At 24.7% G+C, this 68912-nt stretch overlaps 3 protein-coding genes across 4 annotated transcripts; 1 reads left to right on the top strand and 2 right to left on the bottom strand.

Moving 5' to 3' along the window:
* The first annotated feature begins 1991 nt into the window (after positions 1 to 1991).
* LOC145835608 (uncharacterized) lies at positions 1992 to 20426 on the top strand. 2 transcript variants are annotated; one of them, XM_082943279.1, is made up of 15 exons: positions 1992 to 2085; positions 7042 to 7188; positions 7684 to 7794; positions 8016 to 8069; positions 9276 to 9422; positions 9785 to 10123; positions 11248 to 11522; positions 13214 to 13360; positions 14234 to 14658; positions 14878 to 14948; positions 15064 to 15200; positions 17360 to 17512; positions 18085 to 18223; positions 19755 to 19925; positions 20076 to 20426. In XM_082943279.1, exons 1-15 carry the CDS (start codon positions 2059 to 2061, stop codon positions 20217 to 20219), a joined length of 2487 nt encoding a protein of 828 aa, XP_082799405.1. In that variant the 5' UTR covers positions 1992 to 2058; the 3' UTR covers positions 20220 to 20426. The 2 variants fall into 2 exon arrangements, with proteins under 2 accessions (XP_082799405.1, XP_082799406.1); XM_082943280.1 differs by lacking the exon at positions 8016 to 8069.
* A 10471-nt stretch (positions 20427 to 30897) lies between these two features.
* On the bottom strand, positions 30898 to 32376 carry LOC145836598 (lysophosphatidic acid receptor 6-like). The gene is made up of 2 exons (XM_082944389.1): positions 32203 to 32376; positions 30898 to 31800 (listed from the first exon to the last, which is right to left on the bottom strand). Exons 1-2 carry the CDS (start codon positions 32374 to 32376, stop codon positions 30898 to 30900), a joined length of 1077 nt encoding a protein of 358 aa, XP_082800515.1.
* A 13442-nt stretch (positions 32377 to 45818) lies between these two features.
* LOC145836596 (peroxisomal carnitine O-octanoyltransferase-like) lies at positions 45819 to 65799 on the bottom strand. The gene is made up of 12 exons (XM_082944388.1): positions 65703 to 65799; positions 64961 to 65095; positions 62054 to 62187; positions 61719 to 61834; positions 57218 to 57366; positions 56449 to 56719; positions 55052 to 55233; positions 52577 to 52737; positions 51334 to 51431; positions 48893 to 49103; positions 46980 to 47078; positions 45819 to 46144 (listed from the first exon to the last, which is right to left on the bottom strand). Exons 1-12 carry the CDS (start codon positions 65797 to 65799, stop codon positions 45935 to 45937), a joined length of 1863 nt encoding a protein of 620 aa, XP_082800514.1. The 3' UTR covers positions 45819 to 45934.
* Between the last annotated feature and the right edge of the window lie 3113 nt (positions 65800 to 68912).

The following is a 68912-nucleotide window of genomic DNA, read 5'->3' as shown; positions in this document are numbered from 1 at the left end:
CAAAACTGCACGAAGCCAAATTTGCACGAGGGCACAAAATTGCACGAGGGAACAAAATTGCACGAAGACGATTTTGTACCAAGGGTAAATTTTGCACGGGTTACATTTTTGCACGAGAGTAAAAAAAAAACACAGAAATAAAATAAAAACATACAGAAAAAAAAGTAAAAGTTACTGACCGAGGGTAATTGTTAGGGGTAACAGTGATAGTAAAAACAAGAATAAAAGAATAGCTAATAAAGATTATAATTAAAAAAAAAATAAATAAAAATAAAACAAGTTGATTAAAAAAAAAAAGCTACCGACCGAGAGTAAGGATTATGAGTAACAATTATAGTAAAAAAAAAATTAAAAAAAATAACTTACCGACCGAGGGTAAGGGTTTTAGGGGTAACAGTGAGAGTAAAAAAAAATTAAGAAAAAAAAATATTAAAGAAAACACAAAATATAATAGAAATAAATTTAACCCGTGCAAAATTGTCTTCGTGCAAAATTTTCTGCTGGTGCAAAAGTGTCTTCGTGGAAAAGTATCTTCGTGCAATTTTGTGCACTCGTGCAATTTTGTACGCTCGTAAAATTTAGACAGCTACCCTGTATTTACACACATATAAGTTTACTTCTAGAAGTACTTTTTTAATCAAGAACTAGAATATTAAGGTAATACATGGAAACGTTGCTGGTTGGAATAAATATATTTGTTGTTATTATGGTTTGTTATTATCTATATAGTTTTAGATAAACTCTTTTTTTTTTTGTTTGATACAATCTATTTGAAATTAAAGTTTCAATGAATTAAATTCAAATTTTTAAAGTTTTTTAGACCTTTCGAAAGTAAAGAAGTATTTATGAACTTATTTTATTGTAAACGAACAATATAATCATAAACAAACTTTAAAATGTCTTATTATATGTATTTTAACTAATCTTTTTCACTAGTTGTATAAACTTATGAATTGCTTTATAAAGCGTTATGTTAACAATGCATAGCTCTAATTTAATATCACTTAAGACTTAGTAGAAACAGATATATTTAAGGTAAACTAAATTGAAAATGTTTAAAAAGTTAAAAATTTTACAAAATTTTGTAAATAACTGATTTGTTTCATAAAAAAAAAACTATTGTTGTTGCTAAACAATAATTTTCAAAAACTAAAAAATAAGAAGTTAAATAACGCTTTAGTCATTTATGTGTACATTAATTTTATGAACACTTTTAAAAATAAAAAATAAAAAAATTATTAATAACGTGTAAACGTTTAAGTTAAAATTAAAAACCTATTATTTTAATTTCGTTTTATCTAGGGAAAATTGTATCCTTTTTACATTTCAAAGTATTAAAACATATTTAAATTAAGTTCATTTAAAACAAATAAAATAAAACTAATACATAAAATTAATAAATTAAATATATTTACTAAAAATGATATACCGCTATATACAAGTAATATTTAAAAAAAAAGAAATTTTTAAACTACTAATTGTATTTTTCCGTATTGTTTTTTAAAACAAGATTTGTTTAAATACGTAGTTAAATCGCTTGTTTTTAAAGTAAGTGTTTGATAGGTTTTCAAGTTAAAATCAATAAGTTTTAGGTTTGTAAACGCCAAGTGGAAAGTGAGAGTTGAAAGGTAAAAAATCTTTCGTGGAAAAAAAAGTTAAACTGGTCAAATTAACTTTTCCAATTGCTTACTTTTTTCTCGAAAAATATTTTTTACTCTTTTTACAAGTAGATAAAAAATCGCTTACGTTTTTATTTGATTAATGACAAGTTAAATAGGGTCAGTTTAAAGTTGTTTTAGCATGTACTAGAGTTATACTTATTTCTTATTTTTTTGTAGTATAAAACTAAAAAATTGTTTTACTTAATTTATTACTTTTTGTTAACACAGATTTTTAAATATTGTTCGAAATATTAAGTTACTATTGCTTTTGAATATTTTAGTTAAGGTTTTTAAAAGTTTAATTAATAAATAACTTGTTTCTAATAAGCTAGAAATTAAAAAAGTTGGTTTCAAAATACTATCGACAAAACAGATAGGTTTAAAGTAGTCTACAAAAATGGTGTCAAGTTCGAAGTCTTTAAAGGTAATTAAAAATTTTGAAATTATAAAAATATTCTATATAACATATGAAATATTTTTTTTCGTTTTAAACTACTTATTTCAAAATTTCTAAAGTGATTTGGTATGAAATTAAACTAAAGTTTAGAACTATTGTAAACATTGATAACAATCTTTTTTGCTCAGACTTGTAGAAACAAATGTTTGAATTGTTAACAAAAACTGTTGGTTTAGCAGAACATTTAATAACAAAAGCCGTTCTAGTGTTCTTATTATTAATAAGTTGTGTACTTTATTTATTTATTTCTTTTAAAACTGTTACTTGTTATTTATTTTAAACTAAAAATATACAATAAAAATTTGATCAATTTCAAAAGAATTGTTTATACAAGAATTCTTTGATTTGTTAAACCAATTAGTTCATCAAACCAACGAGGAAAAACCGTCACAATAAAGTGAACAAATACCAAAGAAATATTTAAATTAGTTTGAACGGAAACAAAAGTACTTACACAATTTATTAGTTAATGTTATTGTGTACTTTTTACTTTATAAATCACAATAAAAATTCTTGACTTAGTGATAAGGAGAATGAACAATTCAAAGTTTTAAATTTTATTAACAAAACAATGTTCCACTCGTTTGATCCAAACGAGACCATCGTTTGATTTAGTTCAAACGAATGAAACATTGAATTGTTAATAAAATTTAAAAATTTTCAGTTAATGTTATTATAATTCTCTTTACATAAAAGGTACGTAAGATGTAAAATTGAATAAATATTTGTGTTACTAAATTTTACTACTAGAAATATTTTCCATGCTTTTTCAAAAGTATTGTTTGTTTACACAAATTTTCTTATAACGTCACATAAAGACGTAGCTACAGGTTGATATGAACAAAAAAATTATAAATATCACTAAGCTGAGATGAAATTAAATTTTTGTTTTTTGAAAAAAAAATCTACGTCAAAAGTTATTTTAATGTATGTTTTTTATAATTAAAAATATAGAAACAAAATGTAAATACAAGTTGTTTTACTTCTTTCATACTCTGATTTAAGAACAAAAGTTAGCAAATCAATATATAGTTTATTAATTTAAATTTAAAAAGATATGTTAAAATATATTTATAATAACATATTCAAAGTAAGTATATAGTTATACTATAACTTACCATTACCAGGAAAACTTAAAACTAGAGCTGTACTTTAAAGTTTAATTTATTAAGATTTTTTTAAAATCCTCACTAATACATAAACTAATGAAATGTTTTCCAATATTCTAGCAAAAATGCATTACTATTTACTTGATACAAAAGTACATTTATTATCTTACAACAAGGGAAAAAACTGTAATTTGTTACACTAGTTTGCTAAAAGTTTTATTTAGAAACCAAAAACATAGTAAATAAGTTTGTACGTTAGAAACAAAAAAACAAACAAAAAGGGAAACACTTTGTAAAACTTATAAACATTAGTTTTGTTTTTTAACTAAAAACAACAAACTTTAGAAAACTACTAAAGTGATTAATTAGATTGCTGCAAAAACCAATCAAAAAAAGAATTTATGTAAAGTAGTAATTAACGCAAATAAACATTTCAAATTACAAAATGAAACAAAATGTTTAAAACATACAAAGACACTTTTAAGTAAATAAAATAACAAAGGAAACTATTTAAATAAATTTAACAAAGACACTTTTAAATAAATAAAGACACCTTTTAGTCAAACTCTTTCTGCTTACATAGTTCAGGTTCATTTAAAAACGTTGAGAATGCTTCTAACCTAACCAAATCAATGGAGTTTGTAAAATTGTTAATAACCATAAATCTCGATAAATCATAGTTGTTTGCACAATTGACGTTGTTAATTAGATGTTCTGCTATCGAAGGTCTTTTTTTCGCATTTATAACAGCTTTCGTCTTATTATTAGTCTTTTCTTTTATAAAGTTTAATACCCATCTTGGTATATGTTCATTCACTCTCGTTTTTAGATGCCTAGATGTTTGTCAAATATAAATTCTTTCGCAGAAGTAATTAAATTTGTAAAAAAATACAACTTTTATCAAGGTAGGATATTGGGTCTTTCAGTTTCAATAAAAGAATTGGTTTAGATACAAATACTACTCTAGGCTTAAATTGGTTATAAACTAACTGGTTTTTTCTTGCACTTTCTTCTCAAATAAACTTGGTACGTTACCAAAATAAGGTAGTTTAAGAACCGCAGGAAATTTCTCCAGTCCAAACAATTTAGGCTTCCTACGGTTGTCATCGTGTGATTTTATGACTCCTTTTATCAGCTCTGATGAATAACCATTTTCGCCTAGTATTTCATTAATCTTTTCTGTTTCAGTATGAAGCAGTTCAGGAGAATAAATTATACAAGCCCGATGGTATAAGGTTCTTATCAGGTTTATTTTTCATTTTTTGGTACAAAAAGATTGAAAATGCAAATATTGCCCTGTAAAAGAAAGCTTTCTATACACACTGGTAAAAAAATTTGCTTAACTTCTTGTAATTAATGTATCCAAAAAAGGAATTTTGTTATTGTTTTCTTTTTCCTTAGGGAATAAGTTTTTTTATGTAAGATGTTTGACTTACAAAACAAAGTCTCATTAACTTTTTCTGTTTGTGAAATATCTAGACAATCGTCCATGTATCTTATGTAAAAAACCTGATAATAATTTATCAACCAATTTAGATTCTAGTTATCCCATAAAGATATTAGCGATAGTAGGCCCCATAGCCACTCAGTCTATTTTACTATATTTCTTGCTATCAAAGCTAAACTGAACGTCGTTTGTAGCTATTTTCATTAATTTTATAAAACTTATTTTCTTGATACTTAGTTTTTTAAGCTATATAACGCTTCACCATAATTATTTGTATAACCTCATCTAGTGAGACATTTATGAAGAGTTTTTTCACATCAAAGAAAAATAAGGATAGTCCTAATCCGCTAAATTACTTCAAAGGAATCTTTAACAATAAAACGTGAGTAATGATTTAGTACTGGTTCAAGTAATAAGTTAAGAAACTAGCTTATGTTGGGGAGACTTCGTCATTGACAAAATTCGCCTCGAAGGAACTTCCGTTTTATGCAATTTCGGAAAACCATATGATCTTGGTCTTATTGAGCCTATAGGTTTAATCTCATTAAACGTTTCTTGGCTTATTTCTTTCTTGGATACCAAGTCTTTCAGTATATCAACTATCTCCTTTTCAATTTCATTTAGATTGTCAAAATCACTCGCTAGTCCCATTTTAACAAACTTTGATTTATTATCTATTATTTCAAACATTTTTTTTCGAATACTCTGTTTTTCAAGCACCACAAAATGTTTTTAGTTAAAAATACTATTGCTTTACTTCAAATGTCTGTAGTAAGTTTCTAATGAGTTGCAGTGAGAATAAATTAAAACTTTTATTGAAAAACATTGATTGTTATTCATATAGGTAAAGCTATAATAGACATATATTTTTGGTGCTAAATAAATGTTAATAACTTTAATATTTCGGTGACAAAATAAACTTTAACTTATGCATGATACAGCAAAATATTTTTAGATTTATATGAATTGGTATTTAGCATAACATATAAATTATAATAATGTATAATACGAACTTAAAAAACCTGTAAAAACCAGGTTTTATAAAAAACTGAAAAAGTTATAATATAAAACAAACAAATTTAACTATAAGAGAAAATCACTTCTAATAAAACATAACAATAAATTATAACAGCAAAAAAAAACAGAAATAGCATGTAAAAACTAATTTAAAATGCATCACCATTTTTGTCCCATACAAATTTCATTAATAAATACTTTAATTGAATTTATTTTTTACAGTTTAAGACGAAATGATTGTTTATATGAGACTATATGCTTTATTATTATTTTGTTTACTCTTTTATTAATTTAAACAAGTTAATTTCGCCATTGAATGTTGGTAACATATTAGTAGCATATAGTTTAATTTTTTCTTTCTTAGTAGTTTTATTTCTGTAAAAATTCAAAATAATATTTAAAAGTTTTTTTATGATTTTCATTATAATTAAAAGAACATAAGTAAATAACAGTGCAACAAGTAAAAGTCTCCGAGGTAGTACTATTTATTTAGATTACTAACAGAATTGTTTTACTCTGAGAGTTGACTAATAGTTGATGAGGCATTTAAAACATCTTAATGATAACTATATATTTCAATGCTTCCATACAGAAATCCACAAACCAGTGTTTCCAAAAATCCTTTTCACAACCACCTCATTTTCAGAAAACTAAAAAAATATAGTCCCATTTCATTATGAACCCAAGAAAATCTAGTTTAAGTTTCTAATCCCCAGTAGATTGTACCTAAGACCTTTTTTTTCACTCAAAACCCCAGTATATCTAGTGTAACTTACTTGTTGCCGCCTTAAAAGTTATCGATACCTCGTTGCCCAAAACATCAAAATTGACCTTTTACTAGATATAGCCACCCGACTAGCTTCTCCTTTGGGAAACCCTGCACTAAACCAACAACTAGATGTTTATAAATTTTTAGTTGACTTTATTAAATCTATTTATAAATTTCAAAGTACAAAAAAAGGAAGTAAAAAGATTAAAATTACATTTATCTAATTTTACCTAAACCAGTTTATTTAAAGGTCTTTAATTAGTGTGTATAACATACCAATGAATAAAACCTTCTATGCACATTACATTATTTAGTATACAAATCTTTAAAGACTTAAAATTTGTATATAACATTTAGAAATTCGCAAATAACTATCTAAAATAGCGCTGAAAAATGAAATACGAAATAGTTTTTACCTATTTCTTAAATAAAAACATTACTTTTTAAGCTTTATGTCACAGTAAAACAATTTCAGTGTTCTTAACTGTACGTACACTTCAAGAAACACTGACTTAAAAAACAATACTTAATTTAGCTTTATAACTACTCTTCTAAATTGAAATCAAAACTTCTTACTTCAGACGAGCGATAATAATAGAGGGTGTCAAAATCCACGTCGTAATATGCTTGGAGTCAGTGATGCAATCAGAGAAAAAGCTCTTCGCTCGACGTCACCTACTTGTGAAAGAACAAACTCTGTCCTTAAATCACCAGTTAAAAATTCTTCGGTTTGTCTAACTCTTATTAAATATAGTCTCATATATAGCACAAAAACTAATAATTAAAAATATTTAGAAAAATTTTAATAAATTGTTAAATTTATAAATATTTAGCCCTTTATGTCAAATTAGTATTTTTGATTAATAATTACAGTTTTTACTAGACATTTTGGAAAAAATAAACAAATAAAATATAATCTGTCATACGATAAAATTATACTAAATAAAAACTATGCATCAAACATAGATATATGTTACAAATTTTATTTTACACTTATTTTATCGACTTACACATGTTAATTGTTCTTCTTTTTTGTTTCAAGATGTATATGCCATTAAAAAATGTGTAGAGTTGTTTACAACATAGAGTATCTTGATTTTTTTTTTACTTTTTTTGTTACTTGGGGTACTTAAAAAACAATAAAAAAGCCGTAAAAAATAAAAAAATATATTATAATTGTTAACTTCAAAGCTAAAATAGAACTGTGTTAATGTTTTTAACAGAAAGTAATGTCCGTTGAAGAACGTCTAAAACAACTTTTGAAAGTTGATCAGTTTCAAGAAAGTCCAAATGACAGTGAAGGGATGTACGAAAAAAGAAAATCTGAAAATTTTGTATGTTTTAAAACACTCTTAAGCATTTTTTATGGCTAAATAAGGGTAGTTAACAAAGTTGTTTCTAAACTAACAGTTTTGCTGTGTTTTATTCAAATAAAAAAGCATCAACTGTTTTTGTATAATGATATACTAAAGCAAAAAAAAAATATTTCGGACAATGATCAAATTCTATAGTGAAAATAAATAAAAATTAGTACTATTTAATGCTTTAAACACAGAAACCGAACAAAACAGTTGCATGGTCATGGTTAAAATTAAAAATTGCAAAACAGGTAAAAAATATCATTTCTAGGTGAATTTAGTTGGTGATTAGTTAAAATAAATACGCATAACAACTTATATTAAAAAATGGTTTTAAAACTTCATGGTTTACATCGGTTTTTTAGTGCTTTTATGTACGCAATGTGAGGTGTAATATAAACATTTTTATTTGTTTTTTTATTACAGAGTTTAAGAGTCCCTTTTATATCACTTGATTTGTTTTAGTGTTGGAAAATCGTTTTGGTACTTTAAAACTTAAATACAGTAGAAATTATTTTAAAATTGAAATAAAACATTAACATGCAAGACTAAATGAGTTTACATATAATCTATGCACTTGATACTTAGATAGACACTAGTTTAAATTTTGTAAACTTTTTTTTATGTGTTCAAGCTAAAAGCTTAGGAACAAAAAGCATAACTTCAAAGTGTTAATTTTTTTCTTATACTAAGTTAAAGAAAAAAGTATGTAAATGCGTTAATAGTACAATCTAAAAATATGTTTACATTTCAACTTGATAGAGAAAATTTTCAATAAACTAAAATGAAGCCGATTAGCGGGTGGTAAATGAGCAACACTACTGACCACTCGGTACTTGAGCCGTTTTCAATTTAAGTACCTTATTGTCTTCAATAACATTCAAACAAAACTTTCATTTTCAACTCATTTGAAGAGATTTAAAGATTTTAAAATCACATACTGTTGTTTTAGCAATTTTTTGTTGTTTAAATAATTACAAAAGTAGAAAACAATGTGTTTTATTAATTTGCTTTACCAATTAATATTTTTTAAAATGTTTTAAGATTTTTACTGTAGTTCTTAATTAAATATCTTTAAAAATAATTTAGAGGTATTTAAACTTTTTTTGGAAATTAAGATAGTTTCTAAAAAGTTAAAAATTTTTACTTAACGTTTTGAAATGTTTATTAATAACTTTAACATTAATTTGATTGATCTAAACAAGTGTAGTATTTTGAAGCTAAATGATTAAAACTGTTTTTTTTTGAATTATTTAAATAGATTTCATATAACTAATTCACTTGCGATAAAAACCTAAGAATTAAATAGAAATTGTTGGTGATTTTGTAGTATCACTTTAAAATTAACATATACAACACAAAATTGTGTTTTATTTTATATAATTAAATGAAATCTAAAAATAAACAGACTACTTTAAAAACTAAAAACACCAAACTAAATAAATAAAAAACTTAAGGTTGAAGAAAATGAACATAAAAACAGTAATTATTCAATGCCCAGCCGTCTTAGAAGCAAAACTCCTAATCCAGTAACAAGCAACAATAACTACGGAACATTATACAGAAATGTCGACTATCAGCAGCATATTGTCAACTATCATCAAGTTCGTATTTGAAATTTTAAATACATAATAAGAATTTCAAATAAGTTAAAGAGGTCATCAGAATATTTTTTCATTATTGATGTAGTTTTGTAAACTTTTTACAAAGTAAAAATACAATAGCTAATTGAATGAAGTACTGAGATGATAAACATATAATAAAGAATGTTGGTAAAGTTTCTACTGTAGTTTTGTTATAGTTTATTATGGATCTTGTAAATCATTAAACTTTAAGGCTCTACCTAGCTTAATAATTATTTTAGTAAACGCTTACAATTTAATAGTCGTAAATTTCAATAAAAAATTAAAACTAAGTTGACTAAAATTTTTTTATTAAATGATACTTTTAGCTTCAATTTTTATAGCACAACCAACGAATGAATAGACTTCAAAACCAATACAAGAATATGCACCAAAATGAACCTTATAAACAAACGTATGAAAAACTATCAAGCCAACAAAAAAATGTGTACAACACCAGTACTCAAGACACATACTACATTGAAAAACGTCAATCAACTCCCGAAACAAATCACACAAAGCATAAAAGCCATCATAATACAAAATATATTCAGTCAAATGTTGAAATGAGAGCAAAACATATGAGTGCTTCGCAGAGAAGATGCAAAAGTGCTGTACCCGCTAACTTTCACGACCAAGATTGGAACGTAGTTAACTCTTCTGTTCAGAAAACAAATAACAAAGTCGGTGCATTTTTTAAGTATTAAAAACATTTGTCTAAAATTTTAAAACTTTAGTAATCTAAGCAATAAACTTAAATAAAAAAAGAACTATAAAAATATTGAATCGAAATATCTGAAATTACAGCTTGAACGTATAATTTAAAAACTATTCTTGAACATGTAAGTATTTTTTAATTGAATTTTTGAATAGGTGAAATACTCTACTTTAAGGCTTTAGAATACGATACTTATGAATTTAATCTATAATTTAAAAAAATCTTAGTTTTTTTCCAAGTACTAATAATTTTACATATTAGTTCTAATTTCGTTAAACTTGCGTCGCATTTCTAACAAACTTTAATAAAGTTTTCTGTTTATTCAAAGTTTAATATCAACATTTCGTGATAGTTTTTTGCTTAATACAGGTCTAGTATATGATTTTATATTTGCGATTAAATCAATCAAAAGTTATATCTCTAAACAACTACTTGTTGAATGTTTGAAAAAAAAATTTATGTAGATTTACGTTTAGTCAAAAAAAATTGTTCTATACAGTAAAAACTAAACAAATTGAGTTTTTTATATCAATGCAAAAATAATAAGTATCAAATCTCTTAAGTATAAACACTGTTAAAATTATTTTCAAGTTTTTTACTTCATTTTGGTATTCATGAAGTAATAAATAATTATTAATGAGTTTTGTGCTTCTTAAAAAATAAACTTAACCATAAAAGTTCTTACCTTCTGTATATTTCTTTTTTAATTATTTAATTTAATGAACTCATAACTTAAAAATAAAAGCATATTCTTAATGCTAAATTGGTTATTTTTAGGTAATTTTCAGAGCCAAAAATTCAAAATTTAGATCAAAACTACAAAAGTAGTTGTGTATTTTTACAAACATCCTTTTTTTATCTTCATCTTTCTTTTCTTATGTTTAAATTTTTGCTAAAAGTAAAATAATGAACATGGTTTAAAAGTGATCAATTTAAAAATGAATTATTAAAAAAAAGCAAATCTTTACAAAGTTTATACCTTAAATGTGTATTTGTAACCTAAAATGAAAATGTACTCTTCTTTAAATATTTTTCAAAAGTACTTATTCAATTTTAAATAAAAGATCAAATAATATTTTCAATGATCAGGTTTCTCAAGATGTCACAATTGGTAGCTCTAAAAACTCAAAGTCGACACACAACTTAAGTCGCCACCCTCCTAGCCACGATACAACTATGACGTCATATCAAATAGTAGTCAAACCTTCACCGGGAGGTGGTAAACCTGTACCTGCAGTCCGCAGATCGCTTCACTCTACTCCTGCCCCTAGCCCTCAAAAAAAAACTGTTCCGACGCAACAAGACAAGACGCCGCAGCACAATTTAAATAATTCAAATGTTGCAACAGGAGAAAACCTAAAAAGGTGAATTCAAAAGTATAAACTAAGTTTATTGTTGTCAACTAAGTTGACTATGCCAGTGTTACTGAACATTTTTCTAGTGGCGGAACCCTTTTCCAAAATTCATCTTTTCCGCGGAACCCCTAATTTAATTAAAAAAAAAAAATTTAATATAATACTTCCTGCAAAAAACAAAAGAATTTCAGTGAAAAACGAATTTTTTAACAAAACTATATCATTGTTAGAAATCATACTAATTGTAATAGTATTATGTCGAGCCAAACTCAAAGTGCGCCAGAGGCAATAAGTATTTTATGATTCTATAATAAATAAACGAAAACAAACGTAATTAATCGCAACGTCATAAAAATCTTTCCTTGCATAATAAAAACAAAATGAAAGCTACAAACAGTAACGAAATGAACATGAACCTAATCGATTACTGTAATAAACGGGTAAAATGCCTAACGAAAAATAAATAAAAAACATTTATGCGAAACGTGAACTTGTCTCTTAGCAACAAGCATGTCAATGCGCGGCTGGATTTCGGAGACTGAGACGAAGACAGGCAGCTAAGGTTGGAGTCAGCATAGAGTTCCTTTGCTTCGTTTTAATGTTTGTTACATGCGAAAAACCGGACTCGCAAAGATAAGTGGTGGTGAATGGTAAAATAAATTTAACTTCACGCTTTGCTAAGACGGGTACTCTGAAATTGCACATATCGAAAAATCTAAAAGCTCCTTCCCTTTGAAACTCAATTTTAAATTGCTATCTTCAGATAGTTGCAGCAGTTCGTTTTCTGTATCTGTAGGAAGATTCACTTCTTCTGAAAAAATATCAAACATAAAAGGATATCAAAAAAATATCATTGAGTTATAATAATTAAACAGAAAAAACATTTAATACTTAAATAACAAACTTTACGATGGTTAACACATAGACATTTAAACACTTTTATTATGTAATATTAAAAAGTTATTTCACAATTTCTGTTAAACTTTTAAAGACCTGGCCACAACTTTTATAAATTAGAGCATCATTTTTTATCATGTAAGTCTAAGAAACTATTTCAAATTCAATTTCTGTTATAATTTTATAGGCCTGGCCAGATTTTTATTAAATTATAGTATCATTTTTAAGTAAAAGATAAGCTTTTATACATTTAAATTTTAAATCAAGCTAAGAGACATCTTTTTAAACATTTTTACAACATTTGAAACAATATTATATACCATTAATAAAATTCTGATAAAGATTTTTTATTTAGTTTTATTGTGTAAACATTTAGAATTTGTTTTGATTGCTCCTACATTGTTTGCTTTAGTGATAATACCAATATTTTCATGACTTCACTAAAAAGAAATTCAAAAAATTTGCAAAAATTTGCGCAACCAGGACACCTATTAATAATGAATACCCATTAAAAGTCCTACCTTGTAGATTCACACTAAGCAGATCAATGAATGCTATAATTGTATATGTTTACCATATTATGTGTTCCATATTTTTTGAAGTTTTATGATTTATGTTTTTTATTTATTTCTTTTTTAAATTTCGAAAGGCTTCGCGGAACCCTAAGGTTCCGCGGAACCCTATTTCAGAAGCACTGGACTATGCTATGGGTTTTTGGAAACTGAAAGTTTTTTTTTTAAGTTAAATATATGACCTTATTATTTGTTTCTGTTTAAATTGTTTGTACTGATACTTTAAATTAGGTCAAAAACACCGTCAGACCACCACACAAAAAATACTCCAAAAAAGATAAGTCAGTCTCACCTACATATGAGAAGATGTTTAACACCTCAACATATGTCAAATAAGTCAAACTACGTGGATTTACAAAAAAATCTTCATAGTAATAAGTAAGTTCTATACTTTGAAATACTAAAATATCACAAAATTTCACAACTAAAGTAACAAATAAAATGCAAGTAATCTAAATCTTTAAATAAATTTTTCAGTGTTGTACTACATTTTTATATTATACCGCATTTAAAATATCATTTTAATTGTAACTTTTCTATGTTTTGCTAAGATTTAGATCATACCTGTTGTTGATTACAAAAAAAGAATATTTTTTTTGTATAAACTAAATTTTCTCACTTAAATTATTGAAAAAATCTATAAAATACATACATTTAAATTAAGCAAGCTCAAAAAAAAATCAAAGTACATACTTGCTAACTTTATAAATAGAAATAAACCTATACAATTTTATAGTTCTTTATTGTTGCGATAGAAGTTAAAATAATGTTTAACTAAAATTTCTAAAGAAAACTTCAGTCGTGTATTTTATAGTTATGTGTTTCCTTTTCAAATTATTTTAATAATTAAAAAAATTAGATCATTGATTTGTAGCTACTCTCCAATTTTAGTTTTCAAGACACACCAATTGTTACTATACATATTTCACTGTTTAAACTTTACTTTTATATAAATCTTCATTCTATTAACCTTTCTTTACTTCAATCAATTTTTTTAAACAAATATTATTAAACTGAAAACTAAAAAACCATAAAAAATTTATTAATTGTAATTTAACATTTTTTGAAAATAATAAACGTATGAACGAAATAACAAAATTATATTTGGAGTGTATTTAGCAATAATTTATTTGAAAAGTCTCAGTTTGATCCAGTGAATTTTTTTTTATTCTAACGATATAAAGTTCTAAAAAGTATAGATATTTCCAGTCAGTACCTACGTATCAGCATCTTACAATCTTTTTCTTGCAGATATAGTGAGAACTTAATTGATTCGCCAAACAAAAAATCTGTAAGCAATCAAAGGAAACTTACTGTAAGCCAACAAAATGCCAGCTTCAGACGAGCTGTTCGTGGTGATCAGAGTGCTTCTTCAAGTGACGCAAACGATGACGTCATTGCAACTCCACTGTCGGTCGTCAACGTCAAAAGAGCGGCATCAAGCGGAAGGACGTCACTCGACAGCGGGGCAGTTATGACGCACGACACAAAGAACTTGACATTGTCTTCGATTCGCACTTCGATGTACGGCGAAGCTGAGCAATTTGCAAATCTCGATGTCAACAGGTCAGCAACTCCGCTTTTGCCTCCGCTCAATGATGACGTCGCTCGTGACGTCAATACAAAAGTTTCAGATGAAAATAAAAAGAGTTTGACAAGCGTCGCTGGATATAAAAGTAAGAGCATTGTTTTAAGTTAGACAAGTTTGTGGAAACGAAAACTTATTATAAAATATGTAGTAATAATGGATTATTTCTTGCAAAAGTTTTATCGTAAACAGTTTATTTGTAAAAATGTTTTAAACTTGTTCTATCTTTGTTGAAACAGTAATTTAGTGTAGATAAAATTTATTTAGTAATTGCTACTACAATTAATTGAAATTATTGTTTTTACAGTTGTTAAAGACAATGGTATCAAAGACGATGCTCGCTATGTAAATTACAAGCAAGATTATTCGAGAATAAATGTAAGTTGTTCTATTATATTTATATAATTGAATAACTAATAAACTAAGTTGTTGGTCTTCTAGATACAGTTAAAGACCATTCCTACTCTAATTTAATAATTTTTTTAAATTTCAGTTTCAAAACGATAAAAAAAGCGATAATTACGAAGACCCAAAACTTTTACGTCAAAATAGAACTTGCTTAGAAAACAATTTCAATGAGCGAAAATACGACTCTAGTAATAAATGCAAAGATGTTACTAGTTCAAATGGGTTTGTTAGAAAATTAAAAGTTCTAAATTTATAAAAATACAAAAAAAAATAACGTTTTATAAATTTAATTAACTTAAACCTTACAATTTAATGCTTAGCTAACAGCTGTATTTAATTGTTTTACGGTTAATAAACGGTAAAAAACAACTATAAAACTCATTTATGGTTAAAAAAAAATTTATATTACAAAGTAACTTTTTAACATAAAAATAACAATAGTCTTATATGTAAAAAAACAAAAACATGTCTATAGTAAAACAAAAAAACACCGGCTGACAAAAATTTGTAAAAAAATCTAACAATTTTTTTTTTAAATGTAGTGTTTCTTATCTTGTTTAAACTATCTATTCAAACAAAATTTTTTAGCATAACATGACTGTTTTTGGTAGCATTGCTTTTGTAAGCTTGCAAATGCACGTACTAGTGGAAACAAAATAAATTTAGCAAAAGAAGTTAAGTTGTTTTATTCAATTGATTCTCTAAAAAACGTTTATAAAAAGTTAAAAACACCTTAAATAAACGTTACATGTAATTGTCGTAAAAAAGCACAACTTACAAGTAGTTGTTTAAAGACATGTTTTTCTTAAGTTAGTATGTTACTAAAACTGTACTTTTAGTACTTTTAGTTGTTTTTGTCACTTAGAAGTATATTTGTAAAGCTTTCTGTTTTATAGTTTAGTTATCTGTAAAATGTTTGTTTTTATCGTGTTTTACGTGTGTGTTTAACGTAAAGTTGAGTTTGTACCGTATTTAAAAGTTAAAAACTTATACTAGTTGTTTCAATCATAAATATTTTTGTTCTAGATTTGTGAAGAGGTCAATCAACCTATTTAAAAACTTAAAGAAGATATTAATTATCAAGTAATTAAATAATACTTTAATAGTACAATTTTTAAAAGTACAAATTTAACAATAATTTCTGTTAAATTCTTAGCTAAATTGTAACAAAAAAAAAGTTGTGCATCTTGCTAAATTTTATCATCATACTTGTTAGATTAGACTGGACGTAAATTTTAGTAAACATTAGTTATTTTTATTACAAGTATACTTGTAATTATTTAATTTTTGTACAAATTTGATTCAAAAATTTAAGTAATTGTTTTTAATATACAGGATAATATTCTAAAAAATGGTTTTAAATTGAAGAAGTATGTTTAGTTTTTATATTGTAAAGCTAGCTGTTGCATAATAAAATTTTTAAAGGTAGTCAAGTTGTTTTTTTACAATAGTGCAAATATAAGTACACTTTTGAATATGTTTTTTTAGTTATATAAATTACCTATTTTTGTAAAAAAATTTTACTTCGAATTTCTTAAGAAAAATGTTATGTTCGAATGAAAGCTTAACTATATCAATCTCTAGAAAAATCGTAATGTTTTTGTAAAACTTAATATAAAGTAACAATCAATTTTTACTTAAAAATATCGTAATTAAACAATTTCGTTTAAATATAATATTAATAATTTTATAAACTTCTTGTTTATAGGACTAAAGACTTATATGATAGATGTACAGAGTTGTAATTTGGTCATACATTTTTTAAGTAATCATTTATTAATAAAATTTAAAATAAAATAAGTGTTCATAAAAATTAGTTCGTTAGTTTAGTTTTTTGGTTGCTGATTTAATACTATTATTATTTTCATTATAAGAAAATAAATTTAAACTAATAAGGAATAGAAACTCTACTTTAAGGTTTGTAACAAAATAAAATAATTATTGACAAACAAGTAAAAAATAGTATTCAATATTTTAAGTTTATTAATGCTTTTGAAACAATTTATTTTGTTATGATTTATTTAAGATATAAATAAATTCAAAAGATTTAGTTCAAAACTATTTTACTTAACAAAGTTATGCTAGTAAACAGTTTCACTTTATCTGGTTTAACTCTTAATACGATCTCTGCATTGTTAACTTTTAGTTTTTGTGTTACGACTTGGTTGTAGAACCGGATAATATTAATTTCCACTTTTATATATGGAATTCCAGAGATTCTATAAAATTCTATAAAAATATTCCGCCACTTCTATAAAAGCCTGTGTTAAAACATTTACTGATCGCAAAAACTAAACATTTAATATTTTTGTTTAAACATTTTTTGGCAAACTATATCTTCAAAAGTTCTTAAGAATAAATAACTTTAAAAAATGCTACAGGACGATGAGACAACTAGATCATGATGTGTACGATAGTGAAAGTGTCTTTTCAATGACAACTGCTAGTGTCTGCAGCAGCGCCATCCGATCAAAAGGTGGTAGAAGGCACCGCAGCAAAAGAGGAAAATCTGATCGTTACTTCAAGGAAATGAGGTACGATTACAATCTTTAAAAAACACGGAATTTTCGACTTAACTTGCTTACCCAACCAATGCATTAGTTTTTTAGTAATGCAATTTTTTTTTTGTACATTTACTTTTTAACAGTTTTTATAGCTTTTAGTTTTTACTTTAATTACAGGAAATTGTATTTTATAGTCTAACATTGATTGTGCATACTTAACTAAGAGAGTTATAGTAGATACATCTCTATATTTTTTTAATTACATTGGCATAAAACTAAGATATAAACTACAAACAACTAAACTTCTTTTATTCATTCGTGTGACCATTTTTCAAAAAAAAATGCATAAAATGACCTAAATATTTTAATTTTTAAAGCTATAAAAGTTAATTCATTTAAAAACATGTTAACTTTAGTAGTTTTTTTGATAAAAAATAATAAAATAGATAAGCGTATACTAAAAATCTACAGCAACAACAGTAGTATACTTAAGTCGTCTTTATTATACTTTTTCATAAAGCAACAAACATTAATTATCGTTAAATAAACTATCTATTTATTCTATAACTGTAATAAATAACACTATTTTGATTTATTTCAAGATCAATGAACAAACGGTTCTCAAGATTAGAAGCTAATGTAATGTCACTAGCACGTTCATTGTCGCAGCTGAGCAATGATATGCACCACCAAGCAGTCAATGTTCATCAGATTGAATTTATCAGAAAAGATATTGCAGAAGTTTGTTTTATACTTTTACAGTGTTTTTTATATTTTTACATACAGTAGCCTACCGCGTAAGTTCGCCTGTCATATAACTTTGCACTTTGCTAAATTGATCTTGGTTTTAATATTTAATTTATATCTTTTATAATTTTTATTTACATTAAGTAAAGACACTGAATGTTTTTGTTTTTTCTAAAATAATATAGTAGCTTGTTTATATTTTGCATTATTTATGTTGATATAGTCATTTATTTAAAAATTTGTGATTAAATTCACCTCTTGCGAATTTACGCCTATTGTGTCCACAGCAAAAGTGCATAACTAAACGAGAGATCGTAACTAAACGAGAGGTAGCAAATGACACTAACCTAACTTAGTTAGCTGCTTTCTTAAAATGCAATTGATTAAACACAGTTTATAGACTTTTTCTCTTTTTGGGTTCACAATTTTTTTTTTTGAATTTTACATACATGTGAAACGTTTTTTAATAAAAACTGTTTATGTGTATACAAAGTATATTTTTCTACTTTTTTTCTTGCCCAAATAAAATTAAACTTATCTTGCATGATATTAGAGTTTTTTTTTTCTTTTTTGCTACACAAGACAAGTTAAATATAAGGTGGGAAAGGAACAAGTTAGCTAAAAGTAAGAGATTTATTGAGTTAAAGTGAAACTTTATTTCATTAATATTGTGAGGAATTGAACATTGTAACTTGTTTGATTTAAAAGTATAAATAGGAAACTAAGACAACTAAATTACAAAAAGCAAAGCCTAAGAAATTAATAAGTTCCTCATGGAAGGCACAAACTAAAAATGCAAAAATCTCTATTTAATTAAAATCTATCTTATTCTTTATTTTTCAAAATATTTACTTTAAATTTTCTTGAAATATAATAAAAATTAATGTATTATTGTTAACTAAATGCACACAAAAAATGTACAATATTAAAGATTTTAAGAATTCTAAAACGCGTAACTAAACGAGAGTGTATAACCAAACAAGTGTGTAGATTCGCGAGAGGAGATTGTAGTTTTTTTAAGTATTTCGTATAAGTTAGTGTTTCAATTAGTAACAAACCACATGCTTGTCAGTTAATACTGTTAAATTTAATTAGAGATTTTTTGATATAACCTGTAAATAAAGTAAATTAATTTGACAAGTAGGTGTAATTCATATAAGTATAAAGACTGAGTTGGATCTGCTAAAGCCCTTTTTTACCTCAAGTATAATTTAGCACTTTTTGTTGTGGGTTTAACGTGTGAAGTTACGCTGCAGGTTACTGTAATTTTTAAAAAGTTGAAACATTGTATATAACTTTTTTTTTCTTTTTGTGAACGTTTGCTTAGATATTTCATTTGTACTTATTGTTAATACTATAAGTACGTACTTTTGTAAAAAAAAAACGTAAAAAACTTAAAATGCTGTAAAAGTTTTTTAGTTAAAAACTAGTTATCGGTTTTAAAAAATAAAAAACGAACGCTTTCGACTTGATATATTATACCTAAACTAAGTTTTAAATTTTATTTGTCTAATTTTGAAACTAGTTACGAGCGAGACAAGAGAATCTCGAACGACAGCAAGCAGTTAAAAGCCCAAACAAAAAAGTAGCAAAAGAAAGTGCAAGAACAAAAATGAACAAACTAACAAAATTTTTCCACGAACCGTCACCCCAGCCATCTCTGATCAACATCTTTTTAAAAAGACTTGGTTATGAGGTATTTATTTGAGTTTGATAACTAAAGATATTTAACTAAGATTTTTTTATTTAATAAAATAAAAAACTAGCATTTTAAGAAAATACAATTTTAAGTATTTGTTCTTATAGAAATAAATAAAAAATAAATAAATTTAATTTTTAATCGAAGAAGTTCATCAAAAACTTCCAACATCAAAGCATAGGCATGTCTGAGTTACCATATTTGGAAGAAAAACAGTTAGAAGAAATAGGAATTCCTTTAGGACCTAGAAAAAGAATTTTGATGGAGGCAAAAAAATCTTCTTTTGTCTAAAATAAGAGCAAGAGCTGTTTAAAAACCACTTCTTTTAATCTGCTAACCTAATGTATATATATTTTTATTTTGCACTGTGAATTTTATAAACTATGTTTTAAAAGAAATCAGCGCAGCTTTAATTTATACTTTTATGTCTTCATATGCACAAAAGTGTCACTGTTAAAACAAAAAACACTGTTACCTTTAATTTTGTCAATAGTTACTTTAAGCTACAAAAAAACCTTTTATTTTGCGGTAAATAGATTAAAATATTATTTAAAATAATAATTTTGGTTGTTATATTTTTTGTTAAACTACCGACCAATAAAAATTGATATTATTATAAGGAAACTCTTAAACTTTTAAATTAAGTAGCAACGTTTTAAATTTTACTTTAGTTCTCAAGTCAAAAAATGTCTGCAAAACTAATAGTTTGATAGTGTATATTTTTAGTCATTAAAGGTAATAATGATTATTTAATTTAACCTATTAAATGATTTTTGAACTTTGAAATGATTTTGCTTTCAAATCTATAGCATAATTTACCTAACTCGTTTTCAAGGTCGTCTATTTCACAAAAAGAAAAGAAATAGTCGCCCCCTCTACTACTTGATTACCAATTTTCCCCTGACTAGTTATTGCCTCTGATATCAAAAAAAACCGCCTCCGAGGAATCATTATCGCTCACTTTAGGAAACTCTGAATTGCAGGTGGACCGGATTTTTTTGACTAGTTAGAAACGGTTTATTAACAAAAAAACACACAAACAACATTTTTTTTAAATTTTAACCAAATAAACTAACAACAAATCTAAATTAAATATTTTTTGATTTCATTTTTTTATCATTGAGACTATAACTAATTTTCTTAAACTTTTTACTAAGGTATGTGGCGTTTTCTTGCGTTGTTTTATTCAAGTTTGTTTACAAAGTTACAGACCGTTAATAAGCAACAGAAGAGACCTTTGTTTTTAATATAGTTCGCGCTATAAAATCAATTAGGTTTAAACTAGGCCACATCTACTTATACCAAAGTCTACAGAAATAACAATTTCCAAATTTCAAATTTTTATAAGGGTTTTAAATGGTGCTTAATTTGTTCGAAGGTGAAAGGCTGATATTGTTATGTTATTATTGTATTATTTTCTGTGTAATGTTGATCTCTAGCATCAAAACCTGAGCCGCTTAAACAGGACAATAACAAGAAGAAAATAAAAATTAAAATAAGTATATGTTCAACAGTTAAAAATATAAAAATAATAAACATATAATTATAGAAAGTTAAATTTTTATAGAACTTATTAATAAGTTTAAGCTTATTTGTTTATTTAAGGCGATAACTTAGTACAAACAAAAAGAAATAGTAAATGCACACTTATAAGAAAGTACAACCAAATAAAAGCATTGTTTATATGACATAATTTATTTATACAAAGTTAATAAAAGTAAACTAATAGTCTGTTGGGGGTGGGGGGAAGCGTAGAAAAAAAAAACTAGTGCTATAGATAAATAATAAATTAAATAATCAGTAGTTAACTTAGATGAGATAAAGTATTATGAAAAACTTATTTTTTTATTTTTTTGTTTTTAAAAGTATTTTACTTTACTAATATTTATTGTAATAAAAATAAAACTCTTTATTTTTAAGCGAAAATGTTCAACCCTCCCACACATACTACATCCTGTGGTAACATGTTCCACATTGTCTTTGCTCTGTGAAAAAATGAACTTTGCCACTGACTGTTATCAAAATAATGTATGTATTTTATTTTTCTATTATTCTCTATTATCTTAACTGATATTTATTATGGGAAAAACTGAAAAAATCTTATATTTGCCATTAATAATTCTTTAAAGAGTTAATAAATCAAACTTTATTTCCTATATTATAGAGATTTCAAGTCAAGTTTATTTAATCTATCATTAATTGATGTTTTTGATATTTTACAACGATTACATATAAAACCGGTAAAGTTATTTTGCACAGACTCAATTTTATTAATGTCTATTTTAAAATAAAGGGACCAAATTTGGGTATTGTATTCAAGCTTAGGACAAACGTATATTTTAAACAGTTTTGTCAGCATACTAACTGAATTAGTTTTAAAACTTTTCAATGTTTGATAAAATGAAGCTTGTGCAACTTTACATAAATAATTTAAGTGTAATAATTGTAATAATCTAATAAGTGTAACGTATTATTTCTTTCTTATCTTATATAGAGGCCGTTTAAAATAACTTTTGACAATTTATCTCTTGACTGATATCTTTTGACAATTAAGTTAGTACTCTTATATTACCTTTAGCCATTTGCCTGGCAGATCTCTTCGGATATCTTAAAGTATTAAACATCTTATTTGATCCAGGAGTGCGTGGTTTTCCATTATTAGAACTGGCTTTAGATGTAAAAAACTCCTTTAGATTTTCATATCATTGTAAACTGTTACTTAAGTAAAACAGCTTTATTATCTCTGAATTTATCCTTCTTACAGAATGAAGCTGACCTATTGACTCTTTTTTGCTGATAAAAAATTAACATTTTAATAAAAAAATTGAAAAATATAAGAAAAACAACATCACTAAAATGCTACTTTAGTTTTAAAGAAAATAGTATCTTAATGATATTAACTTTTGAGAACAAAAAAAAAAAGAGGAACTTTTGATTAACCTTGTAAGTAAAACCAAACGTCAATTATGAATTTTACACAGACAAAAAGTTACGTTTTCTTGATAACAGGGTTTGTCTATATAGAAAAGTCTACATCAAACATGTTTGACTTGAAGTAATTTTTCACCATTTGTCGCATACAATACTTTTTAAACTTTTGTATAACAGTTAATTTCAGCAGCAAATAATGTTTATGGTAAAAAATTTTTTTTGTAAATGCATAGGTTTTTGTAAAATTATTTATTTTTACAAAATACACAATGAAAATAAGCAATTTTCAAAAAAACATAACAATAATTAAGATGGCATACTTTCTTAGTAAGTAATTAATGACAAACTTCAAGACATACAATTCATAGTTTAGTTCACCATTATAAACGTAAGAAAAAAAATAGACTGACTAATTAATAACTTTTGTTGCTCAGTTGTTTTAATTCTTAACTTTGAGAGAAAAGAAATGAGATCATCTTAAAAGCAGTTTTTAAATTTTATAATAAACAACTCTTACAACCTATTTTATATCAATACCAGATGTTCATGATTCAAGTCAAAATTGCTAGATTTTAATATTGTTTTGATTATGTATCGTTAACTGTTTATTTCACTTTTTATTTCTTTATTATGATAATAAAAGTTTTCCTCTTGCAACCGAAATCGGCTGTATGTAAAGTGCTCACAACAACACAAAAGAAAGATAACCAAGATTAAATATGGCAAAAACTGTAATTAAAATTGAAAAATGTTTAAGAAAAACAATGAAAGTAGTAAAAACAAAATGAAAGTTAAACCTAATAAATATAACAATTTAAATTAATTTGTTTCTTTTTGTATCTTGTAACACAAATTTCTCCGTTTCTAAAATTCTTGCTGATAAGCGAGCGTCAATTGTTTCGATCAACTGTTAGCTTTTCACACTGATCAAATACGACATTTAAGTTTCTCAGGTCGCGCTAGTGGGTTATTTTATGTACTTCAGGGTGATCGACGTTAAGTTAGCCTACGACCAACTCACTGCACAGCAAATATAAATTGCTGACGTAAAGTGGCGTCTATGGAGGTGAGCTTTTCCCAGAGAATCAACAAGACAGTTGGGTTTTGTAAAGTGTTGGTAGAATTGAGAACCAGGTTTATTTTAACTCGTAACAGTTAAAAATAAGGTGATAATTTTCAATAAACTTGTTTTTTTAGTACTATTTAAATAACAAAACTTAACCTACACGAAACTTGTTACAAGTTTTTTTTCTAATCGAAAGGTTTAATTGACCTTATGATTAAAACTTAAGTACTTCTGAAAAAAAATTAATTTTCATAATTGTTATAAACATTCAAAAAATCGATTAATATATGTAAAAACTCAAATAAAGTTTAACTTAAAACAATTTAGAAAACTTGTATAAACATTACGATCAAAACAAACCAGAATAAGTTGACATACAAAATCTACGGTATTTTGTAGTTATTACATTGATCCACAATTGCTTTATTTCAGTTATCAGCTGGGTAATAAAATGTTCTTGCACAATTAACTAAAAACTACTATCTAAACCAATATAGATTTTAAGCTTCAAAACACTTTTGATAGTGTTTCTTAAACTAGATTTTTCTAGTCATTTTATGTTTTTAAAGAAACGTGTCTTTATAAGTTTATGATGATTTTTAAAATTTAAGAACAGTAACTAAACATTGAATTATTTTCGAAGTGCGTTTAAAAATTAAAGAATAATTATTAAAGTATACTTAAATTAAGTTTTTTAACGTTTTATGTTGACAGAACTTTATTATACTAATATTTAAAAAAAGTTAAACTGTAAAGTCGTTGAAAGTTTGAATTTTAATTTACTTCATTAATAATTGTAAAATGATTGAGATATAAGTATACTTTATTACCATATATAGTGCTTTTACAAAAAGTAAAAAATAAATAGGTACAGTAAATTAAAATTTTCTTACACTAATAATAATTTATTTTAAACATATAAATGCTTTAAAACATATACGTACTACTAAATATATTTATTTATAAAAACAGTTTAGTTTTTCTGTTTATTTATAATTGCTGTTCGTAAGGTTAGTTTAAATTTTATTAAAATTTAACCTATATTTAACTGATTTTTTCTGTTCTAAATAGAGCTTTAGTTAATTGTGCAATACTTTTTTTAAATTAAAAACATGTGTTTTTTTTCTTTTTAGCTTGTTCTACTTAAACTAAGTAATGTTGTTCATGTTGTTGTTTGTTGAACGAAAAAAGTGCTCAAAGTAATTTACCTAGGGCCTGTTTTGGTTATCGAATCGTACACAACTCGGATACAGTTTAACGTCTTGTCCTAAAACAATTAACACATAAGTCTAATGTCATCTAACAAAAAAAAAGACTTATGTGTTAATTATTTTAGGACAAGACGTAAACTGTATCCAAGTTGTGTACAATTCGATAACCAAAACAGGCCCTAGGTAAACTACTTTGAGCACTTTTTTCGTCAATTACTAGTAAACAATTCAATCTAAAAAATCAAGTACTGTTAATTTTTGTCAGGTACAGGCTTTATAGTTTTAATAAATTTTGTTAGTTCTTCTTTATAAAATTAAAGTAATAAAGTTTATCCTACGAAAAAACAATTAAGTTATTGAGGGATAAAAAACTTTGCAATCTATTTTTACAAGCATTACATTTTACAAGTTTGCTTAAAGTTGAAATCATAATTAAGTTAAACTACTTGAATCCAAAAAGTAAATGGGTTATCAAGATATGTTTACTATCTAAAATGATTTTCTACTTTTACTACATTTTAATTAATACGCTCCTTTTATTTGATGATAACTTGAATCTCAGAAGTTAAACTAAACAGATTATTTAGTTACTAAAGATTCAAGTACAAAATGAATAGTTTTAATACATATTTGTAATATTTAAATAAATCTTTACAAATTTAATAACAGATGTACAATTTAAAGTACTTTGTAGAACAGTGTTCAATTTTGACTATATTCTTTGATCACTTAAGAAAAAGTTAACATAAAGGTTTGATTATACCACGTCGATCATCAGACCACAAGCTTTCTGTAGACTAAGACCCGGGTTTCGTTTTTATTGAAACTCGTCAGTCAGCCGAAACCGAAAAACCTGCAGTCGTCAATCTACTAACGGTTTATCATATTTAACAGGTCTTTACTTGTTTAATACTTTTAGAATATTAACAAAGGAGTAGGCAATATACCAACTAAAGTTTCTGGCTCATAATTTGATTTTTATCAAGTAAAGAACGTTAGCAAAACAAGTTTAGCTTAATTTTAACAATTTATTTACAACTTGCTCTTAATTTGATAATCAATAGCACGTAATGCTTATCAAGTTATCATTTCATTACAAATTTCTTAAGATTTTAGTGAAATAAGTTTTAAAATCTTCAATCGTAAACAAGTCAAGTTATAAAATTATAAACTGCAAAAACAAAATCATATTTTATATCAAATTAATTTTCTAATGAAGATTAATATATGTTTGTTGTTAGCTTTTTTTTGAAAAATTCAAACTAATCATAACAGACGAGTGTGTTATAGTAATTTTAGATAAGCATTTTTAAAATAATTTGCTAGCTAGTGCATACATACATAGGCTACTGTTATCACTAATTATCGTTTGTTAACGCAACTTTTATCGATTTAGTTTAGGTTTGAAAAATATGATAAAAACTTGAAATCCAGTAGGTTAAGATTATTTTTCAATTTGACTTTGGTAAAGTATAAGACAGGTTTAAAGTTTTTTATGTTTGGCTTAACTCATAATTTTTTTTTTCCTAATTAAGATTTTCTAAAACTATTAGATAAGAGTTTGTATAGACTTTAAAGCTAAGTATCTATTTAATGTTGTTAAAATATTTTAGCAAATTTTACTAAATTCCTTAATGCTTTTCAAAATTTATTTGTTTAAATTAGTACAAGTATAAAATGCGTTTCAAATTTCATTATTGATATTCCCTTAACTTATATATAAATAAATACTTGATATTTATTTAAGTTTTAATAGTTAAACAACTTTCAATATGATAAAAGTAATTTGAAATGAGTAAATACTACTTGACAAACTCGTTTCACGTACTTTTAAAAGTTGACCACAACTATAACCTTAAATGTTTTTTTAATATCAAGGGCTTGTACTTAAAATTTTCTGTATTGATTTTGTGTTATATTTTAGGATAATGTTTTCTTAGATTACAATAATAAGGTTTATAATTTTCATGGACACAATTGTTTTTAATAAGCAGTTACATATCACAAAGGTCAAACAAGAGATTTATTAGCTTTAACATGATTATATTCCTAATGTTTAAGATCAAATAATGTTTGTAGTTTTAATAAATTGTTTAGTGTAAAACTCATTAATTGAAAAAGCTACCACTATCTGAAGAATGTATTATTAATGTTAATCAAATTAATCTTTGTGTATTGAAATTTAAAAGAATTATTTTATCTTTTTTTATAATTAAATGTGTTACAAAATTATTGTTTTATATTTAATTTAACTGTTTGTTTGAATAAAAACTATAAATTTATTAAAAATCAAAAAAATAGATAAAATAAATAATTTGCTTACTATATAAATTAACGTTAGTTAATAAATAATATAAACTTGAAATTTCTAATGTCTAAGTTAATTTTATAAAAATAAAAAAACAGTATGAAGCATATAAACAAGTAATTGTATGAATATAAACATTATATATATTTTTTTAATGTTTTGTAGTATTCTAAGTAAAATTTTTTAAAGATAATTTCAGGACTTCATGTACAAACTTTAAGAGTATTGAAACTTTACATTACAAAACTTCGTTAAAACAAAATGTAGAATTTTCTACATTCATTTTAATCAATAAAAGTTGTGTTACGATATTATCAAATATATTTTGTTTGTAAAACTTATATAGTCTAAGTTTATAGATAGAACCTATTCTTACTACACTAAACTTACAACAAAAACATACAAAGTTTTATTGTTTTTCACTAAACTATTAAAAGACTTTTTGAGTTAAATAAGCGAAAACGTTTTTATACTTATAAAGATCTTATTTTTTTAATTGAATCAAATTTAAGTGTTAAAAAAGTTTATTAAGTTTTAAGTATCTCAGAAATAACCTGTTCAATGTAGTTCTTGAAAGTACATAGGTAGTAATTTTTTTAAAAATTGCTAATATTATTTCTAATGTTGTTAAATATAAGAAAATAAGTTGTAAGAAAAGTAAACACAAGTAATTTTTTGTGTAACTTAATTAGCTTTTTTTCAAGCACTACATTCAAAGTTTTCTATACTTACTAAACTACTGAAAATTTGCAAAAAAAAATAACAGTTTTTTTTAGTAGTTATTTGTTTTTTGAATGTATCAGAAAAGTATAATTTGTAGCCCGGTGCATCGTTTTGTTTGATCAAAAAATTTTAACAGTTTATGAGTAATAATTCTGTGATTTCTAAATCGTCTTGTTTAAATAACAGTAGAGACGTTGGTAAAGTACATACCTTAAAAGGTAAGCACCTTCGTAAGGTACGCACTAGATCTTGAATTTTGGGAAAAAAAAAGTAATTTGAACTTACTCTTTATAGAGTTCTAACAAAAAAGTTAAACTATGATAAATAAAAATTTAGTGTTAAATGATTATTTACAAACTTTTGCAATTATTTTTTTCAAAGTCTAGTAATTCTAAATAAACTATGCTAGCTTGTTTTTTTCGTATAAATAGATATTAGCTGTTATCAAGTGAGTAAATGGTAAAAATGTCTTTAAATTGTAAGATACGCATATCAAAAAAGGAACATACGTATTTTTGTCTAGTTACAAAATACGTACCTTATCGAAGTCCTTATATGTGTTTTTTTAAATGCGTTAACTAAACAAAGACTTGTGTACATATAGTACTATTTTTATTTGACTTCGCATTTTTTTTTAAGATTTATGTTTGTATTTTATTGGTTTTTGGATAAAAATAGATTTTACTTAGTAATGTTTGTAATTAGCACTCTGTTTTACATTTTTAACTAATTACAAATAGTCTCGTATAAAATAAACAGACACAATTATTGTTCTATAAGTTATAAAATGTGGATAGGATGAAAAAAATTTTAAGCTAAAATGCGTTAAAAAAAACATGTATTTTCTATTCAAACACTAAACCTCTTTAGTCTAACACATGTACTGTACACCAGTTTAATAAAACCTCTTTAATTAGAAATTTTCAGAGTTTAAGTAATTAATAGCATTAATTTGATCAATTTCAAAATGTATAAGTCAGTAATTATTTATTATGTTCAGTCTTAAAATGTTACATTTGTGTATTGTCCTGGACAAGAAAAATTAAATGTATCCTGGTAAATGAATCGATAACTAAAAGTTTTTTTTGTACACTAGTTATTTGAACCACAATTTTTGAACGCTTATTTTTTTGTTGTTCAATAAACTTGTTGTTATTTTTTGAAAAAGTAAAACAATAAATTTGCAGAACTTTATATCAATTTATTTGTAATACTAAGTAAAAGTGTCCATATATAAGAAAATTATCTACTTTTTTTTGAAATATCAAAATTGAACCATCATTATAAAATAATAGAAAACATTGGCGAATGTCATCCGAGCCAAAGCCTTAATTTTAATTTTGTTTAAGAAAAGCTAAAGCTAGCATAAAGTTTTGATCATACTTGCGGTCTGATGATCTAAGTGGTATCATCAAAACTTTATATATTTTTTCAAATATGATAGTTAGTACAAATAACACAACTTTAAAAACTTAGTATACTATTTTTCTAATAATTTTATGCAACTTTTTAAGAGTTTTTATATAAATCACTAAAACATGGGTTAACGTTTTCAAAAAAAATACCAGTTAGTTGAAAGTAAATTAAGTTCTAATAAAACTTTACTTTTCAATTTCTATTTCTAAGTATATTATAATACTTAGTATATAATATTAAACTTTTTCTTTTCGATAAAACTAATTTATGCGATACAAAAACTTTACTTAAACTTTAAAATTAAAACTCATACGTTTAAATTTATTTTTTTAAGTTAAACTTGATACAATACTTTTTATCAAAAAATATTTAAAATTATTCAAGTTAGCAAAAATTTCAAAGCAAAAACGTAAAATACGAACTATAAAAAATTAAAGTTTACTTTCATTCTATTAGAACTATTAAATACGTACTTATTTGTTTTTTAATGGTAAAGTGAGCTCTTTATATCGATACATCTTTTTGTTATATTAAACAACAACAACAACAACAACAACAACAACAACAACAACAACAACAACAATAAAAAACAGAGTTTTAGATTTATTTTTATAAAAAGCAAAAACTAACTATTTTAAGTACTGTTTTTATAGTTTATTACTGTTTTAAATTGCAAATATAATGCATGTAGTACGTTTTGAAATTTGTTATTAAATTACTTTGTAATTGATTGTATCTTAAAAAGTATTAGTTTCACACAAACATCCTTAAAACATTCTCCGTTTTTAGGCTTCAAAAAACATTACTAGCACAAAAAAAGTATTACAACTACACAGCATAATTTTGGCTTAAAACTTTTTACTAGTAAACAATACACAACAACAACATTTTTTGAATACAAACAAAAAGGAAAAATTTTAAAGCTGATAGCTAAATTTTACTTTGTTCGTTCAAATATTACTCACAAAGTACCGTTGTATATTTTTGTTTCTGATCTTAAAGCGGTAATTTTTAAAAGTTTTAAACTTTTATCATTTATAATAAAAAAATTAGCATTAGAAATTATTTAACAAAATAATACGACACAAATATATATTTTTAAAATATACACCAATAGAAGTATTTAGATTTGTTCATAAATTAAACAAATAAATAATCAAGAAAAGATATAAATGTTTACGTATTTGTTGGTTTATTTTGTACTTATACTAATTTTTGTTTGTTTGCCACACTTTTATTTGTTTAGGTTTTTTTTAAAGGCCGTAAAAAAAACCTAAAATACTTTTGCTTCATTGAGAATATTTTTTAGATTTCTTATACAGCTGAGCATAGTGATTTACCAAGCGAAAAATTGACGGCTGGGGACCTGTGTAGCTGCACGGAGTTTCTTACTGTTGATCTTGGTAGTTCAAAGTTTTGTTCTTGGAAGCAACAAAACATATTCATCATGTGTTTCCTAATCTTAGGTGCCGAACAAGCGTAAATCAAGGGGTTTAACACACTATTAGACCAGGCAAGGCACAGTGTATAAGGATAAGCATAATCGTAATGTGTTGGATTAAAATCAAATCCTGTTTCAAACCATCCTCCAATAGCTGAAAGAAAAGTAAGAAGCTGCATTGGAAACCAGCAAATAATGAAAGCTGTTATTATGATGGTACTTAACGACGTAACCTTACCAACAGGTGTTCTACCAGTAACCGAAGTATTCATTGTCTTTTTTCGAACCGTTATCACAACTTTTATGTAACAAAAGCTTATGACTATGACTGGAAGAAAAAAGCCTATACAGCATTTCATGAGCTCTATTGTACCGCCGATAATTATCTTGTACTCGCTTAATGGGACGAAAAATTGGCATTGCAGCTTGACATCTACTTCAGCGTTATAAAAAGCTTCTGCAACTGTCTTATTGTACTGCCTTGGTAGGTCAATAATATCAAGCGATTTGTTCCATTTATCATGAACGTGATGAGGAACAAGTTTAGACCACAATATAAATGGGGTACCAAGGACAATCGCCATGACCCAAGTTCCAAAACAGATTTTGTACGTGCTACTTTTTCTTCGTAATTTCTTGCTCGTTAAACTGTTAGAGTGTACTACTGCAAGCCATCGGTCGATTGCAATTGATGTCAGAAAAAAAATGCTGCTGAACATGTTAATTGTGGGTAGTAGTTTGCACAATTTGCACATAAAGGGACCGAAGGACCATACCTTAAAAAAATATATGTTTCGTTATACAAATTAAAGGAGTTAAATTATTGTGAGACAAAAAACATTATTATGAAAATATCAAACTTATTTTTTAATTTTTGTTTTTAGATAGGAGGTTATGTTATAAATCTTAGACAAACTTGATAACAAGTTCTGTAAAAGAAGAAATTATATGCTAAGCTAAAAAAGTACATCTAACTTAAACTTCGCATTAATATAAACACTTTTATCTAAGGAAAATACTAAATATCTACTTAAGTTTTTCGGTAAATAACTTATTATTTACTTTTAGTTAGCTTTTACCTATAAATTGAAATAAGGAACTACTAACTAACTATTAATGTAAAATGTTTTGTGCCTGTTTACTTTGCACATACAAAACCATACTAAAATTAAAAAAACTTTTTCGTTGTAGTACATGAGACTCCAAAAAGGCAAAGTTGAAACAAATAGAAGATCAGAAACAGCTAAATTAAGCAGATATGTTGTTGTTGTCGACCAAGCTGTTTGTATCTGCTTAGACAAAGCTAAAATCAAAAAAAGATTTCCGATTAGACCGAGAACGAAGATTGACATAAAAATTCCAAGTATAACCGTTTCTTTTTCATTCATGTTTTTACTTTATATTATTTTAATATAAATATTTTTTAATATGCTTCAAATATTTATTTGGCTGAAAACTATTTAAAATATTTTTCATTTTGTTTAATAATTAGGTTTTAAAAAATAAATTATCTGTTTTTACATAAAAGTTTAAAATAATAATATGTCTTTTATAGCAGTTTCATACACATCTTTAGAAAGTTGATATAAAAACTTAAGAACTAATTTTTATGAATCTTAATCAATATGTAGAATGTTAGCTTAAAACATTTTAAAATTAAGTTGTTTACATATTATTTTTTTAACCAACGTATAAATGTTTATTATTTTAACGCTTTAATAATTTCAAATTGAAAACTTGAGTTAAAAATAGTTTTAATAAGTTAGCATAAAAAAATAAGGCAAAATTAAAAAAAAAAAGTATATACTTCAAAAAAATTTAAATTGACCATAGTCCATAAGCATAGTTCGTATAAGTATGAACGCTTTTAGTTAAACTAAACAAGTTTTTTAACATTATGAACATTACTAAGGCGTTTTTCACGCATTCGATTTTTTATAAACTGTAAAAAGTTAAAGCTGAATAAATCTTGTTAATTGAGAAAAAAAAGCAACTTGGTTCAATTTAGATAATTTGATAAATTAATTTTGGTAATTCCACTAAAAACGTTAGATTAAGTAAGCGGATTTTTTTTTACAAGTTTACTAAACTTCTTAATTTGAAATATTAAATTTAATTTGAATTAATTAATTTGGAATAATTCAGTCGAAAAATTTTCTGCTAAACTCCAGTTTAGAAATAAAAAATATTCAAAAATGAAAGTAAAAATTAAAACTAAATAAATAAGAAAAAAATATCTAGTATTTCAAAGCAGAGACACAATATATAATGGCTATTTACATTTCTGTTACTACATAAATCTTGTCAGATAATATATTTTATTGATAAAAAGTAAACTAAAATTAATTCAGTAGTTTTACTTTTAATCAAACTTATTTTCAGTAATGTCAAATCTACGTTTACTATAACAACCTTTAACGTAAGATTTTTATTGTTTGTTTAGAACTCTGTAATTTACCATCTAAAAAGTGTTTTTTTTTTTTTTTTTGTCTTACTATTAGCGCTTATTGATGAAAAGATATCTAGTATACATATGAACAATGCAGACATTTTTAAATCAATAATTTACCAAGCTTTGACGGCACTACTGTTTTTCTTAACTTTTCTTGCTATGCTTTAAAAAATTCACGCTTTAGTCCGTCATCAACCTTCGTATTTTAAAACTAAAAAGAAAAATAAACACATGAAACAATGTAGACTACATTTTCGAAATATACTGTATACATATAAAAAACATATACATGGTGAATGACAACTTAATTAGTGCTATAGTCATTAATATCTTTCATTATGGTATTTTTATATAATAATTAATAACTTTTGTAATTTTCATTGTTTATGTTATAGGTGATGATTTTTTTTGTAATTCCTTTATTGTATAAAAAAATTATTGATTTTTTTTCTATTCAAGTATAAATTAATTTTGAAATCAAAACTATATAATTCAAAAATATTTATTTAAAAAACTTAAGTACAAGTTTGTTTTTATCTGCCAAAAAAAAATTACATTACATACAAAAAAGTACATTATAAGTACTATAAATATGTACTTAATCAGTAAAGTTTTTAACTAAAAAAGTTTGTAAAGGTGTGAAGAATTTATTTACATACCTGATAAAGTAAAACTATTTTAGGAAAACTTTATTTTTTACTATACTTTGTTGAAAACAAGTTTGTTTATTAGCAAACTGTATCTAAATATTCTACTCAAAAAAAAACAAGTTATATAATTTTAAAAGCTTTAACTTTCTTTTCATATAAAAGGAAATGTTTTCAACTAAATGTGTAAAACTTTATACTTCAACTAAATTGTTGGTACTACTTATGTAGATTATGTTTAACCAAATTGAAAATTGATATCCAATAGGAAGTAAAGATCCCTCACTTTAACAGTTTTAAAAAAAGTTTAGACAAAATAACTGATTGATTGAAAATTTTCCTTATATAATTAGGTTTGCTTAGATTTCTAATGAATTATACATTATCTTTAAACACCTGAGACATATATACAAAAAGAAAAGCTATATAATTGGAGAAAGATACAAACGGCTTTAGAAAGTGAAAATGTTTTAGTAACGTTATTTAACATTTTGATATATACTCCTCACTTAAAGTTTTAGATGCTTAAACCGACGACAACTAGTTATTCACTAACTTTTTTACATTTGACAGTATATATATATAGCTATTTTAGATAAACTGTTTTCTTCTAAATAGTCATTGTATTATATATCATTTTATGCACCATATATCACACCTAGTAAAATGTAAACATAAAAACAAAGTATGCTTAAATCTTCCGTAAAATTTAAAGATATATTTTAATTTCAAAGCTACTTCTTTAAGTTTTTACTATAGAATCGTTTAAAATGGGATAGTCAAAGATATTTATAAAGTTGACTCAAACTTATACTTTCATAAAACTAGAACTATTTATTTAAAAGATAATAATTTGTTTACAAGTTTATTACGAGGCTTGTAAAACAAAATCATACAGACCCTACATTATAAATTGATAATAGCATATACTTATGAACAATTTAAATAATATTTTATTAGTTTTTTAAACATATATTTTATAGTATAAAGAAGTATCTAGTATCGAACTAAAGACGATTGCATTTAATATATTGTTAGATGGTCAAGTTTTTGGTAACTTTTATAACTGATATTAAAGGCCGAAAAATGTTTTAAGATGTTTACATTAAAAGTGAAAAACATATATTGAAACATAAATTTATGCAGCTTTTTTTAAATAACATTATAATTATACAGCAAAAATTTTAAAAGCTATGATTTTTGTTATAATTTTTTTGTTCTTCAAAAGAGTCTTTCAGAAATTACTTATGTGATTAACCTTTTAAGCTACAATATTAAACCTCGTTTTCTATGATAAATTATTAAAAGAATTATGACAGCATGAAAATTGCGATTAATTTCAAATGTTATAATTTTTTAACTAAACTTAAACTAAAAACTTTTCTAATACAACATTTAAAAGTTTTAAATGTTAAAATTATAAATTTTTATTAATCTTGTACTTTTTAAGGTAAGTTACGTCGTTTAATTAATAATTAATTTACATAAACTTAAAGTATAAAGGTATATTTTATACTTCAACCTTAGATAAAGTTTAACATTTGTGAAAACTTATTTTTTGTTATTATAAACCTTGAAATTAAAAAAAAACTCAAGTATTGTTCTCAAAGAGTAGCAGTAACTTATATAAGGATAGTTGTTTCCATTTAGTTAAATCTTAATCTTGTAATATATGTTACTCTTTTGATAAAATAATAATTCTCGTAAATTTTTCATATTTAAACTACTTAAAGTCTTAAAAAAGTCTATTTTAAAAGAATTACTGACAAACGACAAACAAATTAAGCAAAACCATTTCAGAAAAGCTTTTTTATTAAGTTTTTGACAAAAACTTATAATTAAAATGATACAAAAGTGAATTAAATAAAACACACAGCTAGAAAATTATTAGGTTATGTCATAATGAGACATTAAAACCCTTAACAAGTAAAACACATAATAAAATAAAAACAACTGTTATAGTTAGTTAAATTTATAACAATATTAAATTCAATACGGTTTCATAAGAAAGATCATTTTTAGCTAAGGGATAGCTTTGTAAGTTAATAAGCGATTAGTATATTGACAAAAACAATTTAAAAGTATACTTGTTACAAAATAATAATAAACATTTAAAAAGCAGTTTGACTCATTTCTTTTCATAAAATAACTAATGAAGTATACATAAAACATTTTAATAGACTAAATTTTTACACTTACAAAGCTATATAATCAATTTTTCTATAATTAAAAAAAGTAACGTCTAGTAGATGTACTTTATGTAGAAGACTCTATACATTTTAAATAAAAAGCTAAAAAATAATAAGGAAAAACAAATAATTTTGATGTTTGTGTTCTTACTATATGTGTGTGTTAGTTTTGTTAATCACGTTTGACACAACTAAATTTTTAATACAAAAGCTATTCGTCTTTAAATTGGTGGTTATTTTTCTACAAAGCAAACTTTTTAAATCAAAAATAAACGTTTATATTACCTCAAACATCTTTTATACGAACACGTGTTCTACTTATCAAGTCTTACCATTTGTAGTTTAACAAAATAAAATAAATAAACGAAAAAAATAAATATCTTTAACAAAAACTGTGATCTATTATTTCATGATTTGTCGAATGAAAAACTAAAGTTCTGAACAACTACACAGTATTATAAACAGTATAACTAACCACTAATATTAAAAACTGCAAAAATATTAGTTAAGATTTTTAATGTCTAATTCATGCAAATTCTGACAACTAAAAAGTGATTATAAGATTATTTTTCAATTTGCTTGTTCGAAAATTTAATACGAAAAACAATTAAATACTAAACCTAAAAGAGTCTTTTTATAAAGGTAGAGGAGACAAAAAGAAGTAAAAGTTGTACTTTAATACTTATATAAATCCACAGTAAAAAAGTTCATTTTTTCTTTTAACTTCCAAACTAATTGTAAAATCGATTTTATATTTTATGACCATGGAAAATTTGTTCATTGCCTGAACAGATAATTGTCAAGGTTATTTAATTTATTACTCAACTAAAAAGTGTAGATTTGCAAAAAAAAATACTTTTAAATTCACCTAGGCTAAAATTAACTTTTGTATGTTTACTAGAATTCTTTCGATTATCTACTTTCAGCATTTCCTTAACCATACTCACAAACCAACAGTAATGAGATTTTTCTATTGATTTTACTTCATTTGTTTTGTCGATCAAAAAATCAAAACAAATTGTCCAAAAACTTTTAAAACATGTGGCTTAAAATGTTTTCAACTTACTTTGAAATTACGCGTGGCTCTCTAATAAATTCTGACGAAATAATTTGAATCTGTAAAGTTCATTTTTTATCTGAATATGTTTTGTATACTACTGCCTACAATAACAGTTTAATTATAAAGTACCAAATTTGTCGATGTTATGTTTTTCTAAACTTTTCAAAACTTCTAAATTGAAATTTTGCCAAGATTTTCTTTGTTATATTCTACAACTTGTAGTAAAAGGTAGTATTTTGTAGTAAAAGTTTAGTTGTTAGTAGCCAACAATTTTTAAGTTTTTAGATAGGTTTTTAACATAAACTTTTTGTACTTACCTTCAAAATTTAAAATTAGCAACAAAAATATATTACCAAAACTCTGTTTATCAAAACTACAACTTCTACTAAAATATTTTAAATTATAAAATAAAAAAAAATTTTATTTAAAGTATATTTGTATACTTGTCTCACTAAATAGTGATTAATTTTACAGGTTTAAGAAACCTTAAAAACCAATACTTTACTTTACCAATTTTATATTTATCAATGGTTTAGTTTTTCAACTAAATGATATTTTTTATAAACCTAAAGTAATTAAAAATTAAACTAGTAGCTCAATAAGTAGTTTTGTAGACAAAAAGAATGCTTTAATTTTCGTTGAGTGTGCGACAAACGAGTAGTTTTTTAATAAGCTATTTTGTTGACTTATCGGTTAGATCGTAAAATTCAGTATTTTTAAATAATAGTAACTAAAAACTGACTATACAAAAATATTCTATCGAAAATTTATTACATTAAAACATATAGTTTCAAATGTTGTTAACATATATCTTTCAGTTAAATACGTAAATATATTATATAACAGAGAATGTAAAAAGGTAAAGTATAAAACTGATATTTAAAAGATCATTGTGTTATTTAAAGGTTATAGCAAACAGCAAGTGTTATTTAATAATTCTGCTTTTTGTGTTATAAAACATAAATAAGTCTTTTTTTTACCTTTTTTTCATAGCTACGTAAACTAAACAGAACTAAGCAACTTTGAAAGTTGTTTTTTGTAAAATGTTTTCATAGAAACTATTTTGTTGGTTTTTTAATGCTTCAAAATAGAAACTATTGTTTTGGTTTATGTGTTTTCCGGTATGTTGGCAAAATTGTATTTTTTAAATTTTTGTTTAAAAGTAAAAGCAAGCTTTTATTTTTAATTTTCATTGTTTGTAATTTTGGTTGTAAAAGATAAGTAACTTAAATATTTTATGCACTTTATAAGCGTTGTAAATAGGTCTTATGATTAAAAATTTATATCAAGTACAAACCATTAAAAGGTTTTGTGTTTTATGTTTTTAATTTATGATTAAAGTGACGTTACATAATATAATAAAATCTTAGTTTTAAAATATTTCAATAAATTTTATAGGAATTGTTTAACTGTTTTAAAGTAATTTTTCTCTATCATTTTTTTAATTATGACCGGTTTTTTAATTTTTACCTAAATGATTTGAATCATAAAAAAATCTTAGATGTAAGGTTTTTAGTTTAAACAAAACTTAAAAACTTAGTTTACCAAAAGCTAGCATTTTTGTTTAAAGTGTTTTGTAATACACTGGTATAATATTTATAATCTTTTTTTAAGCAACTTTCAACCTACTTATAACTTTAAAATGCTAAAGTTTTAGTATGCTTGGTTAATATTACCTTATAATTAATATTAGTTTTAGCTTTGAATTTTTATTCTAAAATACAAAAACTGAAGTCTGTAGACTAGGAAAACAAATGACTTTGACGGAAATTTATTAAATATTTATGTTGTTTATTTGAAAGTTCAAGTTTGAAACAGTTGTTTGTAATCATGTCCCTTTTTCAGCTAGAAATCTTTGTCTATGCGTGTATGCATAAGTTCCTTATAGAAATATATTAAGACTGAGAATTTATTTAAAAATTCATGTTATACTTTTGAAAATACGTATATATAACTTTAAAAACACAATGTTTTATCTGGTACAATTGTTTTACTAGCATTCAAAAGTAGACCTGATAGTAAGTTATGTATTAAAAAAAAGAAGCATTAAGAAATGTTAAAGCAGCATTACAAAATTAATAACAGGTTCTCCATTGTTTATTTTAAATTTACTAAGCAAAAAGAAGTATATAAAAGTCTATTTACAAGATGCAAATGAAAAAAACTAAACTCAAGTTTTGCCCTCAGCTACCTCAGTATTTGGTGGTTAAAAATCAGAAATAAGTTGGTTAACTTAATAAATTAAATATTTCAAAACAGAGCTTACCTTAAGGGTATTTTATAAAAAAAAATTTTATTACAAGATGTAAAAATTTTGCAGTTGAGGAGTGCATAGGCACCAAACTCGATTTCTGCAAGTTATTTCATCTTGTAATAATATTTATCTAAGTTTTGAAGCTGATGAGTGCATAGGCACGAAACTCGAGTCCGTTGAGTTCTACATCTTAAAATAAACCTATATATATACATATATATACGTATTTCTTACACCATTAAAGCTTTTAAAAGGTAGCGAAACATTTTCTGCAACATCAAAAAGTAAATGTAATTATATAAAATGGTAATCTCATAACAAAGTTTGTATTATTAACTGAAACTATACTTTATACACTCAGCCCTTTGAGAAAAAATTTGATAAAATTTACTACAAAAAGCAAACTACTAGAAATAAAACAATTGTTTTAAAGTTCGGCTTACAGCTATAAAACGTTAAAAAAAAGACTTAAAGCGTACAAAAAACTTACAAATAAAATAACTATACTAAAAAATATTTAACGTATTTTTGAATTTTATGCATGACGTTTTATGCAAAAATTCAACTTTGCTTGTAACAAAAAAAACTACAAAAACTCAATAAAAAAGTACAAATTTTGTTGAATTAAAAAAGTATTTTTTTTATGAAGTCTCTAAAAAGAAGTATATAAGTTCCTTTTGTTTAGACAGCCCTTTTAATTCAAAGCATACACAACAACGGATTATTTGGGCACAGTCTACACATTGGAGTGTTACCATCGGTTATAGGTTGTGATCATTTTGTCACCCCGATATATACTTTTGTTCAATGTTTTTGCAACTGAAGCTGCAAAAATACTTCAAAAAATAAATTTTGTTTCTATATAAGCCACCTTTACCAATTTTTTTGATCGGTGTACCTTAACCTAAATTGAGCACAAATCGAACTTGTCTAAAAGTCAAAGCTATTGGCCCTATTAATAATGTTCCCCGAGCGGCAGTTGCCTTCCTTTCTAAATATATTTGCAGCTACCAGCGTAGTTAGATCGAGTATTACTTCAAGTGTTATTATTTAACATTTTCAGGTTATGATGCATTTAAATCATAATCTCCGTATTAGCCATTCGTGAATAGGTAGTTTGCATATTATGCCTATAAAAAATTGTATGTCTGTTTTTTTATCAAACAAATTAATTTTCTATTTATATTTGTTTTATTCAAATTACTTAAAGTTGGTTGTACCAAGTTTTGTTTCTTTTTTTTTTGTTTCGTTTTCGTTTTTTGGTAAGAGTTATCAAGTTTAAATTGTTGATTTATATATAGTTGTATATTTGTGTGTGTGTTTATGTATATTTAGTGTAATTTTTAAACTTTGTTTATATTAATAAATTCTAGTTTTTGTACAAAAGAAATATAGTTTTTATTGATAACTTAATACAGATATATAATTTAGATACAAATAAACACAAACTATTTTTTGATATAACCTAAGATTCATTTTCTTAATATGCTTATATTTAAGATTTACAATTCTATTAAGTCGGAAAAAAATTCAATCAGAATGTTAGAATAACTACAAACTGTTTTATGTATAACAAAAAAGAGTTTAAACTTATTAAAAAAATATTGAAGATATTTTTATTTAAACAAAAATTCGGTACAAAATTTCAGTTGTAAGATTATTAAAAAACAGTGTGCAAAATATTTCTGTCTATAAAAAAATATATACTTTTCAATAACTAGACAAGTAGAAAAACGTGCAACTAGATTTTTTGCAATATGTTAGTTTATAATGTGTCTATTTGAAAACTGTTAGAAGTTTTAAGAAGGTTAGTCTACCTATAGTGTAAAAAGTTTTGGATTTAATAACTATTGATGATTAAATAAAAGTGTTTGAACATCTATTCCTAGACAAGATGTTTAAAGGTTTGTCCTTGACAAGACGTTCAAAGGTATTCGTGGTGTGAGACTCGTTAACCGAAGGGTTCTTCGTTCACCAGGTCCTAGGACTAAATATTTTAAGCGTTTTGTTTTGTTCAATAAAGTAATATAACTAAATCTTTTATTAATTAATCTAAAATTAATATTGTATTTGTTCGATTAGAGTTAGAACTAGTTCATATACCCTAAACTAAATATTAGTTGAAAAAGACTTTAAACCAAAAAAAAATATTTTTTAAGGATGTTTTTATTTTTATCTTTAAATTCATTTTTTAATTGAAAAACAAATAAGAATAAGATATAACTTGATAATTTTGAATATTATCTTACTAAAGGCCTAAAGTTTTTTTTTTTTCTAGTATTAATCATTCTTTATTTCTTAAACTTTGACCAACTTAAAAGGCTTACAGACGCAAAAAATGTGCACAAATTGATTAAAATCTATGAAAATTAAGTAACTTATAAAGTTTTGAAGCTTAATTTTTGTAAAAAGTTGTTAATAAGTTTACTAAAACAAAAGTTAGTAATTTTCTGAATGAAAAAAGTGTAAATAACAATTCAAAGTCTTATAGTTAAAATGAATTTAAAATGTTTAACAAAAAAATTGTTAATATTTGAATCATTTAAATATTTCTTTTACAATAGGAGTACTTATAATTTTGTTATATATTCTTTTAATTAGCCATTTTGGACAATTATTTAAACATTGTTTCAGAAAACCAATCAAAAGAATAAGCTTGTTTAATTTACATTGATCATGTAGCAAACTATCACGTAGCTGCATTGTTGACTTAGAATAAATCTTTTTTAATATTAAAAACTTATACAGTTTTTACCTATATAAATAACAATTAATGTTTTTCAATAAAAGGTTTAATACATTTTAACTGCAGCTCATCAGAAACTCACTGCAGACGTTTGAAGTAAAACAAATTTTTTTTAATTAAAAACAACAAACTTTAGAAAACTACATAAGTGATTAATTAGATTGTTGTAAAAAACCAATCAACAAACATCAATCAATGTAAAATAGTAATTAACGCAAAATAATCATTGTAAATTACAAACCGAAACAAAATTTCTAAAACAAACAAAGTCTTTAAAACTTTAAGTAAATAAAATAACCGATGAAACTTTTAAACAAACTAACCAAAAACACTTTTAAATAATTTAAGAAACCTTTTAGTCAAACTGTTTCTGCTTACATAGTTCAGGTTTATTTGAAAATATTGAGGTAGCTTCGAATGTAACCAAATCAATGGAATTTGTACAATTGTTAATAACCATAAATCTCGATAATTCCAATTGGTATAATCAACCCTTTTGTAAATTTGAGCTTGTCTCACGGCATACGAGAGTCCAGGCTTCTGCTTTGCAGACTTTCACCGATATTTTTTTTTTGACTAAATCTCGATAAACCATAGTTGTTTGCACAATCAACGTTGTTGATCAGAAGTTCTACTATAGAAGATCTTTCGGTCGCATTTATAACAGCTTTCGTTTTATTATTAGTATTTTCTTTTATTAAGTCTAATACACATTTAGGTATAAGTATAATTTTTGTATTTTGTTTTGTTGATTTGAAAAGACTAGGTTTTACTAACTAAGTTGTTAAGTTTTCCTTTTAAGATTTTTTTCAATTTCTATCCATCACATAGCTTTATAACTTGGTTGTTACATATATCTAAAATACAATCACTTAATCAGTTACATAAAAAAGTGCCTTTTTTTTGCTCACTTTTCGCTATAAAAATTTAGGTTTAGGCTTATCATAAATTTTATACAATAAGTATTTTACTTACGTGATGTCTGTTGTAGACATGTAAACTATGAAATTTAAAATTCTAAATGTTATTTGAAAGCTTTTTATGCAAAGTTGTACTTAATTTTTATTTAAATTTAGTTTTTAGACTTTAAATTTCATAAAACTGTTATAAGAAAATTAGTTGTTAGCAAACTTTACTGTAGTCTTTATAGTAAAGTAATCAAATTTCTATGATTTAACCAAAACTTGAATGAAATTTTTTGATACATAGCTAATCATAAAACTTATTTTTACAGAGAGTTTATATTTCCCTCTTAAAACTTACCTAATGAAAAACATTAGTCTTTATTTTAAAAAGAAATTTATTTTCATTAAAGTAAAACAACTACTTATAATTCTGAATTTGCCAAGGTAGAATTACACATTACGTAACTTACTTGTTTGACCTTCAAAAAACGTTTATCGTTGTAGAAGTAAGAGTTAGACTTATGTTTTCCTACCATAAAAGTATTGACCGTTTTATTTACTTAATTATTTAATTACATTTTTTATATTTTTTCGAACAAATTTCAACCAGTAATACGTTTCCAAATTTTAAAAATTAATTGAATTATATATAAACTTTTAAAGAATTAATATGGTTAATGATTTATCATCGAAATTGAAAAATATAGAGGTGTCTCTTAGATAAAAAATAATAAGTTGATTATTTTAATTAAAACAGTCGAAAAGTGTTTAATTAAAAAATATTTATAAAACAAGTGAACAACTATCTTAAGTAAAAATAGCTTAGATTATATGTATATATATCGAGCTTGCAAAAATCTATTTAATTTATCAAAAACTTTAATTAATAACTCTTTCAATTTTTCCGTTGAAACTTTAAACAAGTTAACTACAGTAGAGCTTTTTTTGTTTAGTAGAGCGCTAATCTTTTTATCATCTTGTCAATTGAAGTTTCTCCCTTCTTTTAGTATATATTTAATTTTATAGGAATTTTTTGGGTAAAGTATTGAAAATTTATCGTGTCTTTTTTTTTTTAATTAAAGTTTACCCATTCAAAATATACGTTTTCAGCTTCAAAGATAATGGAGTCTCCTTCATCATAAATTACTTTGTGCGTGTATTTAATTTATAACTTAGTTCTATTAATTAATGCCAGACGCTGTAGCTAAATTTTATTTCTAAAAAATTAGTTATTTTTTTCTATAATAATCTGTTCTTAACCTTAAATATACAAGTTATATTTATTTACTCAAACTACGGGTTTTTTTGTTTTGTGTACACTAAACGTTACTTAGTTTTGAATTTTTAGACAACTATTTATAAGACTATGGTAGATTTAAGTGTATTAACGTTGTTTGAAATTTGCACTAATGTTATTGAACCTAATCGAGTTTTTTGTTTTGTAATGAATTCGACCTATTTCATTCCTTTAAAAATCGGAGAGATGTCTATGGCTTGAATTTTGTACATGATGTTGAATGTCGAGTGTTAAAAGCTGAGTCAATAAGATATTGACGGATCAAAGCTGAGTCAATAAGATATTGACGGATAAAAGCTGAGCTGATAAGAGCTCATTTAATGAAGCTCATTTAAGCCTATTGTCGTTTAAAAGTAGTCTTGTGGTAATTACGTCAGGGAAGAAACGTTGGATCCTGTTTTCAGACACACATATTATATTGTAGCAGCAGAAAATTGTATTAAAGATCATTGGAACTCTAGTTTGGAATTGCACTGTTAGACTTGTATTTAGTTATGGTGTTTTTTTTATATACAAGTATAAAGTGTTCATTATTGAAACAGTTACATATAATGTTCTGGTTGAAACTTAAACATAGTTTATAATAAACAGTTATCTCTGTTTTAGTTTAGAATTTTAAGCATCTTTTTATCAAGTTAAATTAGTTGTTAAAGATTCAACTCCATTTAGAGGAGTTATCAAAAGTGTGATTCTTCAAGTTCTCAAAAGATGATTAGTCCAACAGCCAAAGGTTTAAATTTATACAACTGTATCTACTTTTAATAGAAATGTAATACTAAACTAAATAATTCTAAAGATTACTTATTGACCAAAATTTCTAAATTTATTATGTTTATAAATAATTAGATTTTTGATTTTTGAAGCTTATAGATAAACCGTTACAAAATTTAAATACCACTAAATACATTACATTAACATAGTGCTTTATAAAAAATTATAAGCTGCATTTACTATTTATAACAGCCCTAAATTATACTAGATTTTTGATCTTATCCATTAGGTGTTAAATTAGTATTAAAGTGAGAAATTATGTTTTACAAACATTTATTGCTAATAAATAAACGCAACTCGATAAACACAATGAATTATTACAAGCAACAATTACTATTTTCTTAAACGAAAAGCTAATACATAATTTATAACTTCCTACTTACTTATAATAATAGTAAAACACAACTATAAAATTAATGAAACATAATATATGATTAACTAAAAAATGAACATTCTTAACATTTTCAGCGGCTTTGATGATTGCTTATCAAACACGAAATAGTTTTTAAATAACAAATATTAAAATAACGTCATATTAAAGTAAAATACTGCATTAGAACTAGGTTTTAAAATACAAAAAAAAATTACTTTATAATTTAGATTCAGATTTACTGTTTGAAAAGTTCATAACCAGTTTAAATATTTGTTCAAAACTTTCATGTAAATTTAAGATTATTTTGTCACAATCAGTTTCTTTACAGTTGTTCCATGACAACATAGAGTAAGTGACGCTGTGGTTGTTTATTCTGTAAAAGAACCCATAACCATCGTGTTTCATCGGAGCTACTGCTCCAGTTGACTGAAAATTTTATACAATTAAGAAAGTCATTTTAGAATACCAAAGTATCAAAATTACTTATATTGTTGACATTTGAATGAGACATCATGAGTTAAATTTTTATACTATGGAATTAGTTTTATGAAAAAATCAAGGAACAAAAATTCATATATACCATAGCATTAAATAGTTGGTTCATTTTTACTTCAAAAAATTTAAGTGGCTTTTAAACTATACTATACAACAAAATAGACTTTTTACTCACTTTAGCCAAACTTCTTTGCTTCGAAAACATTGGATGGCAAAAATAATTTAAATATAAGTAATATAATTTATTTACGTAAAACAAGAGGTAAGTGAACGACTTAAAAAGTTGTATGCTTTGAAATACCAAGCAATGACTAACTGCTTACTAGTTATTTTGCTATTTTTACAAAAAATATCTTTTTGTGTATTTGTTTTTTATTATTTATTATAAGTTTCAGTATATGTATAGACTGCGTTTTTTAGTGTATTTAAAGTTTAAAGTTTAAAACTTTGACAAAGTGATTAAGAAGTAAAGACTGACTTTGGTACATTTCAAAAAAAGTTAAATATTAAATAGCTGTCGCTTTCGTCTTATTACTCTGTGGAGACCTTATATGTCTTGTTTGAAACTAAAGTTGTATCCACAAGCTTGTACCGTCAAAGATCATTAAAAACTTTTGCACAACAGCTTTTTACAACCTAAAAACTATTCAAAACTAAATTTATCAAGAAAAGTTATCTAATAAAAAATCTCCGAACAAATAGTCCATTTAAAAACAAAAAATATTTATGTAAGCAATGATAAAATATCAGGCATGAATGAACTAACATTGAAGTTACCAACAAAGCTGGTTGAAAGATCGAAGTTTCCCCCGCCTCCTGTTTTATGGTACATTTCGTCGGTGAAAATAGCTGGAGTTTTGTTTTCCTGTTTTTTTTTACAACATTGCTTTTTTTTGATACTCAGAAGTCATTTTCAATATATAACCTATGTTTTAGAAATTATGATTTTAGTTACAAAAACACTTCGATGATAGACAAATAATTCAAAACTAAAGTTACTGTGAGTTTTACCTTTCTAATATTCAAATTCATATAAAAACTATAAAACTAAAGTTGTAGTTAAACAAATATCTGGTTTTCAATATAAAACCTATGTTTTAGAAATTATGATTTTAGTTACAAAAACACTTCGATGATAGACAAATAATTCAAAACCAAAGTTACTGTGAGTTTTACCTTTCTAATATTCAAATTCATATAAAAACTATAAAACTAAAGTTGTAGTTAAACAAATATCTGTTCAGTCTACAACTTACTTATTATATTCTTTACTTTTAAATGCTCTCTATAAAAAGATTTTTCTAATTAAGGTAAGTATTTAAGGTTATATGACAGATCAAATTCCGAAAATTTTTTCTTAGAAAAATCTTTGAAGGGCCAAAACTAAAAAACTAATAAACATTTGAAAAATATATGTGTATGACATGCACCCAGTATTAATAAATGTGACGTATGTCATTCTAACTGTTAAGAAAATTGTTTTATAGCTCTAACATTATTTTTAGAAGACATTGAAAAATTTGCACAAAAATAGTTAAACTCGTTTAATTTTGTTAAGTAAAATTCCTTTAACCTTGAGCAATTATTTCTAAACTTATTTTCTTTAAATATATATAAAGTAACTAGAAATTTTTATTTATATAACTTTAAATTAAACTACATAAATAACTTCTTATAAATTAATCATTTACGTTCAATAAAAGTAACTATGTACTATGTATTAAACATATCTATCCACAGTATGTTTTCTAAACAGTACTTTAGCGAAAAATAATATATTTTATATCATTAAATTACAAATAAAAATTTAATTTCTCTAAAAAAGACACAAAAACTTAAAAAAAGAAAATATAATGAAAAAATTCATTCGTGTTTATTAACCAAACATAACTGATATTTTTAAAACTTTAATTTCTTTGATAATAGACTTGAAAATAATAATTTTCTTAAATAATAATAAAAAAACTTATTTGTCTAGTAAGTGTATAGAGCTATATATCAGTTCAAACCTAAAACAAATTTTATTTTATTTTTATTTTAAAAACCATATGGTTTTAGCTGCTTAAAAACATGTATATTTGCTAAATATACGACTTACTAAAGACTAAAACTTTTAATAGCTAACTTTAAGAAGACTAAACCTTAGAAAAAATATATTTACTGATAAGCTTTTTCGTCCTAATCTTTTAAAGCGTTTTTTTTTGAAATATATTTATTAATAATTTTAAAGTCAAACTAATTTAGGATATTTAGTTGTCAAAGATATTTCTTTAAAAGTATGGGCGTTTTTCAGGTTTATTAAAAAAATGGATTTTAGTTTTTATTACCAAGCTTTTCTGGAAACTTGAGTTTCCTTGCGTTAAAGTTTTTAGGAGAAAATTGATTAAAATTATTCTTTAACTTGACTATAAAACAATTGTCTTCTGTAAGTACCCACAAAAAAATTACTACGAAACTTTTTTTTTTTAATTTAAAATCTATTTCATCCGTAAAAACTAGTTTATTTACTAAAAAAATAGATTTGTTAAAGCAAACAAATGCTTGATAATCAAAAAATATATACTCAAAATTATTTTTATATTTTAGAGCAACTCTATAGGTTAATAAAACTGGCAACATAAACTTAGACATTAAAATAATCGCATTTACCAAAAAAAAAATCGAAAATAAATATCTTACACTAAAAGCTTGAATTTGAAGTCCGAACAGATGTCTGTCGCAACCTCGATTATTCACACACTCGCGCATCAACCACTTGTATTTATTGTGCGCTTTCACAAAACACTCATACACATCCTCACTCATCACGTCACAATCGAGTATTTTGCGGCAAAACTCAACCATCTCAGTAGTGCAAGTCCTCATCGTCTCTGTCCTGCCGTGGTAAAACCTAAAAAATTGGTAAAAAGTAAAAAATATCACTAAGTAGCAAAAGAATTACTTTCAACTAACACTTTTTATTTGCACAATCTGTCTGAAATTATTTAGATGATTGTATTTTTAACAGAAAACAAAGGTTTTAATATAATTTTAACTCAAGCTATGAATTTATAAATCTTAAAATTCCTTGTTTTTATAACTTATAAACTATTACTTTTCATTAAGATTTTCAAAAGACTTCTTTTAATTGTTATAAATTTTTGTTCTTTTTATACTTGATCTGTAACAAAATGGCTTTTGTTATTTTGTCAAATATCTGCCTTTGATAGTGGAGAGTTTGTTGTTATTGTTTTTAAAGATTATTATAATTGAGTTTTTAGATGTTAAACATTTATTTTTGATCTATTTGATTTTTTGAGCATTATTTAAGCATTGTATTTAGCAGTCAATATATTTACTAATGTGATTGATAACTGTAATAAATTAGTTTCTTTGTGTTACACTAGTAACACACTAGAAACCTTAGACTCACATCATATTACTTTAGTGAAAAATCTTATTTTAAATAAAGCATAATATTTGTTTTAATTAATCACTTTGAATCAGAAAAAGCTCAAATCGTTTAGCTGAGAAAAGAGGTCAAACCCTCCGTAATATTCTTGATAGTAGTATCCCACACTAGACCGGAACTACAAATCAGATACTAATAAGCTTTACTTGTATATTTAGCTGTAAAAAACACATAAAGGCTTTCAAAAAAATACACCAAAAGCTTAAGTAAAAATTTAAAGAAATAAAGACAAAAAAAAAATTATAAGCAAAATTACTTCTTTCTAATTATTTTTTTAATTGAGAGCTTAGTAAAATAAAAAAAATAACATTTTAGCTATACATTTAGTTGTAAAACATTCATATAAATATTCAAAACCATTATTAAAATTTTGCAATTAAATTTGTAGATAAAAATTACAAGTGTTTTTGTTAGCAAAAAATTAAAAAATATATATATATATAATTATCACAGATGTTCTTGTGCTAAAACTTTATTTCAACTAACGGCGTTTCACTGCTCTCAAATAAATTTAAGAACAGATCTACGGAGTCTCAAAAAGCTCAAAAAAAATTTGAGACTCCGTAGATCTGTTCTTAAATTTATTTGAGAGCAGTGAAACGCCGTTAGTTGAAATAAAGTTTTAGCACAAGAACATCTGTGATATACATTCCGATAAGCTTAGCTTATCAGGATCTCCAGGATTTAACGCCTTATAACGTTACATCTTATATATATAATTATTCAGTTGTTTGAATCGTAGTTGTCATTCAAATTAAATCTGATGATTGATCATAAGATTCACGTTTACCAAAATAGTAAAGTTCAAAAAAAACCACAAACAAAATAATGATAGTAAAAATTAATCCCAATTATTATATTAAAATTACTTCTCGAGTTTTTTAAGCTTTAAACTGATTAATTAATATTTTGACAATCTTTGCATGTTTTTGTTGTAGTTCTCAAAAACTTTTTCAAAAGTTAAACACTCTTTGCTATTTTACCAAGTTATTTCATGCTGAGCTGGATAACTACTTGAAAAAAAATATTTGAAAAACGTAATTAGTAGTTTAATAAATTCAGTAACTTGATGAATAGATTAATTAATAGAATTTAAAATATAGCATTTTTAAATAAGAGATTAACTTTATCACAAGTAAACAAAAGTGTAAACTAAGCTTTTATTTTATAGTAAAGTAAAAAGGTTTAAAACTTTGATGACTACAGTGTTAAACTAAAATTTTTAAAAAACTTTTTAATGCTTGCTTAGGATCACAACTTATATTATAGGAAAAAAAAGTTATACATAATTTTTGTATTAATAACAGTATTAAATATAAGTAATAGATTTTCTTTAAATATAACTCTTTTTCGAACACTCTTTTATAATAGCTTTTAACATCTTAATAAATTAACTTTATATAATGAAACCATGGTTTTGCTGCAATCTTTTTAAAATTATAATCTTTAGTTTTAAGAAATATGACTAGGAATAACTCACTAATCTGTTTTTAAATTACATCCGAAATGCAATTTTTCTTTTAATGCTGTTTTACTGATTTTACTGCTTTGTAAGCAAAAACAAATAGATAATATACTTCTGCACATACATAAATACTTACATAAATTTCTTTTTTTGTGTACCAACCTTAAAAGTAAACCGGAAATTGTAAATTTAACTCATTCTTACTTTCTAGCAGATGCAGTTTCATATGTTGAGGGAACTTTGTTGTGAACTCTCGTATAAGCAAGTTGAATAGCTGCTTGTACGAAGAATGATGGGTTTATCTGATAATATAAAATAAAAATACATTTGTTTATTCCAAACAATATATATACTAAAAACTTTTATTTGTATAGAATAAATTCATTGTGTTTATTTATGTTTTTGATTCATCCTGACATTGAGTCTGAAACTGGAAATATGAAATGATATAAATTTGAATATTTCTTTGAAAGATAGTACTACTAAGTCAAGATCTTAAAGAACTTAGAGCTCCAAACTAAACTTTTAAAATTTCATTTGCAACTGTATTTATGCCAGTTGGCTTCAGATCATTTAAAGGGGTTTTCTTAGAAAAAATTAAGATAACTTCGAAAGTATAAAATCATGCTATGAAAGAAAATCAGTTTAAAAAACACTATAAACGTAATATATCATTTGCTTTTTTTATAGTTTCAAAATAAATATTTTAAAGTTTTCTTTAGCTAACAAATTAATAAAAAAATTTTCCTTTGTCGTACTTTTTTTAGTCCTTAAGCTGTTCCTTAAAAGTTTGTAAAAACAGTGCAATATAAATGTATTTATCAATAAGATCCTGTGATTTAGTCAGTTTCACTAACATTAGATAGTTGTCTTGTTACAAGTTTTTATAAATAGTTTTAGCTGATGTAAAACTGTTTTTTCTTACTTTTGTTTAATAAAATAAGTAAACATGCTCTTTTAAAACTTTAAAACTTTATACTTTAGTTTATCAAGCATCTACAAGCTGTTAAAAAACAAAAACAAAATAGGAGTTTTATAGTTACCTTATTTTCAAATTAAAAGACATATAAAATTTAATAATATAAATTATATTTAAAAAACGTTTTAGTAATTATGTTTAAGTTCTGATAACTTTTGCTCTTTTTTTTTTGAAAATCTAAGTTAAGAAATATTACGTTACATCAAAATTCTATTTTTTAAATGTATAAAAAAATTTTTACAATATTTCAAATTAATAAATACCGATTTCTTTTTCAGCCTACTTTAATGTTACTTTACTATTGTGAAACTTTAAACTACTTTACTTTAGTCTAACTAGACATTGCAAGTTTCGATTTAGTTTGAAAGATCTAAAAGAGATAAATGAGCATTTTTATCATTAAAGTTTAAAACACAAACTTGTTTTTCAAATTTATTTTAAATTAAAGCAACAATAAACTCTACCAACATTATACTTTTTAAGATCCTTGGTACCAACACCTTTAAACTCTACAACTTCTACATCAATCTCTTCATTAAAATTAATTGTTGTTTCTTCTCCTTTTTTTATTGCTTGTACTATTTTTTCATCATAGTCGAACACAATTTGTTTAACTTTTGAAGGTTTATCTGGTTATTATACAGAAATATAGAAATATAGAAATAATATTAGAAATTTTAACAGTATAAAGAAATTTAAGATTTTAATTCCATAAGTTAACAAATTTTTTGTAAATATTTAGTACTTTTAGTAATATTTGTAAAACAATAATTTAAACATGAAACCTTAGTTTTAAATAAGCCAAATACATTTATTAAACTTTTACTCATTTTAATTTTAAGACATTTATAACAAAATTGATAAAATCAAAGAAAACATTCATGTACCAAGAGACAACCTCAAGTTAACTTAAAATTTTGATCATACAACTTGGATCATCAGAACACAAGCTCTAGGTCAGCGATTCTTAACCTGGGGTAAATTTACACGTGGAGATAAATTCCCTTGTTCAAAGGAGGTATATTTTCTTTAACAAAAGTGATGTAAATTAAAGTTTATTATTTATATTTTTAATTTATGAGTTAGTATTTAACCGTAATTTTTTCAAGTTAAATAAACTGTTTAAACTTTACGATTTTTAATATTTAATAATTGTAAATTTCAAAATATCTAATTTTTTTTTTAAATTAAACACTATTTTGGATATTGGGAGTAAATTTGTTATTTACTTTCCAAAAAGGGGTAAATTTGTTAATAATATTCCAAAAAGGCGTAAAACATGAAATAAAGGTTAAGAACCGCTGCTCTAGGTAGACTGAGATCTAAGTTTTGATTTCCTTGAACTATTCAGTCAGTCTTCAGACCAAAAAAATGTGGTTGTCAACCTACAGACAGATTATGATATTTAACCATGAAGCTATTATTTGCTGGTATGATCAGTGATGTCAGTCTTGTCTAATTGCATTTAATACATGGTCAACTTGGCAAAACAGCTGATACGCTCGTTTTTTATACACCATTTACAAAATTTATTTAAAAAAAATTAAAAAATAAAATAGATAAAACAAACTTAATTTCGCATATATTTTTACTTTAGTTCAACTGTAACAAATAAATGTATTTTTTAAACATATTTACAATACTTATTTACGAAAACTCTTTTTTAAATATTGTTACATAACTAAAAACTAGCTTGACTGTAGTTATTTATGTAAAAATAAATAAAATCAGTATAAAAACTGTAACAAACGGACTAAAATTATAATTAACAGTAATCTATTGAAAAAACTTACCTGAGCCATTATACAGTTTTATAGTAACTAAATAGACTTCTAAACCATATACAAAGATAGTACTAAATTTTAATAATAAAATAAAAAATATATTACAAACAATTTTTGAAAAAAAAATTAAACTTTTTTTTGGTTTTTTAAAAGATTTATAAGTTTTTGCTCAAAGCATTTTTTTTAGTTTACTGTAACTAAAAATACATAAACCATTTTTGAAATAAAAATTTTGCTCATTCTACATATACACAATAAAAGTGTAGATTTAAATTTAAATATAAACAAACTAAAACAAGTGTTTATTCATTATAATTAGTTGATTTTGATCAAAATGAATTACAATAAATTATACATTTACCATAATTTTCCAGTAAAACTAATAACGCACAAGTGTGACTATTTGAACGTACCAGTAAAAACACCATAGAGACATATGCTTGCATTTACAATTTAGTAAATTAGTAAATTTAGTAATTGTTGAATTTAATACGTTTCTAAACCCATTAAGACCAGATTGAGATATATAAATAAGCTGTAATTTGTCTATTTTGCCTTGACTAATTCTAAAAAATAGGCATTTTTTAAAATTAATTAAATAACTTATTTTACGGTTGCTTGTAGGTTTTGTAAAAAAGAAGTTTTTTGAATTTCTTTCAGGTCTTTAAAAGTACAATTTTATTTGTACACTTTAAGTATAAAATTAAATTTAAGATACTGCAAGACTACTTTATTTCAATTTGTTTTATAATAAATGTAGTTCTAAAAAATCCAAAAAATATATTGTACATGATAGATTTTCTTATCTAATCTAAAATACATAAATTTTTATTTACAATGTTTAAAATTATAGATTTTTCCAAGTATTTTAGTGATTTTTGTTCAAAATTCTAAGAATTTTTGCCTAAATTGTCAAATTCTAGGTTTTATGGGAACCTTAGTAACAAATAAAATATTAAAATTACAATATTTAAATTCTCATATTTTTTTCTACTTGATAAACGTAATCTATCATATAAACATAATTTATAGTATCCACCGTTTTTTTGAACCCTATCATGATTTCATTAACAGTATGTCAAAAGTGCAACAAAATATAAAAAATAAAACTGTTTTAAAAATAAGTTTTGAAAAATTGTTTCAACAAAACTAACCAGACCTGACAGCGACAACAACTTATTGTGGTCATACTTCTTCCAGTCACCACCACAAGTTTTCAGTTGACTAGTCATATACGCAATATAGGTGACAAACACCATTCCATCAACTGGCGAGTGATCGCAGTGAGCTGCATACACCCCGTTTTCACTCCATACTTCGTTGTATGACTTGTCCCTCCATCTTCAAACACATTTTATCAAAAAAATAATAAATAATAAAGTTCTATTTAGTTGAAGGTTAAAACAATAAACTTTAAGTATTTTACAATATCTATTTAAACAGATATAACTCTAAAAATTCAAACCATTATAAACACTGCAAAGCTCTCATTTGCAATTTTTAGTTTATTATTATAAGGCTGCTAAATATTATTTCTCCAGCACTAGTTCTATTTGAAGACTTATATCCTTTAAAAATACATAATAAATATATTAATCTACATAGGTATTCTAGAATTTGTATTTTCTAAGTAAAAGATACATTTCATGAACAACTTTGTTTTAAGGATACTTATAAAAGACTGCCGACCAATGACTTCAATAAACAATTAAAAGTCATAAACTTTATAAGGTTTTAATTTAATAAACTGAGTACTGTGTGAATTAGTGTAAACTTTTCAATCTATTTTATGTAGCTTTTTACTTTAGGTTTTACTTGTTTCAATTACTTGATTGAATCAATTATTCGTTTTTGACTTTATTTATCAATTGCATTTAAATATCTATAAGTGACACTTATATAAAACACTATAAGCAAAACAAAATAAGACACTATAAGCAAAACAGCTGTTTTTGTAATCAAAATATTTTACTTGACTAACAAAAAAGTATGAACAGCTCTACAGTTCTACAATAACGAAGTAAAGCTTTAGACCAAGGGTCGACAGCCTTTTATAAGTCAAGGGCCAATTTTTCAAAAAAAAATTTGCTAACGGATTGAACTGTATGAAAAAGTCTTCCACAAGCCACAGTAATTCTTAAATACTTATAATCATCAATATAAACATATATCATAAAATAAAAATACTGTTATAAAATAAGTTATAAAAAAAGCAAAAATACCCTAAAATTATTTATATACGACATTTTTAGTTTAATATATAATTTTATATATAATAGTTAGTAGTAATTGTTCATTTAAAAGCCTAATTGTAAGTTATAAGATTTTTTTAATTCTTTAAATTAAAATAGTAATATTTTAGTTGAAAATTACCAAGCGGGCCAAATATTTTTGCTTTGCACAGTTTGCCAAACCCTACATTAAATAAACGTTTTATTTGATAAAATTCAATTGTTAAAACTTATATGATAAAATTTTTACATAGTTTCATTCTAATTGTGTTTACCACCTTTTAATTTACAATATTAAAGTTTTGTACTTATCTCCTGTTTTTACCTGCATGTAGAATCACCAGTCATACAGTTTCTCATGATATCAGTCAAATTTGTCGGTGTCGCAGAGTCCAGACAAAGCACATGAACAGCCGATTCGATTTGATGCAAGTTTTTTACATTTTTTTTGCTTAAACTCAACAAATGCTTGCGTGCATCTGCCCATTTGTCACGTGGTAGTGACGTCATTGCAGCTATTCCGACATCAGCAACAGATCTATCGCTTTTAATCAAATTAAGAGCATCCATAAATTGTGCGACTGTGTGTACATTGTCTGAAAAAATGTATTTTGAAGTAAAATGTAACAAGGTTATAATCTTTTTAACAGGTTTCAAATTACTTAACATTTTTTTAAATATTACTTTGGTTTAAACTGTTGCACTTTCCCTTTATCTTATTTAAAATATTTTTAAACTTTTCAAAAATAAATTAAGAACTCTTTTTTATACGAATAATTATTAATTTTATCACTGGAAATGAATAAAATTTAAGAAATTCTACTTTTAATGACCTAAACAAGATTGGTTCTTTAAAATAATTAATTAACTAAGCCATACTTGAAAGTAAACTTACAGATCACTTTTATTCATAAAAAATTTAATACAAATTTAAATAAATTTAAACTACAACCAAAAACTGAACTAGTTTTAAAGTTTTTATTTTGAAATATACTATTTTCCAATACCATCCTAAACCAAATGTAAAGTGTTTTTAATTATACTTACTCAACCTAGTTAAACATATGTATATATACTTCAAGTTAAAAAATAACCTTTGTCATCAACAAGGTCAATTTTAAATATCTTTTTGTTATGTAAGACGATGGAATAACTAGGACAGGTTTCTTGGCTTTCTAGTTTGAAATAGTTATGTATTTCATCCAAGTTTTTACCAGGCACCCGGGTCACATTGAAACAGTTTCTAAAAACAAACATAAACTTTGAGTTGTTTGTTTAAAGAAATACAACTTGGGAGAAAACTTTTTATAGCTCATATTTAATTAAAAAACTTACAAAACTTAATTTTTAAAAATATAATTCAGAATGAAAAAAAAAATCTGGAAACTGATGCCAATTTGAGAAACTAGTTTTAATGAATCAAAATCAAAAACCAACAACACTCTTTAAACTGTTAATTAAATAGCCTTGGTGACTAAAAACTAACCTATAAAGCTTAAGTAAATTATTAAGATAATAAAACGTTAATAACTGAGCTAAAAGTGTAGTTCTTGTCGAAATGTGGTAAAATTTGTTGAAAATTGAGCTTTTAGTATCATAAAATAAAGAAGAACTAATTAAATTAACTTATAATAATAAAAACAAATACTTCTTTTTTACTTGAATTAAAATATCCTGAGTTTAAATAAAATAAAGGTTAGACTGGCTTGAGTCAACTTAATTTTTTCAAAGTGCTCAACAAAATTTAAAACAATCCAAATAAGCCTATGTTTTTTTATACCTCCAAAAAAACTTAGCTTGTGTAGCTTGAATAGCAACACCATAAAAGTATAAATATATATTTTCCTAAAAAAATTTAAATGTACCTAAATATGTATTTAAATATTATTGTAAAAATTTATAAAGATAAATATAATATATTAAAAACTTAAAATTTAAAAAAGTAGAACAATTATTTCATGTAGGTTGTTGCTACAATCATCAACTATATAAAAGCCCTTCTAAACGGGCTCAATGAAGATTAGTTTCCTTAAAAAATCTAATTATTAAATATTCACTATACATATAAATTTTTCAAATGTACTAAGAGGTATTTACTATACCAGTATATAAAGTTAAGTTTACAAAACTTTAGTTCTATACTTAGGGTTGCCAAATGTTTTTGGCAACTTTTCTCCAGGTTTTTAAAAGTACACATTTTTGGTCTATTTTTAGTTTAAAGTTAAGTATAAGGTAAAAAACTGTATTAAGTAGTATAAAAACATTGAAAAGTTACTGTAAAGCTATTTTATATGTGTTTATTAATAGAAAAAATTTTGATGATGACACAATTTTTTTATCTATGTGATAGATTTTTTGTGTCAAATCGAAATTTTACTATTGAACATGTTAATATTGTTAAAAATTCCAGGTCATTCCAGGTTTTTTTCTCGTAATTATTCAAATTCCAAGTTTTTCCAGGTTTCTTGGTTTTTTAGCAACCCTGTATACTATCAAGATATAAATTTTTAGATAAAACATACAACATCATTAGATTTTTCATGCTAAACTTAACAAACTTGACGATAAAAATTTATAACTTTATTATTTCAAATAGCAATCAAAATTTTAATTCATTATATATACTTATATATCATTACCAAAAGCAATTCAAAGAAAAATTAAAAAACAAATATAAAAATATGTAAAAACGCTTTATCGCCTAAATAAGTATACGCTTACCCATATTAAATTTTAGTAATATATAGATTACTTTAAATCAACCATACAATTTTTTACATAATTTAATAACACATCAAAACAACAAAACATTGAAATTTTAAAATTTTCTGAAGTAAAATTGTCTTGTACTATAAGCAATAAAGTGTATTTTATAGATGCAACAAAACAAAGTGAACCTCAACAAACAAATAACTTTCATATGAGCTACAGAAACTAGAAAATATCTACTCCAAAAGCAAAAAGTTATTGCTTATATGTATTAAATGTAAAGTTAACTTTGTCATGCAAAAAAGTAAATCATTGCTAAAATATTTTGAAAATACTTTATTATAATACAATAAATTATGCTTAAATATGTAAAAGATAAAAGAAAATATAATCTAATAAAAGTAAAATACTTTCAAAACATTTATCAACGGTACATTAAACTGTAAAATACATAAAGTATTTCTTTTATTTATATAAATCATAACACTTTATATAAAAAACTTTATACTGAACTTTGTACATATTTTATCTAATTGTACCAGCTAGCGGTTACTTTTTGTACATAAAACATATGCAAACTTTATATATTTAAATCTGTTTTTATAACTACTGTGTTCTTACAGAATTTTATTTTTACAAAAACTACCTATACATTTAGTAATCTTAACTTAACATTTACTTTCAAATGTATTTCACATGAACAAGCATACAAAAAACGTTGTGTACTAATTGTTTTATTTAATTTACAAATTAATTTTACAAAAACTATAATAGGAACTCCATAAGTATATCTGATTTAAACTATATTTGTAAACAATAAAAAAGTTTTTTAAATGTTTTAATCTTTCTAGTTTAATTTTAGGTATAAATTTTTTTTAGAAAAAAACAACTAAGATTTACTTGTACTTCGGTAATTATCAACTTTACAGGCCGTTTAGAATTCAAAACTAAATAAACTCAACAAATCATATAAGAACTTATTCTTCATTAACGACCTAAAATAGTTGAGTAATATTATTAATTGACTGTCCAATTCATGCTTGTAATTAACAAATACCGGATGTATCAATCAACATTGTAAGTAGCCTTCTTATTACCCACATCAATGTGCATACTCGATCGTCCATTTCGTTTTACTATTCGGGTGTAACAAACTTACAATGGCTAACCTGACCAAGAGTTGACTTTAGGATCAGTCAAGTGTGGCTAGCGTTTATCAGAAAGTAAGAGGTGTTTAATTTTCGGTTAAATATAAGCTTTGAATATGCAGAAGTTCAGCTATTGCAATGACCTTAAAGAAAAATTAGGTTATCTTATGTATACTATTTATCCGCGAATATTTTCGATATGTGAAAAAAAAATTAGCAGAACTGACATGTTTACTAGATGTAATCAAAAATCCAGTAATTAATATGAAATACCAAATTGTTAACAAAGAAGATCCAGTGATCAATGTGGAAGATCCAATGATTGACGTTGAACATCAAGCATTCAATGTGGTACATCCAGTAGTCAATATTGAAATAAGATGGTCTATAAGAATTACTCAATGTTTATTGTCTAAGATCTAGTGATCAATATGGAACATATAATAGATGACAAGTAGCTTTTAAACGTTGAAATAAGTGATGACAGCAGCTTATTAGAGGAACACATTAACTTTATCTAGATTGTTTTAATTGTTTTTACAGAAACACTGGTTTTGTGATAGGAAGTGGAAAGCTATATGTTTTTCAGCTTGCCTTATGACGAACATTTGTGGAAAATACAGATTTTATAAACTAACAGATTTACTTCAAAATTAGCTTCAAGAGATGTGGGTTGGAATAAGAAAAGAATTTGTCAGCAGCATTCTGTATACAAAATACTTTTTGGATTTGAAGAGGTCGTCTCCTACCTGCATGAACCGGATCTATTTGGAAAGCAGTATTTGATGTCTTCTCTGTATTGCTACCTGATATTTTAGTGATTCATGGTCATGTGAAGAGCTTAAAGGAGTAGCATGGAAAACTAAAATGTTTCTAAGCAAATACAGAAATTGATCTTTTCCTACAAAAACTGCAATCCTATTGTAGCAACTATTCAAATAAGAGATTTGCAGCAAATTGTTTGCAGAGAAGATGTTGATCACAACAGAAGGCACACCAGAGAAAGGCACTCGATTTAGTTTAGGTGTTGCAGTGTGTACAAAGGCTAACAAACAAAAGGATTTAATACTAAGTATTTTACCTATTATTAACTATTATCTGTAGAAATTATTTTATCTTAATGAAAAGCATGTATACACCCACTTTATTCTATGCTTCTATTCTTTCATTACAGTAATTATTTTTTACAGAACCCAGTTGAAGTTTGTGATTTGTTAACACACAGAAACATATGTTAGTACAATAAAGGAAGATTACTGTACAATTTGTTTTTATACTTTATTTATACTTTTTAATGAAAAAATCTTAAAATTGTCATAAAATAAAAAAGACTTCTACTTTATTTAAACGTATTTCATTTTACATATATGCTAATAAAAATACTTTTACCTGTTGTCAAAACTCTCATTATTAGATATAAATAGTTTGCAAAAGTTTAAAAACTTAAAAGCTATAATAACCCTTACACGTATATCATTAAGCTTGAAAGGTGTACCTTTAAAATTTCTATAGAAAACATGTACAGCTACTGTTTTCAAAAAGTAAAATAATTTCTCTCAAGTTTTAAATATGACTTACATGTAGTATATTATTATAAATTTTTTTTTAAGTTTTTTGTTTTCCATAGTTTAGCTCATATAACACTTAATTTAAAATTTTTAACTAGATTTTTTTACTTTAGAAAATATGGCACAGACTTAAGATAACAGCAAAACTTTTGATTAAATAAAATAGTTACTTGTATTGATTCATGCACAATGGATATTTTGATGTTGTATGAGCAGGAATACATTCACGTCTTAGTAAGTTCCAATAGGAAGCAAGAAGGTGTAAACTAAACGCTGACCGTTCAACCTAGAAAAAACCAACAAAATTAATAATAAAAATAAATAAGTCATTGTTTTCCAAAAAAAAATATTGTGTTTAGCCAGCTTTAAACGCCTTACTTTTTGTGTAAACTTTATATTTGTTTAGAATCATTATTATCAAAGCTGTCTTTAATTTCAAACAAAATTAAACATTTACATTACAATAAAAACAAAATTTAGGTATAAATATTTTAATTAAAAAAACCTGACTGTAAGACTTTGGTGGAAAAAGTTTATTTTGGATATCTGTCACTCCTGAAAAGTTACTGGTGACCAAAGAAGATCTACTAGATAAGTAAGCATTTTTAAGCCAAATATTCTCGACCCAATTTCTACTATCTGCGTTTGTTTTTGTTTTTTTGAAATTAACTTTGGTAAGTAAACTTTACTCAGGGTTCGTGCGCAAGATTTCTTTCATTTAGCCTGACTGAGACCAATTTAGTCTGACATTTTTTCAAAGCAAGGAAAATCCCCTTTAGAAGTCATTTTAGGTATTTGGGGGTCTTGATTAGTACTATTGTAGTATCCGACTTCAACCAGCTTCATCTCAAAAATATTTTGAGCTTTAAAAATCTGCCAAAAGCGACTAAGTTGTGAAAAAGGTGATTTACCCCTCTATGCCCTTAACATAACAAATTCAGTGATAAGTTTTGAAATAAGTGTTATTTCTAATCTATTACTAGAGTAAAAATTCAATAATTACAGTAACCTCTTGCTTATTTACGCACATTGTGTCCACAGAAAAAATGCATAAAGATCCAGAGATTGTAAAGATACGAGAGGTACCAAATATACTTACCATAATGGTTGTTTTTTGATATTGCTTTTAGTTAAAAGCAGACTGGGGACTTTCCCACTTGTAACAATTTGTTTACTTTATTTATAAATATGAAAACAAAAGATAAAACTATACATAAACTAAAAAAAATGGATTTAAATATATACAAAATAATAATACTTGTAGAAAAATTTTACTAATTTTAATAATAAGTAGATTTTATCTTTATCTTTGTTTATATGTGAATTATTTGATACTCTACATTTATATTCTATTCTACTTAGCAAATTCAGTTTATAACTAAGCTTTTGTTTACAATTAAGAAATGGTGTGGTGTCTATACTAAAATTTGTTTCTATAGCCTTTTACAAAAATATACATTTAATGCTGTAATGGATTTCTTCTTTTGAACAAAAATATATAAAATATAAGAAAAATGATTAATAAAATTTGTTTATGTTACTAGAACTTTTTCTAATTTGAACTTTTCACACATAAGAATAAACTTGTCTTGCATTGTATTAAAAATATAGTAATCGATTTAAATAAAATTACAATAAACCTAATTTGTGCAATATTAAGAATTTTTTTTTTTTTTTGAATTTTTTAGAATTCTTAAATGCGTAACTAAACAAGAGTGCGTAAAGATGCGAGGGTTACTGTATTACTAAACACAATTGTTCAATTTAATTAAGTACTAAAGTAAAACCATTAAAACCAGAAGATTTATAATAAAACAAAGTGCATTGTTGTGTTTTATAAAAATTTAAAATAAAACGCTTACACAAGTATTAAAATAAATAAAAAAATGTTTACTATAGTAATTAGACTAATACTTAAAATTGATACATAACTATAAATCCTTAAAATAAATACAGTGATTGTTGATGTCGTATCAGATTTAAAAAGCTTACACTTAAATTAAAATAAAAACCGTTAATATTTGTTCTTGTAAAGAAAAATGAATTGTACCTAAAATCTTAAAGTTAAGTTTTAGTGTTCTGAATATCTCTAATAATTTTTAAAAAATACTAAAATATATGAATAAACTGCTAAGAGTTCTAATCTTAAAAGTATTCTGTATAAAGCTTTAAAATTAGAAATTAAAACAGTTCAACCAACTAAGATCTGAAAACATGGCTGATGTAAACAAATTCAAACAAACAGCTAAGTTGTTGAATTAAATGTTTAAACTGTATTTTTTATGAATTTTCATAATTATGACGTATATAATCTACTCAAAACAAAATAATGAAGATACTTAGAAAAAATTTAGAGATTCAACAAAAGGTTTTAAGCATTTATTTTTACAAATACTGACTGAATATGTCTTAAATAACTAAATCTTTAATAGAAATAAATTCACATCTCAATTTGATCTTCAAAATATTTCTCATTTTTTTATTCTAAAATTTTCAAGCATTTGAACTGAGAAAAACTGAGATTCTCAAGTTTTTGAATAAAAAACTGATTTAGCCTGACTTAGCCTGATTTAGCTTGACGCGCACAAACCCTGTTTACTATATTTTCTATTTATTTATTTTGTTATTAAATAGTTATCAATTAATTATGTAGACTTAATAAGATTTAATTTAAAAATATGTTTTTTATTTTGTTGATGGGACCCACTTAAAAGGGCTTTTAAAAAAGTTTATTTGAAAATGCAAAAAAAAAGTTTAACATTTTGCGTTTTTGAAATAAAATTATGTGTATAACAAATGTATAAAAGTCTAATGTAAAACTATCATATAATTTTATGGTTATAATAATTATATTGTCAAATGTTTATATAGCCTTAAAACTTTTATTATTTGCAATGGAAATCAACAAGTAAATTATATTTTTGTATGAATGTATTTGCAAAATGTTTTGCTTCATAACACTGAGGACATCAAGTACTTTTAATAAATATTTTTATTCAGAGAATTATTTTACTTAAGATTTACTTTAAATCCCTACAAATGTTTTAACCTCAACTAATCAAAGACATTTAAATCATTTATATTTTCATTTATAAATAAACTCTTTTACAAAGCCAATCACATCTTTTAATATAAAAAATTACTAAAAAAAATCATAAACTATCACACAATGTGGATTTTCATCTCAAATATATTTTTCTGTGTAATACTTACAAGATAAAGTCAAAGAACAGAGTATTTTTTGTATATTGCTTTTATAGTCCTTACTAAAATTTATAGTAAGTAAAGACTACTTAAGATGTTGTTCAATAGCGATTAAGTACAAGCCTTTTTGTCATTGTTAAGTGTTACCACATTAACAAATTGCTAATGCTTTCAGTTTATTATATGTTAAACAAATTAAATAACTAACTTGATGCTTTTTTTTTCAAAGAACTTTGAAGATAAAGTGCTTCATTTTGTAGAAATTCTTGACAAACTTTGTAACAGTTTAAAAAATCTTTATCACTTGCAACTAAAAATAGAGTCACGACATTAAAAACCAAATCTATAACAATTAGGCATAAATAAACTTACTCATGTTTTATAAATGTGTTTTTATTTTTCATTTTTTCATACATTTTTTTAAATGCTTACAATTTTTTGTAGAAAATAACTAGGAAACACCTCTGAATACAAATCTTATTTTAGCAAAGTTACTGCACAGTGCACATGTACATATAATTATGAAAATGATATATGTACTATTGGAGAATTTTTAAAACCATCTTCTAATTTTATCCATACAGAACTGTAACATCACAAAAAAAAACTATAGATAAGTATTTTAAGAAAGTTGCCTGCTCATATCCTTATGATAACATTTATACATACTATTGAAGACCTTTTAAAAATCTAAGTCTAATTTTAAGTTGATCAATAAGTCTGTGTACATATGTTGTAAAATTATTTTTTTTTATTTAGCAAAATAAATAGCGTTGATTTATAAATATTTAATAATAACTTTTTATAAATTTCATAAGTAAATTTCTTGTAACTTTGCCAAAAATAAGGATATGACTACCAACAATAATTGTCCTTGAAAACGAAGTGTATCTAAACACACGACATATAGTCTGCTAGTAAATCATAATTAAAGCATCCAAACCACCTACCTGCTTTCACAGAGTCCAAGTATTTAATAATAGTATTGTGAAGGTTTGGAACAGATAACTTTGGTAAAACACTATCATGTTTAAAAGTTGATACCATTATGAGTTGAAATTAACTGAAGTATGTTATTATATAGTTAAACTTATATAAAAACTTTTGAACTACATGTTATAAAATAGTAATTTAAATAATTTTTTGAGAAATTTATTTATCATTTACAAAAAAGAAGCTTTAATTTTTTCTTTAAGTAATTAAGTTTAAAAAAACTTTGTAATGATTTTCAAACTGTTTTTATCTTTAATTTAAATTAAATTTACAAATTGTAAACAACACAAAGAAAAATAGTGTATATAAAATAACCTAAAAGTTTATAACAAAATAATTCTATTTATATATAGTATCTACAAGTTAGAAAATTCTATAATTTAAGGACATATGGGTCAATTAATTTTATCAAAACTTAATCTTATTTTGTAAAGTTTAAACTAAGCTAAAAGTTGCTTTTTACAGAATTTTATTATGTTTTATTTTCAAAATAATTTTTCAGATATTGCTGACTAAAATCCAAGAGTCCAGTAGCTTCCTAATGAGAGGTGCAAACTAAAAAAAGGAAAAAAGACAATTTTTATTAAAGTTCGATCTCATTCTACTTTTTTGGGATAAATAACTCAAACTTTCATGAAGCGTTTCTTGCAATATTAAGAAATTTGTTTAGAAGTATTTTTTTCAATTAAAAATTAAAAATATTGTATAAAAAATAGGCTTTTTTTAAGTAGAAAAACATTAGTCTCACTCTTCCCTTAACAACAATAAACTTTTTTTGAAGGTAAAGTAAGTAAGTAAGTTGTCATCACCTGTAATTCTATCTGCCCCTTTAAAATTAACTTTAATCCAACCAAATAAATAAATAAATAAAAATGTTTTCCTGAAAATAATCCATTGGTGACACATCATTTTGACTAACTGTTAAAAAGATAGAACAAACAAATTTACATGAACTCTTTATCTCTACAAACGTTTATTGCTGTAGAACAGGGTATCCTATAATGGGCCAAGTAGCCCCCTTGGGGCCATTACAGAAATTTAGAGGGCCATAAGCAACAAAAGGGCAAAAGGGAGTGTCATGGGGTCATACTTTGAAACTTACACTAGATTTTCTGGAGTTGATGAGGAAGAGCAAAAAAATAGATCTTAGGCATTTTTAATGGTAGTTTTGAAATCATACTAGATATTATGGAAAATTCTTAGGTAATTTAGGAGGTCATAAATTGTAAACAGGGAGCCACAAGGTCATATAACTTGAACTTACACTACATATTCTGGAATTAATGATGAAAAGCAAAATAAAAGGTCTAGGGCGTTTTTAATGGTAGTTTTTTGAGAACTCTAGTTAGAGCGGCCCATAGCTTTTTAATTTCTTTAAAAAAGTTTGGGAAACCCTGCTGTAGAAGGAAGAGTGAGACTGATTTTTTACCTTAAAACAATAAGAATAATAATATTAAGTTTAAGTAATAAAATATTTTGAACAACATTCAAATTACAGTATAAGTTGATTATCCTATTTTTCTCATAGTGCCAACTCCAGCAGTATAAATATTTCTTATTTAATACAGTAGTTAGTTTTGTTTTGTTCAAAAAGTGTACCTTTGAACTACAAAGTTTCACATAAAATATTATTTCCCAAGGTGAAATACAGTTTAACTGTGTTTTTTTACAACTACTTTACTGACAATCATTATAAAAACCAGAAAATTTCAAGTAATTTTTCTTGGTTTGAAAGTTTTAAAACACAACAGTTTCTTTGATCTTTGTAATAAATAAATATATTTTTACAGAATTTAACAGCTACCATAAGTTGTTATAATAATCAAATAATACATTGCATGTGTTTTATATTTAAATAATTCTTCTCAAAATCAACAACTTTACATTAGGTGAGTTTTTTTAGTTTAAGACAAGACAGTATCCAGGCCATTTAGTGTAGGACTTCATAACCAAAATATATTTTCTACACCAGGCCTTGGACAATACTTTTTTAAAAACAGAGCATACATGTACTTATAAATGACAAAATGGAAAAAAGTTTGTAAAAAATCTTCAAAAATTTAATGACAAATGTCTGCATTTAAATTAAAAATGTAATTGTTTTCCAATCTTTACTTAACATTGTTAAAATTGGTTAAATTGAATAAACATCAGTAACCCATTAAAGTAAAACATTTTATCTTACAAGTAGGTATTATTAGTGGCAAACTTGCCTTGTCTTAAGGTATCAATAATTTGATTTTAAAAGAGTTTTCTGTCTAACAAAACTTCATAGCCTATTAATGATCATAACTAGAACAAATAAATATAAAATCATTGCAACTGTTACCTTAACAAATTTTTTTGAACTCATAGTTAATACAAACTTTTATTTTTGTAGAAGGAAGAGTGAGAATTACTTTTTCTACATTTAAACATAGAAAAAATAAGACACAACTTAATGTTAATAAGAAGGTTGTACTTAAAAGTTTCAAATACAGTCAAATTACAGCTAAAGTTAATTTTCCGATTTTTCTCATATTTCCCAACTCCAGCAGTATAGTATCACAAAAAACGGGATTTCCCAAGGTGAAGTACTGATTAAAGGCGTTTCTGATTAGCCAATTTTTAACTAGTTTTTGTTTTAAGTTTTTTTTTTTTTTTTTTGGTTAACTTTTATATATTTGGGTGAGGTGGGTTACGGTTGAGGGTAAACATTAAAGAATTAGTGTAAGATGGGTTAGGGGTAACGGCATAGATGTGCTTAATATACTGCTGTGCTGTATTATCATCTTACCTCATTTGCAAAAAGTTATAAATAAAAAAAATCTAAATAAAACCTAACAACTGCAGCCGACCTATTTTGTTTACAACTACTGTACTAACAGAAGTAAAACTTATGTAAATAGTTTTAGATTAATTAGTTGTAGCTACCACAACTAAAAAATAAAGCCTAATTTCAAAGTCATTCTTAACTATTACTGTTTAATATTTCAACATATTTTACTTTGAAACTAAAGTATTTTTAGTGTATATATAAAGTAGCAAAAGTTTAAGTTAGAACGTTTTATATGTTAGAGTCGAGCTACATACATTTAATAAATATATTCATGTTGTCTGTTCTTTATATGACGTATTCATGCGTCACAAAAGATTACATTTAGAAAAAAGTCAAATTTTATAAAAGT

This window comes from Thalia democratica, chromosome 5, assembly GCF_965202585.1.
Source record: "Thalia democratica chromosome 5, ktThaDemo2.hap1.1, whole genome shotgun sequence".
Taxonomy (NCBI): domain Eukaryota; kingdom Metazoa; phylum Chordata; class Thaliacea; order Salpida; family Salpidae; genus Thalia; species Thalia democratica.
The sequence above is the reverse complement of the archived record's forward strand: the minus strand, read 5'-3'. Positions and strand labels throughout refer to the sequence as shown.

Bases quoted from the DNA above. Each gene is read 5' to 3' on its own strand.
- LOC145835608 (XM_082943279.1), top strand. From the start codon at position 2,059: ATGGTGTCAAGTTCGAAGTCTTTAAAG. The intron at 2,086-7,041 runs GTAATTAAAAAT...TTCTTACTTCAG, and splicing joins CAAGTTCGAAGTCTTTAAAG to ACGAGCGATAATAATAGAGG. The intron at 14,949-15,063 runs GTAAGTTGTTCT...TTTAAATTTCAG, and splicing joins AAGATTATTCGAGAATAAAT to TTTCAAAACGATAAAAAAAG.
- LOC145836596 (XM_082944388.1), bottom strand. From the start codon at position 65,799: ATGGTATCAACTTTTAAACATGATAGTGTTTTACCAAAGTTATCTGTT. The intron at 56,720-57,217 runs GTTATTTTTTAA...ACATTTTTTCAG, and splicing joins TGACCTTGTTGATGACAAAG to ACAATGTACACACAGTCGCA. The intron at 49,104-51,333 runs GTAAGAATGAGT...CCAATTTTTTAG, and splicing joins GAAACTGCATCTGCTAGAAA to GTTTTACCACGGCAGGACAG.
- LOC145836598 (XM_082944389.1), bottom strand. From the start codon at position 32,376: ATGTCAATCTTCGTTCTCGGTCTAATCGGAAATCTTTTTTTGATTTTA. The intron at 31,801-32,202 runs GTTTTTTTAATT...TATTTTTTTAAG, and splicing joins TCATGTACTACAACGAAAAA to GTATGGTCCTTCGGTCCCTT.